This window comes from Salmo salar, chromosome ssa11, assembly GCF_905237065.1.
Source record: "Salmo salar chromosome ssa11, Ssal_v3.1, whole genome shotgun sequence".
NCBI lineage: Eukaryota > Metazoa > Chordata > Actinopteri > Salmoniformes > Salmonidae > Salmo > Salmo salar.
The window spans coordinates 109,474,053-109,537,859 of record NC_059452.1 but is presented as its reverse complement, the minus strand read 5'-3'; the positions used below and the strand labels follow the sequence as shown (position 1 = coordinate 109,537,859).

The window sequence follows — 63,807 nt, the reverse complement described above, 5'->3', positions numbered from 1 at the left end:
TTTGCAATATTCTGAATAGATAGCCCGGCCATCACAGGCTAGCTATTTTGACACCCACCAAGTTTGGAACTCACCAAACTCAGATTTACTATAAGAAAAATGGATTACCTTTGCTGTTCTTCATCAGAATGCACTCCCAGGACTTCTACTTCAACAACAAATGTTGGTTTGGTTCCAAATAATCCATAGTTATATCAAAATAGCGGCGTTTTGTTCGAATGCGTTCAAGACACTATCTGAAGGGTAACGAAGGTGACGCGCCCGACGCGTTCGTGACAAAAAAATTCAAAATATTCCATTACCGTACTTCAAGCATGTCAAACGCTGTTTAAAATCAATTTTATGCGATTTTTCTCGTAAAATAGCGATAATATTCCGACCGGGAGTCGTTGTTTTCGTTCAAAGACTGAAAAAGTAAAATGGACTCTTCACGTGCACGCGCGCACCCGTCTCATTGTTCTCAGATCGACCACTTACCAAATGCGCTACAGTTTTTCAGCCAGAGACTGCAGAGTCATCATTCAACGTTCTGGCGCCTTCTGAGAGCCTATGGGAGCCTTAGAAAATGTCACGTTACAGCAGAGATCCTTTGTTTTGGATAGAGATGACAAAGAAGGCCAAGAAATGGTCAGACAGGGTACTTCCTGTACAGAATCTTCTCAGGTTTTGGCCTGCCATTTGAGTTCTGTTATACTCACAGACACCATTCAAACAGTTTTAGAAACTTTTGGAGTGTTTTCTATCCAAAGCTACTAATTATATGCATATTCTAGTTTCTGGGCAGGAGTAATAACCAGATTAAATCGGGTACGTTTTTTATCCGGCCGTGAAAATACTGCCCCCATCCATAACAAGTTAATTCATCTTTACCATTTTGTTTCATTTATGTGACCGACCAACACTGGTTCATAACATGTGACAGACCAATACCTCACGAGGATTCTTCTCTCTAAGCTGAGACCTTGAAACTGAGATATCTTTTGTTCTCAAAACAAGGTTCTGGGCGCACTGCCAAATTGCAGCTACTGATAGTGAGGATTTGTTGGCCTGACGTTACAGTTACACCAGGTTGTCCGGGCCACACGTCTCCTCCCTCAATGTCGTCACACATCATCAGAGTGCGTAGATGAACACTGTATGTTGGAAAACACCCGGTTTGTTATTTTTGATTAAAACAAAAACTGCTATTAATTAAATAAGAATACCAAACTTGTTTTTGCGTGGATTCCGGGACACGTTTAGCTTTTAACAGCTAGGAAACACTGCTAACCGAACAACAGTGCCAGGTGGCTGTACTACAGACACTGGTCTTCGTCGTAAAAAGATGCATTGTTAAAAACTTTTGAAAAACAACTGGTTGCAGTAAAGAGCCAACCTGGATACTAAGGAGATCATGAGGGAAATCGACGAGTACCAACAGCTTTACGCTATGGAGGAACAACAAACTCCATCATGGAAAGATCCGACTACCTCACAAAAGAACTCTAACCCGACCAAAAAAGAAAAACAGATTAATCTACCTACACGGACGGTTTACTTACCGTTGAAGGCTAGTGCTCTGGCTGGAATCCATGCAACAATGGAAAAGTTCTGTGAGGAGGTAGCAGGGCTGATGGGGAGTTTGGAGTTTAGCCAGAGTGAAATTCTCACTCTCCAAGGAGAGAACAAGACACTCACAGCCAAGGCAAACATCCACGATTCTGAAATGGATAGTCTACTCAGGGACAACAGGGTGATGAAGGAGTCGCTGCTAGACATACAAAGTCGTAGCATCGAATATATTCTGGGATTCCTGAGGACGCATCCAATAATCCAGAGGGCGCGATCAGAGAATTCATGCAATCCGCCTTGAAACTTCCTCTAGAGACTGTAAACAAGGTGGCTTTCCACCGAGTACACAGACTTGGAGCTCGGAGCGTCAAGACCAAGGGTCCCCGACCGATCATCACAACATTTGAACACTACCAACAAAAGGAGCTGATCAAAAGCAGAGGAAGGAGCTTAAAGGGACCAAATACAGGCTCAATGACCAATTTCCAAGGGAGATAAACAAACGTCGTAAGAGACTGTATCCTGTACAGAGGCAACAGAGGGAGAAGGGTAAGCGTGCCTTTCTCATGGTGGCTGTTTTCATCAAGCCTTCGGCAGCCTTGTGTTCTCAGGGAACCAGTCGTATTCTCAGAACCTCAGAGAGCCATGGTGGGGCCCAGACAGGAGGAGTGTGAACGTAGGCGGTTTCCGCCTTCTGATAGTGTCTGAAGGGCACAACACTCAAAACAGGTGTTAATACACACACAGAGGTCTCCGAGAAGAGGAGACCTTACACTTTATCATAACACTATTTATTAACCCTTTAAAAGGTATGAGGCCTTGGTTTAACCCTCTTCATTCCCCCCTTTGAGGCCACCAGAAAGCGAAGTAACTCAAGTATAGTGATTATAAGAATCATCCATAAAAGGTACATTAGATTGCAAGCAATCCTCAGGAGATTGAGGATAGAAATAAGGATCTGTGGTCTGAGAAACATGAAGCAGAAAAACACCTGGCATAGCCTTACAAAGTACATATTTGCCAGCAGCACAGAATACACAAATGCAAATTTAAAAAACGATCAGTAGGAGCAGTAATGAAAACCAAAATGGAAAACAACTTAAATCCAAAATGTCCTAGTTTATCTTAAAACCACCCAAACAGGAACCAGGAGTAATCTCCTGTAGGGGTTGTAGGTATCAGCCAACTGTGAACTGTGTTAATTCTTTCAAAACCTCTGTTATATTATCAGACGAGTCAAGGAGAAGCATAACACATTCAAAATAGAATTTAGGGCCCTGCAATATACCCCCTCCTTAGCCAGGATGGTGTCTAATGCCAGCCTATACCTGGCTGTGACAGCTTTAAGACTCTGATCATCAATAGAAAGAAGGGTAAAACCAGCCATAGTCACATTCATATGGTGTCAATCCAATCACCTAAGAGAAAATCTACTAGTCAAGCCATTATCTGCCATTGCTCGTTTCACACGGCTACTGCGGTGTGCTGTGGAGTTACGCTTAGCCTCCAGTATGGTTGCGACTTGAATTTGAGTTTGGCCTCAATAACAGCAACCATCCCACCCATTTGGTAATTATAGGTAGCCATTTTCACCGCAAACCCACATAAGCCCATTAGGAGCCTCCAGTCCAGACCCAATAATGGATCTGGGTATTCCAGTCATAGAGTCAGAGAAGGTTAATGCATGATTCATATTAATCGAGGGTTCGGTAGTTGGTGACACAGCCGCGTAACTCCTACGGCTGTCTGGAAAGGACCATGGTAATAAACTCAGCAAAAAAAAAGAAACGTCCTCTCACTGTCAACTGTGTTTATTTTCAACAAACTTAACATGTGTAAATATTTGTATGAACATAACAAGATTCAACAACTGAGACATAAATTGAACAAGTTCCACAGACATGTGACTAACAGAAATTGAATAATGTGTCCCTGAACAAAGAGGGGGTCAAAATCAAAAGTAACAGTTAGTATCTGGTGTGGCCACCAGCTGCATTAAGTACTGCAGTGCTTCTCCTCCTCATGGACTGCACCAAATTTGCCAGTTCTTGCTGTAAGATGTTACCCCACTCTTCCACCAAGGCACCTGCAAGTTCCTGGACATTTCTGGGGGGAATGGCCCTAGCCCTCACCCTCTGATCCAACAGGTCCCAGACATGCTCAATGGGACATTCCTGTCTTGCAGGAAATCATGCACAGAACGAGCAGTATGGCTGGTGGCATTGTCTTGCTGGAGGGTCATGTCAGGATGAGCCTGCAGGAAGGGTACCACATGAGGGAGGAGGATGTCTTCCTGTAACGCACAGCGTTGAGATTGCCTGCAATGACAACAAGCTCAGTCCGATGATGCTGTGAACACACCACCCCAGACCATGACAGACCCTCCACCTCCAAATCAATCCCACTCCAGAATACAGGCCTCGGTGTAACACTCATTCCTGCGACGATCAACGTGAATCCAATCATCACCCCTAGTGAGACAAAATGGCGACTCGTCAGTGAAGAGCACTTTTTCCAGTCCTGTCTGGTCCAGTGACGGTAGGTTTGTGCCCATAGGCGACGTTGTTGCCGGTGATGTCTGGTGAGGACCTGCCTTACAACAGGCCTACAAGCCCTCAGTCCAGCCTCTCTCAGCCTATTGTGGACAGTCTGAGCACTGATGGAGGGATTGTGCGTTCCTGGTGTAACTCGGGCAGTTGTTGTTGCCATCCTGTACCTGTCCCGCATGTGTGATGTTCGGATGTACCGATCCTGTGCAGGTGTTGTTACACGTGGCCTGCCACTGTGAGGATGATCAGCTGTCCGTCCTGTCTCCATGTAGCGCTGTCTTAGGCGTCTCACAGTACGGACATTGCAATTTATTGCCCTGGCCACATCTGCAGTCCTCATGCCTCCTTACAGTATGCCTAAGGCACATTCAGGCAGATGAGCAGGGACCCTGGGCATCTTTCTTTTGGTGTTTTTCAGAGTCAGTAGAAAGGCCTCTTTAGCGTCCTACATTTTCATAACTGTGACCTTAATTGCCTACCGTCTGTAAGTTGTTAGTGCCTTAACGACCGTTCCACAGGTGCATGTTCATTAATTATTTATGGTTCATTGAACAAAGATGGGAACCAGTGTTTAAACCCTTTACAATGAAGATCTGTGAAGTTATTTGGATTTTTACTAATTATCTTTGAAAGACAGGGTACTGAAAAAGGGATGTTTCTTTTTTTTACTGAGTTTACTACCTCAACCACAAAGACAAAGTTGGGGTTTGGTTACAGGTCTCAAATTATTCAAGACAGGTTCTATCTTGTTATTTCTAAATGCTAAAGGCAGTGGATGAACGGGATATTTAGGACATTCAATAGCAGAGGAGACATTATATAACTTAGAGGCATACTTACTACCCCTAAACATAAGGGCGGGTCCTAGACTAAGGCTCTGGATGGACTCACTACTAGGGCGTATATATTTCTAATTCGGGCATATGGATTGGTAAGCTGACCAGAAACCTTATGAGAGACAATAGTGTGGTTAATCGTGGTGGAATAGTCTTTGGAGACGTATATTTGGACGCATTTGGGTTGATTCCTACCTGTTTTATCTTATTGGAAGATGTATGAGATTACACTGCATGTGATAGGCTACTTACTACTTAGCAATGGGACTAAAATTGATCCAAACACTTCACTGTGAAGGTTTTTTTTTTTTTAAACGACTACATACGAACCAGTAGGCGTGGCTTGTCGGGTCAGGTTCTGGACCATTTTGACCCCTTGGTAATTGGTTTTCAATTGATTCCCTTGGATCTCTATTCCCCCCAACAGACGCTGCTGGTGGATGATAAGAAGTATCAAAAACATGCACCTCAAAGGTTTACCCCAAGTTTTGTTTTTAATTATAAAGGATGTGGTCACGTGTCAAATGTTTGCAGACAGGAGAAGTATGATATTGAAAATGTTGCAACTGTGATGGGGATCCTACTCTGGACTTCCTTGAGTGCCCTGTTAGGGTGAAGGAGGTCAAGGTGTCAAGGATCAAGGATGCGCAGCGGGCCTCATATGTGGAGGCGGTGAAGAGAGTCGAAGGGGCATTAGGCTTCAACAGTGTTGAAGATATGGCAGTGGATGCATCGCAACCAGTTGCTAGTGATTTAAGTCAATCGTTCATTGTGAAGAAGGTGGATTTTGTGGCATTTATAGCCACAGTGATTAATTGTACAGCACAATTGTCTAAGAAGTCCATGAAGCTGGATATCATAACTTCAAGACTTCAAGGCAAAAGCACTACAAGGACTTTTGTCGTCCTCACAGGAGGATTCAGAGCCTGTGTTGGGACCTGATTAGAATGAGTTTTTTATACAGAAAAGCAGGTAGATTTATTTATTTTTTGTTAATTTATTTTTTGGTAGTTTGTGTGATATTTTATATATTTTTACCCAAATGTTTATTGTGATCTTTTTTACCCGCCCGCACAGTAGGTGGCGGAATGCACATGTAGTTGTTGCCAACGCCATTATACCATAGAAGAAGAATATAACCCGCTGAGCGGTCGACGCATGCGCTGGAGCTACGCTCTCATTCGTCACTATTTGAAAGTTGGCGGTCGCGTACACGGTGCACACAAATGTCTGCTGTGAATTTGAGTTAATTAACACAAATCTAGTAGATATTGTACATGTTTTATATGCGGAAGGGTATAGCTGTCAAGAGAGGCAACAAAGCAGATCAACCAAACACACGTAATCGTAGGCTTGTTAGCTACCGGTAGCTAGCTAGTTAGCTTCTAGTCATACACATTTAGCTACCGGTAGCTAGCTCGTTAGCTTCTAGTCATACACATTTAGCTACCGGTAGCTAGCTAGTTAGCTTCTAGTCATACACATTTAGCTACCGGTAGCTAGTTAGCTTCTAGTCATACACATTTAGCTACCGGTAGCTAGCTAGTTAGCTTCTAGTCATACACATTTAGCTACCGGTAGCTAGCTAGTTAGCTTCTAGTCAAACACATTTAGCTACCGGTAGCTAGTTAGCTTCTAGTCATACACATTTAGCTACCGGTAGCTAGCTAGTTAGCTTCGAGTCATACACATTTAGCTACCGGTAGCTAGCTAGTTAGCTTCGAGTCATACACATTTAGTCATACACATTTAGCTAAGTTACTTATTTCTGGAGAAGCAGCCGGCTAATGTCAGGGAGAAGGGCTCTGGTGGACTGTGTCGTCCTGTCTCTTCAGGACTCGTGTGTGTTATACCCATGTTGTACAGGATGCTTCTCCAGGATGCAACAGACGGACACGACCAAGTAAGAGACACACACACACACACACACAAGGTAAGACACACTAGTTATCGAAAAGCCCATCGCTATGATCACTTGCGAAACGGTGCAGGGGATGTTTATGAGGCGGAATGGCTGCCACCCAGTAACTATCCTGGAGGATGGCTGCCACCCGGGTAGCTATCCTGGAGGATGGCTGCCACCCGGGTAACTATCCTGGAGGATGGCTGCCACCCAGTAACTATCCTGGAGGATGGCTGCCACCCGGGTAGCTATCCTGGAGGATGGCTGCCACCCAGTAACTATCCTGGAGGATGGCTGCCACCCGGGTAGCTATCCTGGAGGATGGCTGCCACCCAGTAACTATCCTGGAGGATGGCTGCCACCCAGTAACTATCCTGGAGGATGGCTGCCACCCAGTAACTATCCTGGAGGATGGCTGCCACCCAGTAACTATCCTGGAGGATGGCTGCCACCCAGTAACTATCCTGGAGGATGGCTGCCACCCGGGTAGCTATCCTGGAGGATGGCTGCCACCCAGTAACTATCCTGGAGGATGGCTGCCACCCGGGTAACTATCCTGGAGGATGGCTGCCACCCGGGTAGCTATCCTGGAGGATGGCTGCCACCCAGTAACTATCCTGGAGGATGGCTGCCACCCAGTAACTATCCTGGAGGATGGCTGCCACCCAGTAACTATCCTGGAGGATGGCTGCCACCCAGTAACTATCCTGGAGGATGGCTGCCACCCAGTAGCTATCCTGGAGGATGGCTGCCACCCAGTAGCTATCCTGGAGGATGGCTGCCACCCAGTAGCTATCCTGGAGGATGGCTGCCACCCAGTAACTATCCTGGAGGATGGCTGCCACCCAGTAACTATCCTGGAGGATGGCTGCCACCCAGTAACTATCCTGGAGGATGGCTGCCACCCAGTAACTATCCTGGAGGATGGCTGCCACCCGGGTAACTATCCTGGAGGATGGCTGCCACCCAGTAACTATCCTGGAGGATGGCTGCCACCCGGGTAGCTATCCTGGAGGATGGCTGCCACCCAGTAACTATCCTGGAGGATGGCTGCCACCCGGGTAACTATCCTGGAGGATGGCTGCCACCCGGGTAGCTATCCTGGAGGATGGCTGCCACCCAGTAACTATCCTGGAGGATGGCTGCCACCCAGTAACTATCCTGGAGGATGGCTGCCACCCAGTAGCTATCCTGGAGGATGGCTGCCACCCAGTAACTATCCTGGAGGATGGCTGCCACCCAGTAACTATCCTGGAGGATGGCTGCCACCCAGTAACTATCCTGGAGGATGGCTGCCACCCGGGTAGCTATCCTGGAGGATGGCTGCCACCCAGTAACTATCCTGGAGGATGGCTGCCACCCAGTAACTATCCTGGAGGATGGCTGCCACCCAGTAGCTATCCTGGAGGATGGCTGCCACCCAGTAACTATCCTGGAGGATGGCTGCCACCCGGGTAGCTATCCTGGAGGATGGCTGCCACCCAGTAACTATCCTGGAGGATGGCTGCCACCCAGGTAGCTATCCTGGAGGATGGCTGCCACCCAGTAGCTATCCTGGAGGATGGCTGCCACCCAGTAGCTATCCTGGAGGATGGCTGCCACCCAGTAACTATCCTGGAGGATGGCTGCCACCCGGGTAACTATCCTGGAGGATGGCTGCCACCCAGTAACTATCCTGGAGGATGGCTGCCACCCAGTAACTATCCTGGAGGATGGCTGCCACCCAGTAACTATCCTGGAGGATGGCTGCCACCCGGGTAGCTATCCTGGAGGATGGCTGCCACCCAGTAACTATCCTGGAGGATGGCTGCCACCCGGGTAGCTATCCTGGAGGATGGCTGCCACCCAGTAGCTATCCTGGAGGATGGCTGCCACCCAGTAGCTATCCTGGAGGATGGCTGCCACCCGGGTAGCTATCCTGGAGGATGGCTGCCACCCAGTAGCTATCCTGGAGGATGGCTGCCACCCAGTAACTATCCTGGAGGATGGCTGCCACCCAGTAACTATCCTGGAGGATGGCTGCCACCCGGGTACCTATCCTGGAGGATGGCTGCCACCCAGTAACTATCCTGGAGGATGGCTGCCACCCAGTAACTATCCTGGAGGATGGCTGCCACCCAGTAACTATCCTGGAGGATGGCTGCCACCCAGTAACTATCCTGGAGGATGGCTGCCACCCGGGTAGCTATCCTGGAGGATGGCTGCCACCCAGTAACTATCCTGGAGGATGGCTGCCACCCAGTAACTATCCTGGAGGATGGCTGCCACCCAGTAACTATCCTGGAGGATGGCTGCCACCCAGTAACTATCCTGGAGGATGGCTGCCACCCGGGTAGCTATCCTGGAGGATGGCTGCCACCCGGGTAGCTATCCTGGAGGATGGCTGCCACCCAGTAGCTATCCTGGAGGATGGCTGCCACCCAGTAACTATCCTGGAGGATGGCTGCCACCCGGGTACCTATCCTGGAGGATGGCTGCCACCCAGTAACTATCCTGGAGGATGGCTGCCACCCAGTAACTATCCTGGAGGATGGCTGCCACCCAGTAACTATCCTGGAGGATGGCTGCCACCCAGTAACTATCCTGGAGGATGGCTGCCACCCAGTAGCTATCCTGGAGGATGGCTGCCACCCAGTAACTATCCTGGAGGATGGCTGCCACCCAGTAACTATCCTGGAGGATGGCTGCCACCCAGTAACTATCCTGGAGGATGGCTGCCACCCAGTAACTATCCTGGAGGATGGCTGCCACCCGGGTAACTATCCTGGAGGATGGCTGCCACCCAGTAACTATCCTGGAGGATGGCTGCCACCCGGGTAGCTATCCTGGAGGATGGCTGCCACCCGGTAGCTATCCTGGAGGATGGCTGCCACCCGGGTAGCTATCCTGGAGGATGGCTGCCACCCGGTAGCTATCCTGGAGGATGGCTGCCACCCAGTAACTATCCTGGAGGATGGCTGCCACCCAGTAACTATCCTGGAGGATGGCTGCCACCCAGTAACTATCCTGGAGGATGGCTGCCACCCAGTAACTATCCTGGAGGATGGCTGCCACCCAGTAGCTATCCTGGAGGATGGCTGCCACCCGGGTAGCTATCCTGGAGGATGGCTGCCACCCGGGTAGCTATCCTGGAGGATGGCTGCCACCCAGTAACTATCCTGGAGGATGGCTGCCACCCGGTACCTATCCTGGAGGATGGCTGCCACCCAGTAACTATCCTGGAGGATGGCTGCCACCCAGTAACTATCCTGGAGGATGGCTGCCACCCAGTAACTATCCTGGAGGATGGCTGCCACCCAGTAGCTATCCTGGAGGATGGCTGCCACCCAGTAACTATCCTGGAGGATGGCTGCCACCCAGGTAGCTATCCTGGAGGATGGCTGCCACCCAGTAGCTATCCTGGAGGATGGCTGCCACCCGGGTAGCTATCCTGGAGGATGGCTGCCACCCAGTAACTATCCTGGAGGATGGCTGCCACCCAGTAACTATCCTGGAGGATGGCTGCCACCCAGTAGCTATCCTGGAGGATGGCTGCCACCCAGTAACTATCCTGGAGGATGGCTGCCACCCAGTAACTATCCTGGAGGATGGCTGCCACCCAGTAACTATCCTGGAGGATGGCTGCCACCCAGTAACTATCCTGGAGGATGGCTGCCACCCAGTAACTATCCTGGAGGATGGCTGCCACCCAGTAACTATCCTGGAGGATGGCTGCCACCCAGTAACTATCCTGGAGGATGGCTGCCACCCGGGTAGCTATCCTGGAGGATGGCTGCCACCCAGTAACTATCCTGGAGGATGGCTGCCACCCAGTAACTATCCTGGAGGATGGCTGCCACCCAGTAACTATCCTGGAGGATGGCTGCCACCCAGTAACTATCCTGGAGGATGGCTGCCACCCAGTAACTATCCTGGAGGATGGCTGCCACCCGGGTAGCTATCCTGGAGGATGGCTGCCACCCGGGTAGCTATCCTGGAGGATGGCTGCCACCCAGTAACTATCCTGGAGGATGGCTGCCACCCAGTAACTATCCTGGAGGATGGCTGCCACCCAGTAACTATCCTGGAGGATGGCTGCCACCCAGTAACTATCCTGGAGGATGGCTGCCACCCAGTAACTATCCTGGAGGATGGCTGCCACCCAGGTAGCTATCCTGGAGGATGGCTGCCACCCAGTACCTATCCTGGAGGATGGCTGCCACCCAGTAACTATCCTGGAGGATGGCTGCCACCCAGTAACTATCCTGGAGGATGGCTGCCACCCAGTAACTATCCTGGAGGATGGCTGCCACCCAGTAACTATCCTGGAGGATGGCTGCCACCCAGTAACTATCCTGGAGGATGGCTGCCACCCGGGTAGCTATCCTGGTGGATGGCTGCCACCCGGGTAGCTATCCTGGAGGATGGCTGCCACCCGGGTAGCTATCCTGGAGGATGGCTGCCACCCGGGTAGCTATCCTGGAGGATGGCTGCCACCCGGGTACCTATCCTGGAGGATGGCTGCCACCCGGGTAGCTATCCTGGAGGATGGCTGCCACCCAGTAACTATCCTGGAGGATGGCTGCCACCCAGTAACTATCCTGGAGGATGGCTGCCACCCAGTAACTATCCTGGAGGATGGCTGCCACCCAGTAACTATCCTGGAGGATGGCTGCCACCCAGTAACTATCCTGGAGGATGGCTGCCACCCAGTAACTATCCTGGAGGATGGCTGCCACCCAGTAGCTATCCTGGAGGATGGCTGCCACCCGGGTAGCTATCCTGGAGGATGGCTGCCACCCAGTAACTATCCTGGAGGATGGCTGCCACCCAGTAACTATCCTGGAGGATGGCTGCCACCCAGTAACTATCCTGGAGGATGGCTGCCACCCGGGTAGCTATCCTGGAGGATGGCTGCCACCCGGGTAGCTATCCTGGAGGATGGCTGCCACCCAGTAACTATCCTGGAGGATGGCTGCCACCCAGTAACTATCCTGGAGGATGGCTGCCACCCAGTAGCTATCCTGGAGGATGGCTGCCACCCAGTAACTATCCTGGAGGATGGCTGCCACCCAGTAACTATCCTGGAGGATGGCTGCCACCCAGTAACTATCCTGGAGGATGGCTGCCACCCGGGTAGCTATCCTGGAGGATGGCTGCCACCCGGGTAACTATCCTGGAGGATGGCTGCCACCCGGGTAACTATCCTGGAGGATGGCTGCCACCCAGTAGCTATCCTGGAGGATGGCTGCCACCCAGTAGCTATCCTGGAGGATGGCTGCCACCCGGGTAGCTATCCTGGAGGATGGCTGCCACCCAGTAACTATCCTGGAGGATGGCTGCCACCCAGTAACTATCCTGGAGGATGGCTGCCACCCAGTAACTATCCTGGAGGATGGCTGCCACCCGGGTAGCTATCCTGGAGGATGGCTGCCACCCAGTAACTATCCTGGAGGATGGCTGCCACCCGGGTAGCTATCCTGGAGGATGGCTGCCACCCAGTAACTATCCTGGAGGATGGCTGCCACCCAGTAGCTATCCTGGAGGATGGCTGCCACCCAGTAACTATCCTGGAGGATGGCTGCCACCCAGTAACTATCCTGGAGGATGGCTGCCACCCAGTAACTATCCTGGAGGATGGCTGCCACCCAGTAACTATCCTGGAGGATGGCTGCCACCCAGTAACTATCCTGGAGGATGGCTGCCACCCAGTAACTATCCTGGAGGATGGCTGCCACCCAGTAACTATCCTGGAGGATGGCTGCCACCCAGTAACTATCCTGGAGGATGGCTGCCACCCAGTAACTATCCTGGAGGATGGCTGCCACCCAGTAGCTATCCTGGAGGATGGCTGCCACCCAGTAGCTATCCTGGAGGATGGCTGCCACCCGGGTAGCTATCCTGGAGGATGGCTGCCACCCAGTAACTATCCTGGAGGATGGCTGCCACCCAGTAACTATCCTGGAGGATGGCTGCCACCTTTGATATAAAATATTTCAACATTATATATATATATATATATATATATGGCTGTTTCAGGAGAGATCTATGCACAGCAAGTTTTGTCAATTAAGATATTCTTAGAATATTTTTAAGTTTGTCACAATTTTTAAAAATATACATTTATTTTGAGTTGAACCTTTTTATTTAACTAGGCAAGTCAGTTCAGAACAAATTCTTATTTACAATGACGGCCTACCCCGGCCAAACCCTCCCCAAACACGGACGACGCTGGGCCAATTGTGCGCCGCCCTTTGGGACTCCCGATCACGGCCGGATGTGATACAGCCTGGAATCGAACCAGGGACAATCACATGGCTACTGCTTCGCCCTAGCACCAGCTGTATTCTTTAGGAGTCTACTGTTACTCTTTAAGGTCCAAGGACCTTGTATGTTATTTACAGAGGTTGACTTATACTGTGGCAGCCAAAACAGACAAAACGTGAATCGATTCTCAGTTCTATAAACATAAACCCCTCTGCTTTCATATCAAAATAATAACTGGCTTCATCACAGTTGCAGCCAACAGTATTTTTTTCAGTAACATGTTTCTGGTGGCTTTCTTCTGTTTACACACAGGGGCCGGGAGCCTCCCATTACACAGGGGCCGGGAGCCTCCCCGACACACAGGGGCCGGGAGCCTCCCATTACACAGGGGCCGGGACAGGGGCCGGGAGCCTCCCAGACACACAGGGGCCGGGAGCCTCCCAGACACACAGGGGCCGGGAGCCTCCCAGACACACAGGGGCCGGGAGCCTCCCATTACACAGGGGCCGGGAGCCTCCCGGACACACAGGGGCCGGGAGCCTCCCATTACACAGGGGCTGGGAGCCTCCCATTACACAGGGGCCGGGAGCCTCCCATTACACAGGGGCCGGGAGCCTCCCATTACACAGGGGCCGGGAGCCTCCCATTACACAGGGGCCGGGAGCCTCCCATTACACAGGGGCCGGGAGCCTCCCATTACACAGGGGCCGGGAGCCTCCCGGACACACAGGGGCCGGGAGAGGTTTGTTTAACCTCAGGTTGGTGCTGTCTGTCAGACTGTAGTGTTGTTGTTGTCCTGTAGATGGCACTGCTCCAGGTCCTGCTCCAGCTGTCTGGAACCACACCTGGACTACAGGTACCGCCTGTCTCTCAGGGTAACCAGAGACAACACCATATTTGGGGTGACTGTGTTCGGGAGCTGTCTCAACCCCCTCTTCGGAGCCCCTGCCGCCGACCTTCACAGGTACAGCCTTATTGGTGGGCTGTCTAGCTCCCGCCTATCCTTTCTTTGGATTGGTGGATACATCTCATTATTGTAATATTTTTTTGAATATTCGATGAGGGTCGCTGACATCAACCCGCCTGTTATTCAATGGAGATTCTACAGTACATTCATAAAGTATTCAGACTCCTTGACTTTTTCCACATTTTGTTACGTTACAACTTTATTCTAAAATTGATTAAATAGTTTTTTTTCCCCCTCATCAATCTACACACAATACCCCATAATGACATCACAATACCCCATAATGACAAAGCAATACCCCATAATGACATCACAATACCCCATAATGACATCACAATACCCCATAATGACATCACAATACCCCATAATGACATCACAATACCCCATAATGACATCACAATACCCCATAATGACATCACAATACCCCATAATGACAAAGCAAAAACAGGTTTTTAGAAATCTTTGCAAATGTGTGTATATATAAAGAAAATGGAAATATCACATTTACATAAGTAGTGATGACAGCGTCAAGTCATTTACATAAGTATTCAGACCCTTTACTCAGTACTTTGTTGAAGCACCTTTGGCAGTGATTACAGCATCGAGTCTTCTTGGGTGTGACGCTACAAGCTTGGCACACCCGTATTTGGGGAGTTTCTCCCATTTTTCTCTGTAGATCCTCTCAACCTCTGTCAGGTTGGATGGGGAGTGTCGCTGCACAGCTATTTTCAGGTCTCTCAAGAGATGTTCGATCGGGTTCAAGTCCGGGCTCTGGCATAGACACTCAAGGACATTCAGAGACTTGTCCCGAAGCCACTCCTGTGTTGTCTTGGCTGTGTGCTTAGGGTCGTTGTCCTGTTGGAAGGTGAACCTTCGCCCCAGTCTGAGGTCCGGAGCGCTCTGGAGTAGGTTTTCATCAAGGTTCTCTGTACTTTGCTCCGTTCATCTTGCCTCGATCTTGACTAGGCTCCCAGTCCCCACCTCCTGAAAACATCCACACAGCATGATGATGCCACCACCATGCTTCACCATAGGGATGGTGCCAGGTTTCCTCCAGACGTGATGCTTGGCATTCAGACCAAAGAGTTCAAACTTGGTTTCATCAGACCAGAGAATCTTATTTCTTATGGTCTGAGTCCTTTAGGTGCCTTTTGGCAAACTCCAAGCGGGCTGTCATGTGCTTTTAACTGAGGAGTGGCTTCCATCTGGCCACTCTACCATAAAGGCCGGATTGGTGGAGTGCTGCAGAGATGGTTGTCCTTCTGGAAGGTTCTCCCATCTCCACAGAGGAACTGGAGCTCTGTCAGTGACCATCAGGTTCTTGGTCACCTCCCTGACCAAGGCCCTTCTCCCCCTGATTGCTCAGTTTTGCCGGGCAGCCAGCTCTAGGAAGAGTCTTGGTGGTTCCAAACTTCTTCCATTTAAGAATGATGGAGGCCACTGTGTTCTTGGGGACCTTCAATGCTGCAGCCATTTTTTGGTACCCTTCCCCCAGATCTGTGCCTCGACACAATCCTGTCTCAGAACGCTACAGACAATTCGTTCGACCTCATGGCTTGGTTTTTGCTCTGACATGCACTGTCAACTGTGGGACCTTATATAGACAGGTGTGTGCCTTTCCAAATCATGTCCAATCAATTGAATTTACAACAGTTGGACTCCAATCAAGTTGTAGAAACATCTCAAGGATGATCAATAGAAACAGGATGCACCTGAGCTCCATTTAGAGTCTCATAGCAAAGGGTCTGAATACTTATGTAAATAAGGTATTTCTGCTTTATTTTTTAATACATTTCTAAACATTTCTAAAAACCTGTTTTCGCGTTGTCATTATGGGGTATTGTGGGAAGATTAATAAGGGGAGAAATAGAAAAAAATGTTGAAAAGGGGAAGGGGTCTGAAAACTTCCCAAATGCACTGGAGGAGCACCACAATACTTCTTTCAGGAAGTCTGGAATATTTTAAAGACATGAGTTTGCGGAACTTAGTTCCTGTGTAGTCCACGGGGTTACGGGGAACTTAGTTCCTGCGTAGTCCACGGGGTTACGGGGAACTTAGTTCCTGCGTAGTCCACGGGGTTACGGGGAACTTAGTTCCTGCGTAGTCCACGGGGTTACGGGGAACTTAGTTCCTGCGTAGTCCACGGGGTTACGGGGAACTTAGTTCCTGCGTAGTCCACGGGGTTACGGGGAACTTAGTTCCTGCGTAGTCCACGGGGTTACGGGGAACTTAGTTCCTGCGTAGTCTACGGGGTTACGGGGAACTTAGTTCCTGCGTAGTCCACGGGGTTACGGGGAACCCTAGTTCCTGCGTAGTCCACGGGGTTCCGGTGTGTTAAATGAAAAGATTGTGTTTGTATGAGAATGGCAACATGGATAAACAAAGTGGTTTTGTGTTTCCAGGCTGGTGGAGGAGTCTTCGGGTCCAATGGGAGGTGAAGGTCATAGGTCAGGATGTCACAGCAGGCTGCTGGTTAAGGCTGTAGAGGACTGCTTCATTGGAAGACATTTTGTTTTTGGGATCAAGGTACAACACTAATGAATCGTTCTGGTTTATAATCTCTCAACCGCTTCATGAGAAAGGAAACCACTTGGCCTGTTACTACATTATATAAACTATTACAGAATGATGTCAGTGTCGCCCCCAAGTGGTATGGATTTGGAAGTTGTGTTTTTCCATCCAAGCTATGTTGTCATGTCTCTGGTGCAGATATCTGGCCTCCACCCTTACAGGAGAGAAGCAGGCCAGTTCATCGCCAGTCAGATCTCTCTGCCCCTGGCCTCTGCTCCAGGCTGCTCTGTGGTCAGTTATTACAGAAGCCTCCTACAACAAGCTGCTCTCTGCGTCGACTGGGCAACTGATCCTAGACCAGCCTCCAAGAGCCTCCTACAACAGGCCTCTGTCTGTAGAACTGATCCTAGACCAGCTCCCCAGCCCAACTCTGACCCCAGTACAGCTCCTCTCTTGCTCCACCCCTCTCCTCTCCGCAGCTTCGACTCTACGCTGCCCTCTTGCGGCCGATCCATGTCACCACGTTGCACCATAGCCTTCACCCCAACCCCGACCAACATACACACGGCACCCTGGCAACGGTCTCCGGGGGTGATCACATCGTCTGCAGAACAGGAGGAAGAGGAGGGGGGGAGAGAGTATAAAGGACACAGTAGGAACAGCAGCCAGGGGGAGGGAGGACACAGTGGGAACAGCAGCCAGGGGGAGGGAGGACACAGTGAGAACAGCTACCGGGATTTTCTGTCCTCTTTCTGTGAAGGCTCTGACTCCCTTGTTCACCCCCATGCCTCTCTCACGTGGACCGCTCCAACACAGCCTGGCCATATACGGACTGCGCCATCCAGCCTCGGGAAGAGGGGTGTTTCAGACACGGAGGAGTACAGGTCAGTGTGTGAACAAACCTGTCGTTCTGACTTTGTGACCTGGGAAGACCTGCTCTTCTCTGAGTGTCTTGGGGAGAGTGTCTGTGATCCTGCGGACACAGAGTCAAAGCCCACGTCACACACGACTCTACTGGACATTAGTAATGTTGGACAGCTCAGCCATCGGTCACCCGGACACACAGCTGGCCTGGAGGAGGAGTATAACTGTTCAGCAGACCTCTTCCATTGTTCTCAGACCAGCATCAACACACACACACCCAGCACGGACTCTCACACACCCAGCACGGACTCTCACACCCCCCGCACGGACTCTCACACCCCCCGCACGGACTCTCACACCCCCGCACGGACTCTCACACCCCCAGCACGGACTCTCACACACCCAGCACGGACTCTCACACACCCAGCACGGACTCTCACACACCCAGCACGGACTCTCACACACCCAGCACGGACTCTCACACACCCAGCACGGACTCTCACACACCCAGCACGGACTCTCACACCCCCTGCACGGACTCTCACACACCCAGCACGGACTCTCACACCCCCAGCACGGACTCTCACACCCCCTGCACGGACTCTCACACCCCCCGCACGGACTCTCACACCCCCAGCACGGACTCTCACACCCCCAGCACGGACTCTCACACCCCCAGCGTGGACACACACATGGACACACCTTCAGAGTGTTGTGACTGTGTCCCTTTGTCCCAGTCCACCCCCATCATCAGGAAAACTTCTCCACCACATACGCTGCAGATCAGAACCCAGCGACACACACCCAGAAACACACACACACCTAAAGGACACACACACGCCAAGAGGCCCAGACCCCGGCAGCCAGAGCCCAGAGATCGTGTACTAGCTCTGCAGTGGGGGAGGAGGACCCCCGGGGGGAGGAGGACCCCCGGGGGGAGGAGGACAGGTAGTGTGAGAGTATGTGATGACAACAGTGAGATGGTGATCTCTCCCACTCAAAGACCCTGGTGTTCCAGGATGACAGACAGACAGCAGGCTGGGGGAGAACGAGAGAACAGAGGGAGGACCACAGGGGGAGAGAACAGAGGGAGGACCACAGGGGGAGAACGAGAGAACAGAGGGAGGACCACAGGGGGAGAACGAGAGAACAGAGGGAGGACCACAGGGGGAGAGGGAGACAACAGAGGGAGGACTACAGGGGGAGAGGGAGACAACAGAGGGAGGACTACAGGGGGAGAACGAGACAACAGAGGGAGGACTACAGGGGGAGAGAACAGAGGGAGGACCACAGGGGGAGAACGAGAGAACAGAGGGAGGACCACAGGGGGAGAGAACAGAGGGAGGACCACAGGGGGAGACAACAGAGGGAGGACCACAGGGGGAGAGAACAGAGGGAGGACTACAGGGGGAGAGAACAGAGGGAGGACCACAGGGGAGAGAACAGAGGGAGGACCACAGGGGGAGAACGAGAGAACAGAGGGAGGACCACAGGGGGAGAGAACAGAGGGAGGACCACAGGGGGAGAGAACAGAGGGAGGACCACAGGGGGAGAGAACAGAGGGAGGACCACAGGGGGAGAACGAGAGAACAGAGGGAGGACCACAGGGGGAGAACGAGAGAACAGAGGGAGGACCACAGGGGGAGAGAACAGAGGGAGGACCACAGGGGGAGACAACAGAGGGAGGACCACAGGGGGAGAGAACAGAGGGAGGACTACAGGGGGAGAGAACAGAGGGAGGACCACAGGGGGAGAACGAGAGAACAGAGGGAGGACCACAGGGGGAGAACGAGAGAACAGAGGGAGGACCACAGGGGGAGAGGGAGACAACAGAGGGAGGACTACAGGGGGAGAGGGAGACAACAGAGGGAGGACTACAGGGGGAGAGAACAGAGGGAGGACCACAGGGGGAGAACGAGAGAACAGAGGGAGGACCACAGGGGGAGAACGAGAGAACAGAGGGAGGACCACAGGGGGAGAGAACAGAGGGAGGACCACAGGGGGAGACAACAGAGGGAGGACCACAGGGGGAGAGAACAGAGGGAGGACCACAGGGGGAGAACGAGAGAACAGAGGGAGGACCACAGGGGGAGAGAACAGAGGGAGGACCACAGGGGGAGAGAACAGAGGGAGGACCACAGGGGGAGAGAACAGAGGGAGGACCACAGGGGGAGAACAAGACAACAGAGGGAGGACCACAGGGGGAGACAACAGAGGGAGGACTACAGGAGCAGAGAACAGAGGGAGGACCACAGGGGGAGAACGAGAGAACAGGAAATCTACACATGTTCACCAGACACTGAGAGAGGGACAGACAGAGGGTTTAGCCAACCAGCAGCTCGAAGACAGCAGGTCTGTTAGCCCCTCCCTCCACGAGGGAAATGAAGCGTGTGATTGGTCCAGAGACCTGTTTACTGACTCTTCCTAAGGGCTCATTCCTCCCCCTTCTCCATGACGCGTGTCCTGGTTCACTCCTCGTCAAGGATGTAAAAGCATTGGATTGATTTATGAAATATGCAATGTGACTATAATATAATGGAGGAAAAATGTAATATGAATTTCATATGTGTAGTATAAAGCCTTTTTAGTTTTTTTTTTTACATTGTTCCAAAGCGTTGTACCTTAACTACAAAGGACAGTTCGCTGTCCTTGTCTACATTTCAAGTGTCCAATGGCTGTGAGAAGCTCTGTTCACATGAGGACAATAAAATCAAATCTTGTAGAATTGTATCGAAGAGAAAGAGCGAGTCTCAACTCGGCTGAAAAAACTGTCATGTGGTGTTTTGTTGTTGTCATTCCGCCCACCAAGCAAGGAGTTTTTGTTGGGAGGTCGAATTTCGTCAACATCAAAAATGAATGGATTATTTGCTACTTGATGTTTATTTGCTCTAATAGAAGTTTTAATGCTGAAGTTACGAGTGTACTGATTGTATGTTGGACATGTAACATCCCATAAACTTTTTGAGAAAAAAAAAAACACTTTATAACACAGAGTTATCTCCAGATGGCTATGCATATTCATGGCATGGGACTAGTAGCATACATTCATAAAGTATTCAGACCCCTTGACTTTTTCCACATTTTGTTACGTTACAGCCTTATTCTAAAATTGGTTACATTTTCCCTTAAAACAATTGTGATGGAAATGTTATACTTGAGCTTTTCTAATAACTAATTTCTGTGTTCATGTAAGTGACTGATTGAAGGAATCTTCACTTGTCACTATCTGCAATTTGGCAGTGCGCACAGAACCTTGTTTTGAGAACAAAAGATATTTCAGTTTCAAGGTCTCAGCTTAGAGAGAAGAATCCTCGTGAGGTATTGGTCTGTCACATGTTCTGAACCAGTGTTGGTCGGTCACATAAATGAAACAAAATGGATAATGATGAATTCATTATGCTAAATCATGCAAATATAACTTGTCTGTGTATAGCCGTATATAAGACAACTGTTGGGACTGACCCAGCAGAGCTCCTGATTGACATGTGTTCTATGGTGCATTGAGCTGGGACTGCCCCAGCAGAGCTCCTGATTGACATGTGTTCTATGGTGCATTGAGTTGGGACTGACCCAGCAGAGCTCCTGATTGACATGTGTTCTATGGTGCATTGAGCTGGGACTGCCCCAGCAGAGCTCCTGATTGACATGTGTTCTATGGTGCATTGAGTTGGGACTGACCCAGCAGAGCTCCTGATTGACATGTGTTCTATGGTGCATTGAGCTGGGACTGCCCCAGCAGAGCTCCTGATTGACATGTGTTCTATGGTGCATTGAGCTGGGACTGACCCAGCAGAGCTCCTGATTGACATGTGTTCTATGGTGCATTGAGCTGGGACTGACCCAGCAGAGCTCCTGATTGACATGTGTTCTATGGTGCATTGAGCTGGGACTGACCCAGCAGAGCTCCTGATTGACATGTGTTCTATGGTGCATTGAGCTGGGACTGACCCAGCAGAGCTCCTGATTGACATGTGTTCTATGGTGCATTGAGTTGGTTGGAACCTCTCTAGGATGCTGACAATAAACAATGATTCATTTAAGATTGACTTTGAGTGTCCCTGTGTAAAATACTTTCCAAGACACAATCTACACACAATACCCAGTAATGACAAAACAAAAACAGGTTTTTAGAAATTTGAGCAATTGTATTAAAAATAAAAACATGATACTTTAATAAAAAACAGTATTCAGACCCTTTACTATGAGACTCTAAATTGAGCTCAGGTGAATCCTGTTTCCATTGATCATCCTTGAGATGTTTCTACAACTTGATTGGAGTCCACCTGTGGTCAATTCAATTGATTGGACATGATTTGGAAAGACACACACCTGTCTATATAAGGTCCCACAGTTGACAGTGCATGTCAGAGCAAAAAACCAAGCCATGAGGTCGAAGGAATTGTCCGTAGAGCTCAGAGACAGGATTGTGTCGAGGCACAGATCTGGGGGAAGGGTACCAAAAAATGTCTGCAGCATTGAAGGTCCCCAAGAACACAGTGGCCTCCATCATTCTTAAATGGAAGAAGTTTGGAACCACCAAGACTCTTCCTGGAGCTGGCCGCCCAGCCAAACTGAGCAATTTCTAAGCCTGTTTTTGCCTTGTCATTATGGGGTATTGTGATGTCATTATGGGGTATTGTGTGTAGATTGAGGGGAGGGGGGGGAATTATTTAATCAATTTTAGAATAAAGTTGTAACGTAACAAAATGTGGAAAAAGTCAAGGAGTCTGAATAATTTCCCAATGTACTGTAGAATCTCCATTGAATAACAGGCGGGTTGATGTCAGCGACCCTCACCGAATATTCAAAAAAATATTACAATAATGAGATGTATCCACCAATCCAAAGAGAGGATAGGCGGGAGCTAGACAGCCCACCAGTCCAGAGAGACATGTATCTTGTCAGCACTGTAACAAAACCATATACTTTGAACAATCTATGAATAAAAATAAATTTGGTCTGTTACAGATATAATAGATGAAAGTGGTAATATCTTCAGCTATAATGATTTAAAAAAAATATATATATAATATGACTTTCCTTGTCGACCCAAAGCAATATTGTACCGTCATAAATGCTTTTCCTTCTAGTGTTGTGCTGCTGGTGAAGGGAATGTTATTGTATTCAGATGCGTCTCCTTGCCTGCCATACACAGATAGCTGTTTGCAGGATGAAGAGTTAACAATAAACATCTCAGACAAGTTATTTACAAAGAATTCTTCCCAGAACAGTTAAAAAATTTGACTTTTTATCTGTCAAATGTTGATGAATCTGTAAACCAAGACAATAAGAAAATGTCTTTCCCTACACAACTCAAGGCCAAAGAGAAGCATTTTAACATTCTAAATGATATTTATCCATCAAATACATTTTTAAGGTTGAAATTCAATGTAGATTGTAATGACTGTACATTTTGTGGGAATGACATTGAAACTACTGAACAGATTTTCTTTTGATGTGGGTGGAGTTACATGATTTATTCTTTTCGAAGATTATTATTGCCAATTTCACACACAATGTCGTCAAATTTGGTTTATTTTAAAATTATGATTTCAATTTCCTGTTCAATAATTTACTTGTATTAGACAAATGCTTTATACACAAATGTCTATATTTTTTTGGAAAACTATCCCCTTATTATAGATTTTTAAAAGAGAGCTTGATATCTTTGTGCAATTATTAAGGTTTGTTAAATGCAAACATGCCGTGAAACTCATTGCTGCCTTTGATGCAGTCAAGCTGGTATGATATGTCTAATATGATATGTCTGATATGATATGTCTGGTATGATATGTCTGATATGATATGTCTGGTATGATATGTCTGATATGATATGTCTGGTATGATATGTCTGGTATGATATGTCTGATATGATATGTCTGGTATGATATGTCTGGTATGATATGTCTGATATGATATGTCTGATATGATATGTCTGGTATGATATGTCTGGTATGATATGTCTGGTATGATATGTCTGGTATGATATGTCTGGTATGATATGTCTGATATGATATGTCTGGTATGATATGTCTGGTATGATATGTCTGATATGATATGTCTGATATGATATGTCTGATATGATATGTCTGGTATGATATGTCTGGTATGATATGTCTGGTATGATATGTCTGGTATGATATGTCTCGTATGATATGTCTGGTATGTCTGATATGATATGTCTGATATGATATGTCTGATATGATATGTCTGGTATGATATGTCTGGTATGATATGTCTGGTATGATATGTCTGGTATGATATGTCTGGTATGATATGTCTGATATGATATGTCTGGTATGATATGTCTGGTATGATATGTCTGATATGATATGTCTGGTATGATATGTCTGATATGATATGTCTGGTATGATATGTCTGGTATGATATGTCTGATATGATATGTCTGGTATGATATGTCGGATATGTCTGATACAATATGTCTGGTATGATATGTCTGGTATGATATGTCTGATATGATATGTCTGGTATGATATGTCTGGTATGATATGTCTGATATGATATGTCTGGTATGATATGTCGGATATGTCTGATATGATATGTCTGGTATGATATGTCTGGTATGATATGTCTGATATGATATGTCTGGTATGATATGTCTGGTATGATATGTCTGGTATGATATGTCTGGTATGATATGTCGGATATGTCTGATACAATATGTGTAATATGTACAGTATAAGACCTGAGATGTTTCATGATTTTATTTTATTTTCATGCATTTTGTATTTTTTCTTAAACCTGTGTACTTGGTTATGTTATTTAATAAATATGCATTTTGAATGTAGATTCAACTTCCTTATATATTTGTACAGTTTGTTTTATGTGTTTATTTTTTTCTTTTGGTATGCATGTACACTACATGAACAAAAGTATGTGGACATCTGCTCTTCGAACATCTCATTGCAGAATTATGGGCATTAATATGGAGTTGGTCCCCCCCCCCCTTTGCTGCTATAACAGCCTCCACTCTTCAGGGAAGGCTTTCCACTAGATGTTGGAACATTGCTGCTATAACAGCCTCCACTCTTCAGGGAAGGCTTTCCACTAGATGTTGGAACATTGCTGCTATAACAGCCTCCACTCTTCAGGGAAGGCTTTCCACTAGATGTTGGAACATTGCTGCTATAACAGCCCTCCACTCTTCTGGGAAGGCTTTCCACTAGATGTTGGAACATTGCTGCTATAACAGCCCTCCACTCTTCAGGGAAGGCTTTCCACTAGATGTTGGATCATTGCTGCTATAACAGCCTCCTCTCTTCTGGGAAGGCTTTCCACTAGATGTTGGAACATTGCTGCTATAACAGCCTCCACTCTTCTGGGAAGGCTTTCCACTAGATGTTGGAACATTGCTGCGAGGACTTGCTTCCATTCAGCCAAAAGAGCGTTAGTGAGGTCAGGTGCTGATGTTGGGTGATTAGGCCTGGCTCACAGTCGACGTTCCAATTCATCCCAAAGGTGTTCGATGGGGTTGAGGTCAGGGCTCTATTTTGTTAGTTTTAGTTTTAATTTATTTGCACCAAAGAAAACAAGTGATAAACAACAATACAGATAAAAACCAATCAATGAAAAACAGTGAGCGGGTGGTTGGAAGCCCAGGGCCTTATATAAAAACCACACCACAAAAAAAACTATATACAATACATACATTCAAAAATAAAAAAGGTTTGTTAAAACGGTTAACAAAACCTACTAATTATAAATTTATAAATTAATTGATCAGTAAAAAATGTTTTAAAATGTTTAAATGTGTGAGTGCAAATGAGTGTGAGAGAGCCAGGCAATATGGAGGAGATTACTGAGTAGTTTGGTTCATCAGGCTGACCCCCAGTCTTCATGGAGGAGATTACTGAGTAGTTTGGTTCAGGCTGACCCCCAGTCTTCATGGACGAGATTACTGAGTAGTTTGGTTCATCAGGCTGACCTCCAGTCTTCATGGAGGAGATTACTGAGTAGTTTGGTTCATCAGGCTGACCCCCAGTCTTCATGGAGGAGATTACTGAGTAGTTTGGTTCATCAGGCAGACCCTCAGTCTTCATGGAGGAGATTACTGAGTAGTTTGATTCATCAGGCTGACCCCCAGTCTTCATGGAGGAGATTACTGAGTAGTTTGGTTCATCAGGCTGACCCCCAGTCTTCATGGAGGAGATTACTGAGTAGTTTGATTCATCAGGCTGACCCCCAGTCTTCATGGAGGAGATTACTGAGTAGTTTGGTACATCAGGCTGAGCCCCCAGTCTTCACTTGAAGTTACTAAGGGATGATGTTGTTTTGGCAATGTGAAGATAATATTTCCAGAGTATGGTACCTCTGTATAGGATGGAGAATTGACTATGTGAGGTGCGGCAGTGGGGAGGGTGAAGGTTATCACAGCGTCTTGTGTTATATAGATGGATTTCAGAATTAACCTGAAAGAATCCATTAAAGGGTTTAGGTAAACGTCTGGGAGGTATGAGCATTTGTTGATGAAAGTGCATAATTGGCGTACATTAATATTGTAAATAGACAAGATAGAGTTTCTTAAACAAAGGTGCAGTCTTGCATTCCAAACAAGTTGACATTTGCTGGGCAAGGGAGGAATGAATTAATTTTAAATGGATCGCCCTTGCCCGGAAATCCGTCACTCGTTTGTCCCAAGGTTGTGTTTTCAGTCACCATGGAACCACCGGTAGCTGTGGTTTGTGATTGATATGTATTACAGTCAATTATGATGCATTTCATGTCTTGGCTAGAAGACATCGCATACTAGCCATCCGACGATATCAGGTAAATCGATGTACCGGTATGTTAGCTAGCTACCTAACGTTAGTTGGCTACTAATACATCAAACTTGCCAGTATATTAACTATATGCTATCTAACTAACTACCCAACTGTGTGTTCGTAAATTGCGTTTGGCTTTCGGAGCCAGTGCGTACATTGGACACATACTCTGGTTCATCAGAGCGTTCTGATCTCACAACGGCAGTCAAGCACCCAAGCTAACGATGGCTGGCTTTTTAGCTACTTCCAGAAACATCTCACTCTGACAATTTTACTCGCCCTGGCAGAGCTGGTTGTGTTGTTTTTCATGTTATACAGAGTGTTGGGCTCCACAAAAGCCGTGGGAACTACTGCAAGGTCTCAGAGCAAGTGACGTCACCGATTTCAAACGATATTAGCAGGTCGCACCCTGCTAACTAGCTAGCCGGTTACACTGGCAACAATTTAACTGAGCGTTTGTAAACCTATTGACTTGATTATTTCACGTCATTCATAGCTAAGTGATAAAAGTCGTTGTGCTTTCTTAATGGACATTGTTAATTTAGTCGTAAGATGTCTAGCTAGTAATGTGTTATGCTAACAAGCTACCAAGCAGTTGCATAGCAACAGCATCAACTTCCGGTAGACAGGCTTGTAACGCTCAACTGAAAGGATACCGTTCAGTTACTATACATTTATTTTAGTATGTATTATACAGTATGTTAGTTTGGGTAATTCGAACACAGCTAAGGTTTGGACTTTAAGCCCACGTATATCCATATTCTGACGCTACAAGTACCATGATCACATTGTATATAGACTTATTTTTGTACTGTATTTTTGACTGTATGTTTCTTTTCTTTTTTTCCATGTGTAACTCTGTGTTGTTGTATGTGTCGAACTGCTTTGCTTTATCTAGGCCAGGTCGCAATTGTAAATGAGAACTTATTCTCAACTTGCCTACCTGGTTAAATAAAGGTTAAAAAAAAAAAAAAATATATATAAATAAATAAATAAATAAATAAATAACAAGCTACCAAGAAGTTGCATAGCAACAGCATCAACTTCCGGTAGACAGGCGAAGCGCTAGTAACGCTCAACAGAAAGGATACTGCTCTGACGCTACAAGTACCATGATGCAGTTCGCCAGTCTCGCGAGATATGAGTACCGCTGGTCTCGCCCCTGTATTATAGTTGTGGAAACCCCGAGCGCTCTTCCTTTCTCACCATGGCACCGAAGGCGAAGAAGGAAGGTCTGTGAATCTTTACATTGTTTTTGGCGTAAAATCACTTAATATCAAGAACCACACGTGTTGTTTATACATGTGTGTAAAGATGGATATATGTTCTTTACATTCGTTGAAAGTCACAGACGTCCTTAGTTATTTTATCTGTCTAAAAAGTCGCGAAATGTAGAAGTTAGCCGCCGACCATGTTTCCGTCCAATGTGGCTATGCTAGCTAGTCAGTTCGCTGAAACATTCATGACTATTTCATTCCGCGTATTAATGACCATTTCTCACATTCATAAGTTTGTTTACTTGAGTGAATACAACCCGTGTGTGGTATATTTAATTGTTTATTCGTCATGTTGTTTTGTTGGGGTAGTCTTGACAGCATGGCCTGTAGTAACGCCTCGATCACATTGCGTTTTAGTAACCAGAAGTACATTCATTTCCTAACACGTTGCGGTGTGGTCTGCGTTGTACATACTTTACATGTATTGAAGGTATGCATCAAACTGTAATCCTCGATGGCTTGACAAATGCTAGCAGACTTTATTTTTAACAGTATATTTATTGGCTTTTTGTTAAATTGTAAATACAAATAAGCTACAGAATAACTAGAAACGGCTGAAAGGCCCCCCAAACATCAGTAAAGGGTGGGAGCCCATTACACATAAATAAATTAAACCAACTTTGGGAGTAGGAAAGAAAATATTCGGTTAATATATTTGTCTTTACACACTTGACCCGACAAATAAGAGAAAATGGTCAATCTGCCATATAAAATTCTTCCCAACCTTTTTGAGAAGTGTACTATAGTTCAGGTTTATGTGTTAATAATTTCAGAAGGAATTTGCAATCCCAGATATGTCTTTCTAAGGTCTCCCAAGAAAACCAAAATTGTCGGATGCAGGTATTTAGAGCACACCGGCCATGTAAAGACTAATTGGTTGTTTACTGCAATGCCTTGCTAATTATTTTGATATATAGATGGGTCAGATGTTCAACAGTGTTCTGATTTTAGGATGTTAAACTAATCAGCTTTAGTTTATAAACCCCCTCTAACGTATCTCCTGTAGCTGTTCAGGCCTTAACCAAGTTAAACCATTCTCTCTCTCCTCTGTAGCTGTCCCAGTCTTAACGTCTTCTCTCTCCCTCTGTAGCTGTCCCAGTCTTAACGTCTTCTCTCTCCTCTGTAGCTGTCCCAGTCTTAACGTCTTCTCTCTCCTCTGTAGCTGTCCCAGTCTTAACGTCTTCTCTCCCTCTGTAGCTGTCCCAGTCTTAACGTCTTCTCTCCCTCTGTAGCTGTCCCAGTCTTAACGTCTTCTCTCCCTCTGTAGCTGTCCCAGTCTTAACGTCTTCTCTCTCCTCTGTAGCTGTCCCAGTCTTAACGTCTTCTCTCCCTCTGTAGCTGTCCCAGTCTTAACGTCTTCTCTCTCCTCTGTAGCTGTCCCAGTCTTAACGTCTTCTCTCCCTCTGTAGCTGTCCCAGTCTTAACGTCTTCTCTCCCTCTGTAGCTGTCCCAGTCTTAACGTCTTCTCTCTCCTCTGTAGCTGTCCCAGTCTTAACGTCTTCTCTCCCTCTGTAGCTGTCCCAGTCTTAACGTCTTCTCTCCCTCTGTAGCTGTCCCAGTCTTAACGTCTTCTCTCCCTCTGTAGCTGTCCCAGTCTTAACGTCTTCTCTCTCCCTCTGTAGCTGTCCCAGTCTTAACGTCTTCTCTCTCCCTCTGTAGCTGTCCCAGCCAAGACCGAGGCCAAGGTGAAAGCCCTAAAGGCCAAGAAGGCTGTTCTGAAAGGAGTCCACAGCCAGAGGAAGAAGAAGATAAGAACCTCTCCGACCTTCCGCCGCCCCAAAACCCTGCGCCTCCGCAGACAACCCAAGTACCCCCGGAAGAGCGCCCCTCGCAGGAATAAGTAAGTCATACAAACTGTAAGAATGCCAATAGAACGGTGTTGGTACAGTACCGACATGTTACATCTGTTTTGAGGATTCTTCTATTTTATTACAACCTTCGTTTTAAAAATGGCTGTGAATGAGATTTTATGGTTTAGTCCAGGTTAGTTTCTCTGCTCAAGGTGCAAATGATGGTAACAGCGATCAAAGTATGATATCCCATGATTCCATCCTTATAAACCACTGATGCACCTTAGAGCAACAGACCTGTCTTTGTTTAATGGGGTTCATGGGACGAATGACATTTGAAGGGGTTGGGCCGTAGCGTTAGTTTGGTGCGTGCTGAACGTGAGCTCCTATTCACCCCCGTCCTTCTCCCTCCCTCACCCCCGTCCTTCTCCCTCCCTCCCCCCGTCCTTCTCCCTCCCCTCCCCCCGTCCTTCTCCCTCCCCTCCCCCCGTCCTTCTCCCTCCCCTCCCCCCGTCCTTCTCCCTCCCTCCCCCCGTCCTTCTCCCTCCCTCCCCCCGTCCTTCTCCCTCCCCTCCCCCGTCCTTCCCCCTCCCTCCCCCCGTCCTTCTCCCTCCCTCCCCCCGTCCTTCTCCCTCCCTCCCCCCGTCCTTCTCCCTCCCTCCCCCCGTCCTTCTCCCTCCCCTCCCCCGTCCTTCTCCCTCCCTCCCCCGTCCTTCTCCCTCCCTCTCCCAGGTTGGACCACTATGCCATCATTAAGTTCCCTCTGACGACAGAGTCTGCCATGAAGAAGATCGAGGACAACAACACCCTCGTCTTCATCGTAGACATCAAGGCCAACAAGCACCAGATCAAACACGCCGTCAAGAAGCTGTACGACATCGATGTGGCCAAGGTCAACACGCTCATCAGGTACGACCCTCCCCGTATACCTCTAATCCTAACTACTAGACCCATTCATCAGGTACGACCCTCCCCGTATACCTCTAATCCTAACTACTAGACCCATTCATCAGGTACGACCCTACCCGTATACCTCTAATCCTAACTACTAGACCCATTCATCAGGTACGACCCTACCCGTATACCTCTAATCCTAACTACTAGACCCATTCATCAGGTACGACCCTACCCCTATACCTCTAATCCTAACTACTAGACCCATTCATCAGGTACGACCCTACCCGTATACCTCTAATCCTAACTACTAGACCCATTCATCAGGTACGACCCTACCCGTATACCTCTAATCCTAACTACTAGACCCATTCATCAGGTACGACCCTACCCGTATACCTCTAATCCTAACTACTAGACCCATTCATCAGGTACGACCCTACCCGTATACCTCTAATCCTAACTACTAGACCCATTCATCAGGTACGACCCTACCCGTATACCTCTAATCCTAACTACTAGACCCATTCATCAGGTACGACCCTACCCGTATACCTCTAATCCTAACTACTAGACCCATTCATCAGGTACGACCCTACCCGTATACCTCTAATCCTAACTACTAGACCCATTCATCAGGTACGACCCTACCCGTATACCTCTAATCCTAACTACTAGACCCATTCATCAGGTACGACCCTACCCGTATACCTCTAATCCTAACTACTAGACCCATTCATCAGGTACGACCCTACCCGTATACCTCTAATCCTAACTACTAGACCCATTCATCAGGTACGACCCTACCCCTATACCTCTAATCCTAACTACTAGACCCATTCATCAGGTACGACCCTACCCGTATACCTCTAATCCTAACTACTAGACCCATTCATCAGGTACGACCCTACCCGTATACCTCTAATCCTAACTACTAGACCCATTCATCAGGTACGACCCTACCCGTATACCTCTAATCCTAACTACTAGACCCATTCATCAGGTACGACCCTACCCGTATACCTCTAATCCTAACTACTAGACCCATTCATCAGGTACGACCCTACCCGTATACCTCTAATCCTAACTACTAGACCCATTCATCAGGTACGACCCTACCCGTATACCTCTAATCCTAACTACTAGACCCATTCATCAGGTACGACCCTACCCGTATACCTCTAATCCTAACTACTAGACCCATTCATCAGGTACGACCCTACCCGTATACCTCTAATCCTAACTACTAGACCCATTCATCAGGTACGACCCTACCCGTATACCTCTAATCCTAACTACTAGACCCATTCATCAGGTACGACCCTACCCGTATACCTCTAATCCTAACTACTAGACCCATTCATCAGGTACGACCCTACCCGTATACCTCTAATCCTAACTACTAGACCCATTCATCAGGTACGACCCTACCCGTATACCTCTAATCCTAACTACTAGACCCATTCATCAGGTACATGATATAATCCTGACATTACTCAACTAACCCTGATTAGTCCATTACTAGCCTAAAGGTACTAACATCTAACTATTAGTCACTGGGTACTGTCCTGGCCGCTGGTCTGAGTTAATGGGTACCACCTATTACACCAATCAATCAAATGTATTTATATAGCCCTTCTTACATCAGCTGATCTGATCTCAAAGTGCTGTACAGAAACCCAGCCTAAAACCCCCCAAACAGCAAGCAATGCAGGTGTAGAAGCACGGTGGCTAGGAAAACCTCTCTAGAAAGGCCAAAACCTAGGAAGAAACCTAGAGAGGAACCAGGCTATGAGGGGTGGCTAGGAAAACTCCCTAGAAAGGCAAAACCTAGGAAGAAACCTAGAGAGGAACCAGGCTATGAGGGGTGGCTAGGAAAAACTCCCTAGAAAGGCAAAACCTAGGAAGAAACCTAGAGAGGAACCAGGCTATGAGGGATGCTAGTCCTCTTCTGGCTGTGCTGGGTGGAGATTATAACAGAACATGGCCAAGATGTTCATAAATGTTAAAATAATAGTCAGTGGTTGTCGAGAGTGCAACAAGTCAGCACCTCAAGAGTAAATGTCAGTTGGCTTTTTCATAGCCGATCATTGAGAGTATCTCTACCGCTCCTGCTGTCTCTAGAGAGTTGAAAACAGCAGGTCTGGGACAGGTAGCACGTCCGGTGAACAGGTTAGGGTTCCATAGCCGCAGGCAGAACAGTTGAAACTGGAGCAGCAGCATTAGAAGGTCTGGACGTAATTAATGGTTCGTCTATTACATTACAAAGTCTATTGTCCATTATTTTCCCCACTGACCCCTCCTCCATGAGGTCATAATAATATCCTCCACTCTTTCTCCCCCTCCTCCACTCTTTCTCCCCCTCCTCCACTCTTTCTCCCCCTCCTCCACGCTTTCTCCCCCTCCTCCACGCTTTCTCCCCCTCCTCCACGCTTTCTCCCCCTCCTCCACGCTTTCTCCCCTCCTCCACGCTTTCTCCCCTCCTCCACTCTTTCTCCCCCTCCTCCACGCTTTCTCCCCCTCCTCCACGCTTTCTCCCCTCCTCCACGCTTTCTCCCCCTCCTCCACGCTTTCTCCCCCTCCTCCACGCTTTCTCCCCTCCTCCACGCTTTCTCCCCCTCCTCCACTCTTTCTCCCCCTCCTCCACGCTTTCTCCCCCTCCTCCACGCTTTCTCCCCCTCCTCCACGCTTTCTCCCCCTCCTCCACGCTTTCTCCCCCTCCTCCACGCTTTCTCCCCCTCCTCCACGCTTTCTCCCCCTCCTCCACGCTTTCTCCCCCCTCCTCCACGCTTTCTCCCCTCCTCCACTCTTTCTCCCCCTCCTCCACGCTTTCTCCCCTCCTCCACGCTTTCTCCCCCTCCTCCACGCTTTCTCCCCCCTCCACGCTTTCTCCCCCTCCTCCACTCTTTCTCCCCCCTCCTCCACTCTTTCTCCCCCTCCTCCACGCTTTCTCCCCCCTCCACTCTTTCTCCCCCTCCTCCACTCTTTCTCCCCCTCCTCCACTCTTTCTCCCCCCCACGCTTTCTCCCCCCCCGCTCTCTCCCCCTCCACTCTCTCTCCCCCTCCTCCACGCTTTCTCCCCCCCAGGCCTGATGGTGAGAAGAAGGCATACGTACGCCTGGCTCCAGATTACGATGCGCTGGATGTGGCCAACAAGGTGAGCTCTATAGAGTGGTGCACCGTTATGACAGAAACGGCTCTGCGTCGCAGCCGTCCGCAAGACTCCTCTCGATGAGGACTGTCTATCACTCTACTAGTCCACGTAGAGGAGACTACTGGACAGTGTTGAGATGCACACATTTCTGTTCACTGTCGGCCAATAGCGTTGGAGGACGGGGTTGTGGTGTCCAATCAGCCTGCAGGGAGAGTCTCTGCGCAGATGATGTATGATATAATTTCTGTCGAATAATGACCGACTCAAAGGAACCACTGATGCCAGAGACCACCTGCTCTGTGATGCTTTTTATAAATGCCCTATGACGCCTTATAACAGTCCTACGATGCCTGTCTAAATGCCTGTTCATGTCCTGTGTTTCAGATTGGCATCATCTAGATGGCGGCTGGGGGAGATGTACAGAGGAATAAAATGTTCATAAAAACACATCGCCCTCGTCTTTCATTTGTTGGTTCTCACTGACGGTCACACCAAACAAATTGTTAGTTTTATTTTTTAAACCTTTATTTAAACAAGTCGGTTAAGAACTAATTCTTATTTACAATGACGGCCTACCGGGGAACAGTGGGTTAACTGCCTTGTTCAGGGGGCAGAACGACAGATTTTTACCTGGTCAGCTCGGAGGATTTGATCTTGCGACCTTTCGGTTACTGGTCCAACACTCTAACCACTAGGCTACCTGCCGCCCCTCCACTCTAACCACTAGGCTACCTGCCGCCCCTCCACTCTAACCACTAGGCTACCTGCCGCCCCTCCACTCTAACCACTAGGCTACCTGCCGCCCCTCCACTCTAACCACTAGGCTACCTGCCGCCCTCCACTCTAACCACTAGGCTACCTGCCGCCCCTCCACTCTAACCACTAGGCTACCTGCCGCCCCTCCACTCTAACCACTAGGCTACCTGCCGCCCCTACACTCTAACCACTAGGCTACCTGCCGCCCTACACTCTAACCACTAGGCTACCTGCCCCCCTCCACTCTAACCACTAGGCTACCTGCCTCCACTCCGCTCTAACCACTAGGCTACCTGCCGCCCTCCACTCTAACCACTAGGCTACCTGCCCCCCCTCCACTCTAACCACTAGGCTACCTGCCCCCCCTCCACTCTAACCACTAGGCTACCTGCCGTCCCTCCACTCCAACCACTAGGCTACCTGCCGCCCCTCCACTCTAACCACTAGGCTACCTGCCTCCACTCCGCTCTAACCACTAGGCTACCTGCCGCCCCTCCACTCTAACCACTAGGCTACCTGCCCCCCTCCACTCTAACCACTAGGCTACCTGCCCCCCTCCACTCTAACCACTAGGCTACCTGCCGTCCCTCCACTCCAACCACTAGGCTACCTGCCGCCCCTCCACTCTAACCACTAGGCTACCTGCCTCCCCCTCCACTCTAACCACTAGGCTACCTGCCTCCCCTCCACTCTAACCACTAGGCTACCTGCCGCCCCTCCACTCTAACCACTAGGCTACCTGCCGCCCCTCCACTCTAACCACTAGGCTACCTGCCTCCCCTCCACTCTAACCACTAGGCTACCTGCCGCCCCTCCACTCTAACCACTAGTCTACCTGCCGCCCCTCCACTCTAACCACTAGGCTACCTGCCGCCCCTCCACTCTAACCACTAGGCTACCTGCCACCCCTCCACTCTAACCACTAGGCTACCTGCCTCCCCTCCACTCTAACCACTAGGCTACCTGCCTCCCCTCCACTCTAACCACTAGGCTACCTGCCGCCCCTCCACTAACCACTAGGCTACCTGCCTCCCCTCCACTCTAACCACTAGGCTACCTGCCGTCCCTCCACTCTAACCACTAGGCTACCTGCCGCCCCTCCACTCTAACCACTAGGCTACCTGCCGCCCCTCCACTCTAACCACTAGGCTACCTGCCGCCCTCCACTCTAACCACTAGGCTACCTGCCGCCCCTCCACTCTAACCACTAGGCTACCTGCCTCCCCTCCACTCTAACCACTAGGCTACCTGCCTCCCCTCCACTCTAACCACTAGGCTACCTGCCTCCCCTCCACTCTAACCACTAGGCTACCTGCCTCCCCTCCACTCTAACCACTAGGCTACCTGCCTCCCCTCCACTCTAACCACTAGGCTACCTGCCTCCCCTCCACTCTAACCACTAGGCTACCTGCCTCCCCTCCACTCTAACCACTAGGCTACCTGCCGCCCCTCCACTCTAACCACTAGGCTACCTGCTGCCCCTCCACTCTAACCACTAGGCTACCTGCTGCCCCTCCACTCTAACCACTAGGCTACCTGCCGCCCCTCCACTCTAACCACTAGGCTACCTGCCTCCCTCCACTCTAACCACTAGGCTACCTGCCTCCCTCCACTCTAACCACTAGGCTACCTGCCGCCCCTCCACTCTAACCACTAGGCTACCTGCCTCCCTCCACTCTAACCACTAGGCTACCTGCCGCCCCTCCACTCTAACCACTAGGCTACCTGCCGCCCCTCCACTCTAACCACTAGGCTACCTGCCGCCCCTCCACTCTAACCACTAGGCTATGCTGCCGCCCCCATTTAGAGGTTAATGTGGAAAGGGAGGTTTGATTTACTCTAGTATTTAAATATCATGTGACGCCACTATTTAAATACCTTTATTTAAATTCTTATTTACAATGATGGCCTACCCTGGGCTATACCCGGATGATGCTGGGCCAGTTGTGCGCCGCCCTATGGGACTCCCAATCACAGCTGGATTCGAGCCAGGGACTGTAGTGATGCTTCTTGCACTGAGATGCATTGCCTAGACTGCTGCGCCACTTGGGAGACCAATCATGTGACGCCGCTGTTCATCATGCCGCTTCACCTGGACTGCTATTCCCACAGTCTTGAAGGAGTTCCCACATATGCTGAGCATTTGTTGGCTGCTTTTCCTTCACTCTGCGGTCCAACACCTCCAATAATATGGACTTGGTCTTTTACCAAATAGGGATATAATTCTGTATACCCCCCTACCTTGTCACAACACACCTGATTGGCTCAAACGCATTAAAGAAAGAAATTCCACAAATTAACATTTAACAGGGCACACCTACTAATTGAAATGCATTCTGGGTGACTACCTCATGAAGCTGGTTGAAAGAATGCCAAGATAAATGGCAGATTCATATATCATGAAGCTGTCATATGACACCGCTGTTTGTATATAACGATGCCATCAGTTACACGGTGGGTTTGGTGTTCGGAAGATGGCTGTATTTGTGTGTGTGTCATGGCGTAGTCGGAGCATGAAATCTGTCATCATGGGACCAGTGGTGCATTATGGGAACTATGGCTTGGCGGTCCTTTCACTCTGGTCTGTATGTGTGAATCCCACCCCTCCTGTGATCAGGGACCTCCTTTTCTCTGCCGGCTGAGCACACTGCATCAGCCGCTGGGCTGAGATTTGCCTCACATCCCTCTTTGATACTGAGGCCGAGCTCCATGCCACCCAGGACCTCTAAGAATATCTAGAAGACCGTTCACTCTACTACCGTCCAGCAAATGGTACCTGAGCATTAAGACTGCTAAATAGTTCATTAATGGTTACCCGGACAACCTGCACATTCACCAGACTTTACAGTGAATTTGGAAAGTATTCAGACCCCTTGACTTTTTCTATATTTCGTTTACATTACAGGCCTATTCTAAAATGGATAAAATTATTGTTTTCCCTCATCAATCTACACACAATATCCCATAATAACAAAACAGAAACCGCTTTTTAGAATTTTTTGGCAAATGTATTAAAATTAATAAACTGAAATCACATTTACGTAAGTATTCAGACCCTTTCCTATGAGTCTAAATTGAGCTCAGGTGCCTCCTGTTTCCATTTGATCATCCTTGAGATGTTTCTACAACTTGATTGTAGAAACATGTTATTTGATTTTAATTTGAGTGGACCAGGAATCGCACTAATGAGAGTGAGAAGATATAGGTTACTGCCTCAGCCTGCCACATTGTGAATTAATGACCAATGCAGTTGAGATTCAACTATAGAAAAACCTTTATTGATTAATTTGTTCAACTTCATCTGCCAATCACAATATATTAACAGCTGAACAACTGTATTTACTGTTCTCTGTGTATCTACAAATAGCTCTTATCCAGAGCAACTTACAGTAGTGAATTCATACATTTCACTTCATGCATTTTTGTTCTGGCTCCCGTGGGAATCGAACCCACAACCCTGGCGTTGCACACACCATGCTCTACCAACTGAGCCACAACTCTGCCAACCACATTATATTAACATCTGAACAACAGTATTCTACAATAGTTTATGAACAAGATTCCTTTTATCACGTTAAATTGTTTTTATTTTGTTTTCTCTGTATGTTGAAATAAAGAGTTCATCAGGACAGAATCTCCTTTCAGAGAGGAGCGGGCGGGTCTAACGCGTCTGATTGGATAAACGGGCCGGTCTAACGCGTCTGATTGGATAAATGGGTGGGTCTAACGCGTCTGATTGGATAAACAGGCGGGTCTAACGCGTCTGATTGGATAAACGGCCGGGTCTAGCGCGTCTGATTGGATAAACGGGCGGATCTAACGCGTCTGATTGGATAAGCGCCGTGGGCGGATGTCGGGGTGACGTGACCTACAGAAGAGATTATCTTGTTTATGTCGCTAAATCTGCTGTGGACGACGACAACACCGTGGAAGACTTCAGGAAGTACCGGCTACTCACGTTTTACCTACCGACGGCTGGCCACGGTGTCGTCACCGGGCTGCAGAGAACCCGTGTGTGTGTGTGTTGCGCAGTGTGCTGCGGATTGTGTTTGAGTGATGGCGAGGATGAGGAGGGTGATGATGCTTGCAGGATGATGAAGAAGCAGTGCCGTGGTGGATGACAACAAGCTGAGAGAGACAGACCAGATGGGGGCGGACGCCAGTAAAGCCAGCAAGGTGAAATAGCAGGACTCTTCCTCTCTCTCAGGAAGCTGAAAACTTCACTGACTGCATCAGCATCACTGAGAGATGTTGGGGTTAAATTTATTCATTAATAACTTATTCATTAAACATAAAAGACACCAGCTAGCTACTCATACTGTTTCACTCTCAGTGCATGACATCAGGGCCCATATCCACAAAGCATCAGAGTACAGTGCTGATCTAGGATCTGCCCATATAATATTATAATACTATCCTATGTTACATTGTTGCAAAGTGTAGTATATTAACTAGGGGTGTTATTTCAGATGGAGCCGTCCCAGTAATAGTGTGATAATAACTACAGTGCAGTATGTGGCCCGGTTGTGTTGTTCTGGATGGGTGATGGCTCTGTTCTCTACAGATCATAATGCTGACGTGATGCATGAATGAAAATACAACTGAAACACGCAACGACACACAAGTTAGCCCACCGTGTAGTGAGGCGTTGGGACGTTTAACGGCAGGTAGAAAGAACGCTTAGCCTATATTAATCTGTTGTGCTCTCTCCTATGGATCTGTATATGTATATATGTATATAGGTATAAGAGCTCGACCGATTATGATTTTTCAACGCCGATACTGATACCGATTATTGGAGGGTCAAAAAAAAACGCTACCGATTAATCTGACTTTTTTTTTACACGTTTATTTATTTGTAATAATGACAATTACAACAATACTGAATGAACACTTATTTTAACTTAATATAATACATCAATAAAATCAAGTGCAATATGTGCCATGTAAAAAAGCTAACATTTAAGTTCCTTGCTCAGAACATGAGAACATATGAAAGCTGGTGGTTCCTTTTAACATGAGTCTTCAATATTCCCAGGTAAGAAGTTTTAGGTTGTATAGATTTCTCTCTATACGATTTGTATTTCATATACCTTTGATGTTGGAGCAACGTGTACCCAAGCGATTATTTGCAACGCAGGACAGGCTAGGTAAACTAGTAATATCATCAACCATGTGTAGTTAACTAGTGATTATGATTGATTGATTGTTTATTATAAGAAAAGTTTAATGCTAGCTAGCAACTTACCTTGGCTTCTTACTGCATTCGCGTAACAGGCAGGCTCCTCGTGGAGTGCAATGTAAAGCAGGTGGTTAGAGCGTTGAACTAGTTAACCGTAAGGTCGCAAGATTGAATCCCCGAGCTGACAAGGTAAAAATCTGTCGTTCTGCCCCTGAACAAGGCAGTTAACCCACCGTTCCTAGGCCGTCATTGTAAATAAGAATTTGTTCTTAACTGACTTGCCTTGTTAAATAAAGGTGAAAAGAAAGAAAAAAAATCGCCGTCCAAAAATACCGATTTTCCGATTGTTATGAAAACTTGAAATCGGCCCTAATTAATCGGCCGACCTCTAATATGTATGTATGTATATATATGTATGTATATGTGTGTATGTATATGTATGTATACTTATGTACAGTGAGGGAAAAAAGTATTTGATCCCCTGCTGATTTTGTACGTTTGCCCACTGACAAAGATATGATCAGTCTATAATTTTAATGGGAGGTTTATTTGAACAGTGAGAGACAGAATAACAACAACAAAAATCCAGAAAAACGTATGTCAAAAATGTTATAAATTGATTTGCATTTTAATATTTATTTAACTAATTATGTGACTTCTGAAAGTAATTTTACATATGCACGCACCAGTTTTCCATTTAAAAAAAGTATTAGTATTTTTTTTGTTATTGTTTTCATTTCACTTCACCATTTGGACTATTTTGTGTTTGTCCATTACATGAAATCCAAATAAACATCCATTTAAATTACAGGTTGTAACGCAACAAAATAGGAAAAAAACGCCAAGGGGGATGAATACTTTTGTAAGGTACTGTACATCATCAAAATAACTCAATCACAGCACGTGTTTGGATTCATTCAGCAGTTTTTTACCTGATTAAGTACAATACCATTGGAAATTGATGTTAAAAGTTCCATTCATATTCCTAAAACTTAAGTTGAATATTTATAAATAGCCCAATGTCAAAACACAGTTTTAAAGGATCCAAATCAATATGCAGAAAGAGTCGTGATATATTGAAAACATAAACATACAATTTACTGTCTACACATACACTACCAGTCAAAAGTTTTAGAACAGCTACTCATTCAAAGGTTTTTATTTTATTTTTTACAATAGTGAAGACATCAAAACAATGAAATAACACATATGGAATCATGTAGGAACCAAAAAGTGTTAAACAAATCAAAATATATTTTGTTATTTGAGGTTCTTCAAATGGACACCCTTTACCTTGATGACAGCTTTGCACACTCTTGGCATTCTCTCAACCAGCATCACCTGGAATGCCTTTCCAACAGTTTGAAAGAGTTCCCACGTATGCTGAGCACTTGTTGGCTGCTTTTCCTTCACTCTGCGGTCCGACTCAACCCAAACTATCTCTATTTGTTTGAGGTCGGGTGATTGTGGTGGCCAGGTCATCTGATGCAGCACTCCATCACTCTCCTTCTTGGTAAAATATCTCCAGGCTGTGTTGGGTCATTGTCCTGTTGAAAAACAAATGATATTCCCTCTAAGCTCAAACCAGATGGGATGGCGTGATCGCTGCAGAATGCTGTGGTAGCCATGCTGGTTAAGTGTGCCTTGAATTCTAAATATATCACTGACAGTGTCACAAGCAAAGCACCCCCCACACCATCACACCTCCTCCTCCATGCTTCACGGTGGGAACCACACATGCGGAGATCATCTGTTCACCCCCACACCATCACACCTCCTCCTCCTCCATGCTTCACGGTGGGAAATACACATGCAGAGATCATCTGTTCACCCACACCGCGTCTCACAAAGACACGGCGGTTGGAACCAAAAATCTCAAATTTCGACTCCAGACCAAAGAACAGATTTCCACCGGTCTAATGTCCATTGCTTGTGTTTCTTGGCCCAAGCAAGTCTCTTCTTATTGGTCTTTTAATAGTGGTTTCTTTGCAGCAATTCGACCATGAAGGCCTGATTCACACAGTCTCCTCTGAACAGTTGATGTTGAGATGTGTCTGTTACTTGAACTCTGTGAAGCATTTATTTGGGCTGCAATTTCTCAGGCTGGTAACTCTGCACTTGATGAAACTTTCAAAGTTCTTGAAATGTTCCGTATTGACTGACCTTCATGTCTTAAAGTAATGATGGACTGTCGTTTCTCTTTGCTTATTTGAGCTGTTCTTGACTTAATATGGACTTGGTCTTTTACCAAATAGGGCTATCTTCTGTATACCAACCCTACCTTGTCACAACACAACTGATTGGCTCAAACACATTAAGAAGGAAAGAAATTCCACAAACTCAGAGTGTGTAAAGCTGTCATCAAAGCAAAGGGTGGCTACTTTGAAGAATCTCAAATATAAAATATATTTTGATCTGATAAACACGTCTCTGGTTACTACATGATTCCATATGTGTTATTTCATAGTGTTGATGTCTTCACTATTATTCTACAATGTAGAAAATAGTCAAAATAAAAGAAGAACTCTTACTGTGACCGATGGTGATCATATTACTTTAACCTGTATTATTAACCGTATAAACTGACACACACCAAAAACCCTGTTGTTTTCAAGTGGCAATAATAAATCACTCATCGATTTAGCAGAGGGATATGCGTTGTTGAAACTACCACAACTCCAAAAAACCATATGGAAACTGGAGATTTTTACACATCACTGGTTGGAGGACAAACTGCAGAACATTTTGGAATGTTGCATTTTGATACGGGGGGGGTCACCAAAACACAAAGAGAAACGCAACACTGTTTTGCCAATCACTCATTGCGCGAGTTGGGGGAGATGAAGTTGCACGTCTTGTTATAACTAACACAGCTCCAAAAACCACACAGAATCTGGGAATAATGTGTACTTCACTGGTTAGAGAACAACTTGTAGAAGACAGCTAGCTGCATTTTTGAAGTGTTGCATTTTTGATTGAAGTGGGTTGATAACGCGGTAAGCGTAATCGTTTTTAATCACTTCCATCAATATCACGCTGAAATCAAATAGAACGGGGCAAACGTTTGGGGTGTAGGGCTGTTTTAAACTAACACTATTCAAAGGCCACACGGAAACTTGGAATAACATATACATGGCTGGTTAAATGAGAACTTGTATGAGGCGTTCAACCTTCCCAAGTTCTCCCCATGTCACCTCGCTCCTCCGCACACTCCACTGGCTTCCGGAAGAAGCTCACATCCACTACAAGACCGTGGTACTTGCCTACGGAGCTGTTGCATCGCACTGCTGGCTTGCTGCTGGAGCTAAGCAGGGTTGGTCCTGGTCGGTCCCTGGATGGGAGACCAGATGCTGCTGGCTTGCTGCTGGAGCTAAGCAGGGTTGGTCCTGGTCAGTCCCTGGATGGGAGACCAGATGCTGCTGGCTTGCTGCTGGAGCTAAGCAGGGTTGGTCCTGGTCAGTCCCTGGATGGGAGACCAGATGCTGCTGGCTTGCTGCTGGAGCTAAGCAGGGTTGGTCCTGGTCGGTCCCTGGATGGGAGACCAGATGCTGCTGGCTTGGTTCTGAAGCTAAGCAGGGTTGGTCCTGGTCGGTCCCTGGATGGGAGACCAGATGCTGCTGGCTTGCTGCTGGAGCTAAGCAGGGTTGGTCCTGGTCGGTCCCTGGATGGGAGACCAGATGCTGCTGGCTTGCTGCTGGAGCTAAGCAGGGTTGGTCCTGGTCGGTCCCTGGATGGGAGACCAGATGCTGCTGGCTTGCTGCTGGAGCTAAGCAGGGTTGGTCCTGGTCGGTCCCTGGATGGGAGACCAGATGCTGCTGGCTTGGTTCTGAAGCTAAGCAGGGTTGGTCCTGGTCAGTCCCTGGATGGGAGACCAGATGCTGCTGGCTTGCTGCTGGAGCTAAGCAGGGTTGGTCCTGGTCGGTCCCTGGATGGGAGACCAGATGCTGCTGGCTTGCTGCTGGAGCTAAGCAGGGTTGGTCCTGGTCGGTCCCTGGATGGGAGACCAGATGCTGCTGGCTTGGTTTTGAAGCTAAGCAGGGGTTGGTCCTGGTCAGTCCCTGGATGGGAGACCAGATGCTGCTGGCTTGCTGCTGGAGCTAAGCAGGGTTGGTCCTGGTCGGTCCCTGGATGGGAGACCAGATGCTGCTGGCTTGGTTCTGAAGCTAAGCAGGGTTGGTCCTGGTCAGTCCCTGGATGGGAGACCAGACGCTGCTGGCTTGGTTTTGAAGCTAAGCAGGGTTGGTCCTGGTCGGTCCCTGGATGGGGAGACCAGATGCTGCTGGCTTGGTTCTGAAGCTAAGCAGGGTTGGTCCTGGTCAGTCCCTGGATGGGAGACCAGATGCTGCTGGCTTGGTTTTGAAGCTAAGCAGGGTTGGTCCTGGTCGGTCCCTGGATGGGAGACCAGATGCTGCTGGCTTGGTTTTGAAGCTAAGCAGGGGTTGATCCTGGTCAGTCCCTGGATGGGAGACCAGATGCTGCTGGCTTGGTTCTGAAACTAAGCAGGGTTGGTCCTGGTCAGTCCCTGGATGGGAGACCAGATGCTGCTGGCTTGCTGCTGAAGCTAGCAGGGTTGGTCCTGGTCAGTCCCTGGATGGGAGACCAGATGCTGCTGGCTTGCTTCTGAAGCTAAGCAGGGTTGGTCCTGGTCAGTTCCTGGATGGGAGACCAGATGCTGCTGGCTTGCTTCTGAAGCTAAGCAGGGTTGGTCCTGGTCAGTCCCTGGATGGGGAGACCAGATGCTGCTGGAAGTGGGGTTGGAGGGCCAGTAGGAGGTGCTCTTTCCTCTGGTCTAAAATAAAAAAATATCCCAATGCCCCAGGGCAGTGATTGGGGACATTGCCCTGTGTAGGGTGCTGTCTTTAGGATGGGATGTTAAACGGGTGTCCTGACTCTCTGAGGTCATTAAAGATCCCATGGTACTTATCGTAAGAGTAGGGGTGTTAACCCTGGTGTCCTGACTCTCTGTGGTCAGAGTAGGGGTGTTTACCCTGGTGTCAGAGTAGGGGTGTTAACCCTGGTGTCAGAGTAGGGGTGTTAACCCTGGTGTCAGAGTAGGGGTGTTTACCCTGGTGTCCTGACTCTGTGGTCAGAGTAGGGGGTGTTAACCCTGGTGTCAGAGTAGGGGTGTTAACCCTGGTGTCAGAGTAGGGGTGTTAACCCTGGTGTCCTGACTCTGTGGTCAGAGTAGGGGTGTTAACCCTGGTGTCCTGACTCTGTGGTCAGAGTAGGGGTGTTTACCCTGGTGTCAGAGTAGGGGTGTTAACCCTGGTGTCAGAGTAGGGGTGTTAACCCTGGTGTCAGAGTAGGGGTGTTAACCCTGGTGTCCTGACCTCTGTGGTCAGAGTAGGGGTGTTTACCCTGGTGTCAGAGTAGGGGTGTTTACCCTGGTGTCAGAGTAGGGGTGTTAACCCTGGTGTCAGAGTAGGGGTGTTAACCCTGGTGTCAGAGTAGGGGTGTTAACCCTGGTGTCAGAGTAGGGGTGTTAACCCTGGTGTCAGAGTAGGGTGTTAACCCTGGTGTCCTGGATAAAATCCCAATCTGACCCTCATACCATAATGGCCACCTAATCATCCCCAGCTTCCAATTCCTTTCCCTGTAACTATTCCCCAGGTCGTTGCTGTAAATGAAACTGTGTTCTCAGTCAACTGACCTGGTAAAAAAATATGGGTTAAATGAAATAAAATACCTTCAGGCTATGGTCAAACCCTACAGGGCTGTAGGGGAGAAGTAAAGGGGATTGTGATTGGGTAGCCTCTAAAGAGAGGAAGGAACAGGGAGAAGTGAAGGGGATTGTGATTGGGTAGCCTCGAAAGAGAGGAGGGAACAGGGAGATGTGAAGGGATGGTGATTGGGTAGCCTCTAAAGAGAGGAAGGAACAGGGAGAGGTAAAGGGATTGTGGGTAGCCTCTAAAGAGAGGAAGGAACAGGGAGAAGTGAAGGGGATTGTGATTGGGTAGCCTCGAAGAGAGAGGAAGGAACAGGGAGAGGTAAAGGGGATTGTGGGTAGCCTCTACTACATGTGATAACCATGTTGTCAGATCTATAGAATGGGGCTTGTTGCCAGGACTACGGCCGTTTGGAATTGATTCTATGTCTCCTCCCCATTATGTCTCATACCCACCCCCTCCTCTCCCCACCCCTCCTCTCCCCACCCCCTCCTCTCTCCACCCCCTCCTCTCCCCACCCTCTCCTCTCCCCACCCCCTCCTCTCTCCACCCCTCTCCTCTCCCCACCCCTCCACAGAGACCCCAGCAGGGACAGGGGAAGAGAAGAGACTCAATGTTCAACAGGATGGAGAGGATTATTTTCCTCCGTTAGTCTGTCCATCCCTGCGAGCCTCTGTCGCCTGGCCCCTCCCACCCTGCGGCTCGGCCATCGAAGGACGATCAGAGATAAGACCCCTCCTATCCCGGACCAGGTGTTAGGAGGGCCAGATAGACTGAGAGCAGAGTGGAGTCTGCCTGGCTTCATATCTATGTTCCTCCCTGAGTTCCCTCACAGAGCTGTACCAGGACACCAACACTTCCAGGTAGGACAAGCACGCACGCACGCACGCACGCACGCACACACGCACGCACACACGCACGCACGCACGCACGCACGCACACACAGACACGCGCACACACGCACGCACGCACGCACGCACGCGCACACAGACACACACGCACACACGTACGCACGCACGCACGCACTACACGCACGCACGCAACATGCAATAATCGTCTGACTGTTGTCCCTTTACTCTGTCTCGATAACCCGACCCTAGGCAACAGTGACTAGGCAACAGTGACTGGGCAACAGTGACTAGGCAACAGTGACTGGGCAACAGTGACTAGGCAACAGTGACTGGGCAACAGTGGCGAGGGTCTGGTTTCAATGACTGACTCTTTTAGCAACTTTGATAAGGGGGAAAAAATTATAATTCAGACAGACATCTCCCAACAAATCACACTGGGCCCATTGACCAGACCCACCACACTGGGCCCATTGACCAGACCCACCACACTGGGGACATTGACCAGACCCACCACACTGGGGGACATTGACCAGATCCACCACACTGGGGACATTGACCAGATCCACCACACTGGGGACATTGACCAGATCCACCACACTGGGGACATTGACCAGATCCACCACACTGGGAACATTGACCAGATCCACCACACTGGGCCCATTGACCAGATCCACCACACTGGGAACATTGACCAGATCCACACTGGGAACATTGACCAGATCCACCACACTGGGAACATTGACCAGATCCACCACACTGGGCCCATTGACCAGACCCACCACACTGGGGACATTGACCAGATCCACCACACTGGGAACATTGACCAGATCCACCACACTGGGGACATTGACCAGATCCACCACACTGGGAACATTGACCAGATCCACCACACTGGGAACATTGACCAGATCCACCACACTGGGGACATTGACCAGATCCACCACACTGGGGACATTGACCAGACCCACCACACTGGGGACATTGACCAGATCCACCACACTGGGGACATTGACCAGATCCACCACACCGGGGACATTGACCAGATCCACCACACTGGGGACATTGACCAGATCCACCACACTGGGAACATTGACCAGATCCACCACACTGGGAACATTGACCAGATCCACCACACTGGGGACATTGACCAGATCCACCACACTGGGGACATTGACCAGACCCACCACACTGGGGACATTGACCAGATCCACCACACTGGGCCCATTGACCAGACCCACCACACTGGGAACATTGACCAGATCCACCACACTGGGCCCATTGACCAGATCCACCACACTGGGCACATTGACCAGATCCACACTGGGCGAAATCCCTGTCAGCACATTCCTGCAGGTCATTTAAGGTTTTTAAAGACTGACTCAGCATATTTGTATATGTTTTCCTTTTCATTCTAGTGAATTGTTGGTACTTATAGGTGACTGTAGGACTGTTTAAACTCCGAGGCCATAAAATGACTTTTTACTCAAATGATAAATGCAAGACTCAATCCCAAAGACATCTCAAAGTCAACACTTATTGATGTTATTCTAACTAACAATCCTCCCGCACAAATACTCGGCCGTTGGTATTTTCGCTAATGATTTAAGTGATCATTGTGCAGCTGCTTGTATTAGAGACACTAAAATCCCCAAAGTGCCCCCTCAGTTCATAGTCAAACTACATTTTGCCAGTTCTGTGAGCAGGCATTCCTGCATGCAACTGGGATAGGATTGCCCTTATTCCAGACATCGAAGAGGCATTCTATTTTCATTCCATGTTTTCTACTATCTGTGATAAACACGCCCTCTCAAAAAAGTACCGGGTAAGAGGTTGTGGACAATCCCTGGTTTACAGGGGAATTATCTGATTTGATCCAGAAATACACAATGGGCCAAAGCCAGAAAGGGTAATTCCCAGGCCGAATGGCAGTTATTCAGGGCACTGAGATACGGAAATGTAAATCTAGCTTCTATTACTAATCTACAAAGGCAAACGTCTATAACCCCACGAAATGATTGAAAACCATTAAATCCATGAATGCGAACACAAACTGGTCTCCTGCTAAAATTGTCCTCAGATTCAATGGATGTGACTTGACAAGAATAAACTGCTTGACGTGTTGAATAAGGATTTTAGCTGAGCATTTATTTGACAGTGAACTCAATCCTAACATCTCGAATGAGGCTGTGAATGAAACGGCCGTCGAGCCGGCCTCACGCTTCATCTATTTCATTTTTATAGAGATTGAGCTTTCAGAAGTTGTAAAAGCACTCAAATCTATTGATATTAAGAAAGCAGCTGGTCCGGATCAATTAAAACCTTATTTAAAAAATAAATAAATTGGTGCAGAGATCATTGCTGCCCCTCACTCATAACATATACATCAGGAAGCAGGTGCAGAAGGTAAGGGACCGATACAGATTAACAAACAGGAGAAGCGTACTGAACGTGAGAGAGAACAATACCACCTAATGACTGATGTCGACTGAGGGCTAAATAAAGGGGAGTAATCAAGGAGAAAATGATGACCAGGTGTGTAATGATGGGGAACAGGTGTGTGTAATGATGTGGACCAGGTGTGTGTAATGATGTGGACCAGGTGTGCGTAATGATGAGATCCAGGTGTGTGTAATGATGGGGACCAGGTGCGTAATGATGGGGAACAGGTGTGTGTAATGACGGGGACCAGGTGTGTGTAATGACGTGGACCAGGTGTGCGTAATGATGGGGGACCAGGTGTGTGTAATGATGTGGAGCAGGTGTGTGTAATGATGGGGACCAGGTGTGTGTAATGATGTGGACCAGGTGTGTGTAATGATGTGGACCAGGTGTGCGTAATGATGAGATCCAGGTGTGTGTAATGATGGAGACCAGGTGTGTGTAATGATGGGGAGCAGGTGTGTGTAATGATGGGGACCAGGTGTGTGTAATGATGGGGACCAGGTGTGTAATGATGTGGACCAGGTGTGTGTAATGATGTGGACCAGGTGTGTGTAATGATGAGATCCAGGTGTGTGTAATGATGGAGACCAGGTGTGTGTAATGATGGGGAGCAGGTGTGTGTAATGATGGGGACCAGGTGTGTGTAATGATGGGGACCAGGTGTGTGTAATGATGGGGACCAGGTGTGTGTAATGATGGAGACCAGGTGTGCGTAATGATGGGGACCAGGTGTGTGTAATGATGGGGACCAGGTGGTGTAATGATGGGGAACAGGTGTGTGTAATGATGATAACCGAGGTGTGTGTAATGATGGGGAACAGGTGTGTGTAATGATGGAGACCAGGTGTGTGTAATGATTAACCAGGTGTGTGTAATGATGGGGAACAGGTGTGTGTAATGATGGAGACCAGGTGTGTGTGATGATGGTGAACAGGTGTGCGTAATGATGGGGAACAGGTGTGTGTAATGATGGTGAACAGGTGTGTGTAATGACGATAACCAGGTGTGTGTAATGATGGTGAACAGGTGTGTGTAATGATGGGGAACAGGTGTGTGTAATGATGTGGACCAGGTGTGTGTAATGATGGGGAACAGGTGTGCGTAATGATGAGATCCAGGTGTGTGTAATGATGGTGACCAGGTGTGTGTAATGATGGGGACCAGGTGTGTGTAATGATGGGGACCAGGTGTGTGTAATGATGGGGAACAGGTGTGTGTAATGATGGAGACCAGGTGTGTAATGATGAGATCCAGGTGTGTGTAATGATGGAGACCAGGTGTGCGAATTGATGAGATCCAGGTGTGTAATGATGGGGAACAGGTGTGCGTAATGATGGGGAACAGTGGTGCGTAATGGTGACCAGGTGTGCATAATGATGGTGACCAGGTGTGCATAATGATGGTGACCAGGTGTGCGTAATGATGGGGAACAGGTGTGCGTAACGTTAGTTACCAGGGCGGTGGTTAATAGACCGGCGATGTCGAGCGACGGAGGGAGGGAGCAGGAGTATTTATTTATTTGACTTTTTATTTAACCTTTATTTAACCTTTATTTAACCTTTATTTAACCGGGCGTGACACATATTTCATTGGCGAGTAATACCATTCCAAAAGTCTGGAAAGCAGCATATGTCACGCCTTTACATAAGGGGTGGAGATCAGTCCTATGTCACGCCTTTACATAAGGGTGGCGATCAGTCCTATGTCACGCCTTTACATAAGGGTGGCGATCAGTCCTATGTCACGCCTTTACATAAGGGTGGAGATCAGTCCTATGTCACGCCTTTACATTAGGGTGGAGATCCAGCCTACGTCATGCCAGACAGCCTCTACAGTCCCATTAGTTTCCATTACAGCCTGGATATTAATGCTAACAGTCACTACAGTCCCATTAGTTTCCATTACAGCCTGGATATTAATGCTAACAGTCACTACAGTCCCATTAGTTTCCATTTCAGCCTGGATATTAATGCTAACAGTCACTACAGTCCCATTAGTTTCCATTACAGCCTGGATATTAATGCTAACAGTCTCTACAGTCCCATTAGTTTCCATTACAGCCTGGATATTAATGCTAACAGTCACTACAGTCCCATTAGTTTCCATTACAGCCTGGATATTAATGCTAACACAGTCACTACAGTCCCATTAGTTTCCATTACAGCCTGGATATTAATGCTAACAGTCACTACAGTCCCATTAGTTTCCATTACAGCCTGGATATTAATGCTAACAGTCTCTACAGTCCCATTAGTTTCCATTACAGCCTGGATATTAATGCTAACAGTCACTACAGTCCCATTAGTTTCCATTACAGCCTGGATATTAATGCTAACACAGTCACTACAGTCCCATTAGTTTCCATTACAGCCTGGATATTAATGCTAACAGTCACTACAGTCCCATTAGTTTCCATTACAGCCTGGATATTAATGCTAACAGTCACTACAGTCCCATTAGTTTCCATTACAGCCTGGATATTAATGCTAACACAGTCACTACAGTCCCATTAGTTTCCATTACAGCCTGGATATTAATGCTAACAGTCACTACAGTCCCATTAGTTTCCATTACAGCCTGGATATTAATGCTAACAGTCACTACAGTCCCATTAGTTTCCATTACAGCCTGGATATTAATGCTAACAGTCTCTACAGTCCCATTAGTTTCCATTACAGCCTGGATATTAATGCTAACAGTCACTACAGTCCCATTAGTTTCCATTACAGCCTGGATATTAATGCCAACACAGCCTCTACAGTCCCATTAGTTTCCATTACAGCCTGGATATTAATACCAACACAGTCACTACAGTCCCATTAGTTTCCATTACAGCCTGGATATTAATGCTAACAGTCACTACAGTCCCATTAGTTTCCATTACAGCCTGGATATTAATGCTAACAGTCACTACAGTCCCATTAGTTTCCATTACAGCCTGGATATTAATGCTAACAGTCTCTACAGCCCATTAGTTTCCATTACAGCCTGGATATTAATGCCAACACAGTCACTACAGTCCCATTAGTTTCCATTACAGCCTGGACATTAATGCTAACAGTCACTACAGTCCCATTAGTTTCCATTACAGCCTGGATATTAATGCCAACACAGTCACTACAGTCCCATTAGTTTCATTACAGCCTGGATATTAATGCTAACAGTCTCTACAGTCCCATTAGTTTCCATTTCAGCCTGGATATTAATGCTAACAGTCTCTACAGTCCCATTAGTTTCCATTACAGCCTGGATATTAATGCTAACACAGTCACTACAGTCCCATTAGTTTCCATTACAGCCTGGATATTAATGCTAACAGTCTCTACAGTCCCATTAGTTTCCATTTCAGCCTGGATATTAATGCTAACAGTCTCTACAGTCCCATTAGTTTCCATTACAGCCTGGATATTAATGCTAACAGTCACTACAGTCCCATTAGTTTCCATTACAGCCTGGATATTAATGCTAACAGTCACTTCAGTCCCATTAGTTTCCATTACAGCCTGGATATTAATGCTAACAGTCACTACAGTCCCATTAGTTTCCATTACAGCCTGGATATTAATGCTAACAGTCACTTCAGTCCCATTAGTTTCCATTACAGCCTGGATATTAATGCTAACAGTCACTACAGTCCCATTAGTTTCCATTACAGCCTGGATATTAATGCTAACAGTCACTACAGTCCCATTAGTTTCCATTACAGCCTGGATATTAATGCTAACAGTCACTACAGTCCCATTAGTCTACATTACAGCCTGGATATTAATGCTAACAGTCTCTACAGTCCCATTAGTTTCCATTACAGCCTGGATATTAATGCTAACAGTCTCTACAGTCCCATTAGTTTCCATTACAGCCTGGATATTAATACCAACACAGTCACTACAGTCCCATTAGTTTCCATTACAGCCTGGATATTAATGCTAACACAGTCTCTACAGTCCCATTAGTTTCCATTACAGCCTGGATATTAATGCTAACAGTCTCTACAGTCCCATTAGTTTCCATTACAGCCTGGATATTAATGCTAACAGTCACTACAGTCCCATTAGTTTCCATTACAGCCTGGATATTAATGCTAACAGTCTCTACAGTCCCATTAGTTTCCATTGCAGCCTGGATATTAATGCTAACAGTCACTACAGTCCCATTAGTTTCCATTACAGCCTGGATATTAATGCCAACACAGTCACTACAGTCCCATTAGTTTCCATTACAGCCTGGATATTAATGCTAACAGTCTCTACAGTCCCATTAGTTTCCATTACAGCCTGGATATTAATGCTAACAGTCACTACAGTCCCATTAGTTTCCATTACAGCCTGGATATTAATGCTAACAGTCACTACAGTCCCATTAGTTTCCATTACAGCCTGGATATTAATGCTAACAGTCACTACAGTCCCATTAGTTTCCATTACAGCCTGGATATTAATGCTAACAGTCACTACAGTCCCATTAGTTTCCATTACAGCCTGGATATTAATGCTAACAGTCACTACAGTCCCATTAGTTTCCATTACAGCCTGGATATTAATACCAACACAGTCACTACAGTCCCATTAGTTTCCATTGCAGCCTGGATATTAATGCTAACACAGTCACTACAGTCCCATTAGTTTCCATTACAGCCTGGATATTAATGCCAACACAGTCTCTACAGTCCCATTAGTTTCCATTACAGCCTGTATATTAATGCTAACAGTCACTACAGTCCCATTAGTTTCCATTACAGCCTGGATATTAATGCTAACACAGTCTCTACAGTCCCATTAGTTTCCATTACAGCCTGGATATTAATGCTAACAGTCTCTACAGTCCCATTAGTTTCCATTACAGCCTGGATATTAATGCTAACAGTCACTACAGTCCCATTAGTTTCCATTACAGCCTGGATATTAATGCTAACAGTCACTACAGTCCCATTAGTTTCCATTACAGCCTGGATATTAATGCCAACACAGTCACTACAGTCCCATTAGTTTCCATTACAGCCTGGATATTAATGCTAACAGTCACTACAGTCCCATTAGTTTCCATTACAGCCTGGATATTAATGCTAACAGTCACTACAGTCCCATTAGTTTCCATTACAGCCTGGATATTAATGCTAACAGTCACTACAGTCCCATTAGTTTCCATTACAGCCTGGATATTAATGCTAACAGTCTCTACAGTCCCATTAGTTTCCATTACAGCCTGGATATTAATGCTAACAGTCACTACAGTCCCATTAGTTTCCATTACAGCCTGGATATTAATGCTAACACAGTCTCTACAGTCCCATTAGTTTCCATTACAGCCTGGATATTAATGCTAACAGTCACTACAGTCCCATTAGTTTCCATTACAGCCTGGATATTAATGCTAACAGTCACTACAGTCCCATTAGTTTCCATTACAGCCTGGATATTAATGCCAACAGTCACTACAGTCCCATTAGTTTCCATTACAGCCTGGATATTAATGCTAACAGTCACTACAGTCCCATTAGTTTCCATTACAGCCTGGATATTAATGCTAACAGTCTCTACAGTCCCATTAGTTTCCATTACAGCCTGGATATTAATGCTAACAGTCACTACAGTCCCATTAGTTTCCATTACAGCCTGGATATTAATGCTAACAGTCACTACAGTCCCATTAGTTTCCATTACAGCCTGGATATTAATGCTAACAGTCACTACAGTCCCATTAGTTTCCATTACAGCCTGGATATTAATGCTAACAGTCACTACAGTCCCATTAGTTTCCATTACAGCCTGGATATTAATGCTAACAGTCTCTACAGTCCCATTAGTTTCCATTACAGCCTGGATATTAATGCTAACAGTCACTACAGTCCCATTAGTTTCCATTACAGCCTGGATATTAATACCAACACAGTCACTACGGTCCCATTAGTTTCCATTACAGCCTGGATATTAATACCAACACAGTCACTACAGTCCCATTAGTTTCCATTACAGCCTGGATATTAATGCTAACAGTCACTACAGTCCCATTAGTTTCCATTTCAGCCTGGATATTAATGCTAACAGTCACTACAGTCCCATTAGTCTACATTACAGCCTGGATATTAATGCTAACAGTCTCTACAGTCCCATTAGTTTCCATTACAGCCTGGATATTAATGCCAACACAGTCTCTACAGTCCCATTAGTTTCCATTACAGCCTGGATATTAATGCTAACAGTCACTACAGTCCCATTAGTTTCCATTACAGCCTGGATATTAATGCTAACACAGTCACTACAGTCCCATTAGTTTCCATTACAGCCTGGATATTAATGCTAACAGTCACTACAGTCCCATTAGTTTCCATTACAGCCTGGATATTAATGCTAACAGTCTCTACAGTCCCATTAGTTTCCATTACAGCCTGGATATTAATGCTAACAGTCACTACAGTCTCATTAGTTTCCATTACAGCCTGGATATTAATGCCAATACAGTCTCTACAGTCCCATTAGTTTCCATTACAGCCTGGATATTAATGCTAACAGTCACTACAGTCCCATTAGTTTCCATTACAGCCTGGATATTAATGCTAACAGTCTCTACAGTCCCATTAGTTTCCATTACAGCCTGGATATTAATGCTAACAGTCACTACAGTCCCATTAGTTTCCATTACAGCCTGGATATTAATGCCAACACAGTCACTACAGTCCCATTAGTTTCCATTACAGCCTGGATATTAATGCCAACGCAGTCTCTACAGTCCCATTAGTTTCCATTACAGCCTGGATATTAATGCTAACAGTCACTACAGTCCCATTAGTTTCCATTACAGCCTGGATATTAATGCTAACAGTCTCTACAGTCCCATTAGTTTCCATTACAGCCTGGATATTAATGCTAACAGTCACTACAGTCCCATTAGTTTCCATTACAGCCTGGATATTAATGCTAACAGTCACTACAGTCCCATTAGTTTCCATTACAGCCTGGATATTAATACCAACACAGTCACTACAGTCCCATTAGTTTCCATTACAGCCTGGATATTAATGCTAACAGTCACTACAGTCCCATTAGTTTCCATTACAGCCTGGATATTAATGCTAACAGTCTCTACAGTCCCATTAGTTTCCATTACAGCCTGGATATTAATGCTAACAGTCTCTACAGTCCCATTAGTTTCCATTACAGCCTGGATATTAATGCTAACAGTCACTACAGTCCCATTAGTTTCCATTACAGCCTGGATATTAATGCCAACACAGCCTCTACAGTCCCATTAGTTTCCATTACAGCCTGGATATTAATGCTAACAGTCACTACAGTCCCATTAGTTTCCATTACAGCCTGGATATTAATGCTAACAGTCACTACAGTCCCATTAGTTTCCATTACAGCCTGGATATTAATGCTAACAGTCACTACAGTCCCATTAGTTTCCATTACAGCCTGGATATTAATGCTAACAGTCACTACAGTCCCATTAGTTTCCATTACAGCCTGGATATTAATGCTAACAGTCACTACAGTCCCATTAGTTTCCATTACAGCCTGGATATTAATGCTAACACAGTCTCTACAGTCCCATTAGTTTCCATTACAGCCTGGATATTAATGCTAACAGTCTCTACAGTCCCATTAGTTTCCATTACAGCCTGGATATTAATGCTAACACAGTCACTACAGTCCCATTAGTTTCCATTACAGCCTGGATATTAATGCTAACAGTCACTACAGTCCCATTAGTTTCCATTACAGCCTGGATATTAATACCAACACAGTCTCTACAGTCCCATTAGTTTCCATTACAGCCTGGATATTAATGCCAACACAGTCACTACAGTCCCATTAGTTTCCATTACAGCCTGGATATTAATGCTAACAGTCACTACAGTCCCATTAGTTTCCATTACAGCCTGGATATTAATGCTAACACAGTCTCTACAGTCCCATTAGTTTCCATTACAGCCTGGATATTAATGCTAACAGTCACTACAGTCCCATTAGTTTCCATTACAGCCTGGATATTAATGCCAACACAGTCTCTACAGTCCCATTAGTTTCCATTACAGCCTGGATATTAATGCTAACAGTCTCTACAGTCCCATTAGTTTCCATTACAGCCTGGATATTAATGCTAACAGTCACTACAGTCCCATTAGTTTCCATTACAGCCTGGACATTAATGCCAACACAGTCACTACAGTCCCATTAGTTTCCATTACAGCCTGGATATTAATGCTAACAGTCACTACAGTCCCATTAGTTTCCATTACAGCCTGGATATTAATGCTAACAGTCACTACAGTCCCATTAGTTTCCATTACAGCCTGGATATTAATGGTAACACAGTCACTACAGTCCCATTAGTTTCCATTACAGCCTGGATATTAATGCTAACAGTCACTACAGTCCCATTAGTTTCCATTACAGCCTGGATATTAATGCTAACAGTCTCTACAGTCCCATTAGTTTCCATTACAGCCTGGATATTAATGCTAACACAGTCACTACAGTCCCATTAGTTTCCATTACAGCCTGGATATTAATGCCAACACAGTCACTACAGTCCCATTAGTTTCCATTACAGCCTGGATATTAATGCTAACAGTCACTACAGTCCCATTAGTTTCCATTACAGCCTGGATATTAATGGCAACACAGTCACTACAGTCCCATTAGTTTCCATTACAGCCTGGATATTAATGCTAACAGTCACTACAGTCCCATTAGTTTCCATTACAGCCTGGATATTAATGCTAACAGTCACTACAGTCCCATTAGTTTCCATTACAGCCTGGATATTAATGCTAACAGTCACTACAGTCCCATTAGTTTCCATTACAGCCTGGATATTAATGCTAACAGTCACTACAGTCCCATTAGTTTCCATTACAGCCTGGATATTAATGCTAACAGTCACTACAGTCCCATTAGTTTCCATTACAGCCTGGATATTAATGCTAACAGTCTCTACAGTCCCATTAGTTTCCATTACAGCCTGGATATTAATGCCAACACAGTCTCTACAGTCCCATTAGTTTCCATTGCAGCCTGGATATTAATGCTAACAGTCACTACAGTCCCATTAGTTTCCATTACAGCCTGGATATTAATGCTAACAGTCTCTACAGTCCCATTAGTTTCCATTACAGCCTGGATATTAATGCTAACAGTCACTACAGTCCCATTAGTTTCCATTACAGCCTGGATATTAATGCCAACACAGTCACTACAGTCCCATTAGTTTCCATTACAGCCTGGATATTAATGCTAACAGTCACTACAGTCCCATTAGTTTCCATTACAGCCTGGATATTAATGCTAACAGTCACTACAGTCCCATTAGTTTACATTACAGCCTGGATATTAATGCTAACAGTCTCTACAGTCCCATTAGTTTCCATTACAGCCTGGATATTAATGCTAACAGTCACTACAGTCCCATTAGTTTACATTACAGCCTGGATATTAATACCAACACAGTCTCTACAGTCCCATTAGTTTCCATTACAGCCTGGATATTCATGCTAACAGTCACTACAGTCCCATTAGTTTCCATTACAGCCTGGATATTAATGCTAACAGTCTCTACAGTCCCATTAGTTTCCATTACAGCCTGGATATTAATGCTAACAGTCACTACAGTCCCATTAGTTTCCATTTCAGCCTGGATATTAATGCTAACAGTCTCTACAGTCCCATTAGTTTCCATTACAGCCTGGATATTAATGCCAACACAGTCACTACAGTCCCATTAGTTTCCATTACAGCCTGGATATTAATGCTAACAGTCACTACAGTCCCATTAGTTTCCATTACAGCCTGGATATTAATGCTAACAGTCTCTACAGTCCCATTAGTTTCCATTACAGCCTGGATATTAATGCTAACACAGTCTCTACAGTCCCATTAGTTTCCATTACAGCCTGGATATTAATGCTAACAGTCACTACAGTCCCATTAGTTTCCATTACAGCCTGGATATTAATGCTAACAGTCACTACAGTCCCATTAGTTTTCATTGCAGTCTCGTTTGAATGCCGTTGTTACGCAAATGTGTACGGAACGGTGTTAGTCTACGCTATATTGTTTTGCTCCAGGCTGCAACCATTTCCCTTCAGCGGGAAGGTGCTTGTTTGGATTGTTAACTAAGGCCAAGCGTTGCGAGACTGCTTCACTCGCTAGCTTGAAGCTGGATAAGCTGTGCGTTGTGTTGGTGACATCAAAGGCATGCGGACTGAGGAGTAGTTTTATTGTTGTTAGCACATCGGTAGGTTTTGACTAGTTTTGAGTACATAAATACTTAATAATTCACAAACTGTGATGTTAGCTGACAAAGATTATCTCATTTGAACAAAACGTGTAAGATCTCCTAAGACTGTGTTTACCAAAGACCAGTGCCGACAGAGATGGCCGCCTCGCTTCCGGCGTTCCTAGGAAACTATGCAGTATTTTGTTTTTTAATGTGTTATTTCTTACATTGTTACCCCAGGAAATCTTAAGTTTTATCACATACAGTCGGGAGGAACTATTGGATATAAGAGCAACGTCAACTCACCAACATTACGACCAGGAATACGACTTTCCCAAAGCGGATCCCCTGTTTGGTCCACCACCCAGGACAATGGATCGGATCCCAGCCGGCGACCCAAAACAACGGCGCCGCAGAAGGGGCAGATGGAGCGGTCTTCTGGTCAGGCTCCGTAGACGGGCACATCGCTCACCGCTCCCGAGTTTACTACTCGCCAACGTCCAGTCTCTTGACAACAAGGTAGACGAAATCCGAGCAAGGGTTGCCTTCCAGAGAGACATCAGAGATTGTAACGTTCTTTGTTTCACGGAAACATGGCTCACTCGGGATATGTTGTCAGAGTTGGTACAGTCACCTGGTTTCTTCACGCATCGCTCCGACAGAAACAAACATCTCTCTGGTAAGAAGAAGGGCGGGGGTGTATGCCTTATGATTAACGACTCATGGTGTGATCATAACAACATACAGGAACTTAAGTCCTTTTGTCCACCTGACCTAGAATTCCTTACAATCAAATGCCGACCGCATTATCTACCAAGAGAATTCTCTTTGATTATAATCACAGTCGTGTATATTCCCCCCAAGCAGACACACCGACGGCCCTGAACGAACTTCATTTGACTCTATGTAAACTGGAAACCACATATCCTGAGTCTGCATTTATTTTAGCTGGGGATTTTAACAAGGCTAATCTGAAAACAAGGCTCCCTAAATTTTAGCAGCATATCGATTGCGCGACCCGGGCTGGCAAAACCCTGGATCACTGTTATTCTAACTTCCGCGACGCATTAAGGCCCTCCCCCGCCCTCCTTTCGGAAAATCTGACCACGACTCCATTTTGTTGCTCCCAGCCTATAGACAGAAACTAAAACAGGAAGTGCCCGTGCTCAGGTCTGTTCAACGCTGGTCCGACCAATCGGATTCCACGCTTCAAGATTGCTTCGATCACGTGAACTGGGATATGTTCCGCACAGTGTCGGACAATAACATTGATGAATACGCTGATTCGGTGAGTGAGTTTATTAGCAAGTGCATCAGTGATGTTGTACCCACAGCATCTATTAAAACATTCCCCAACCAGAAACCGTGGATTGATGGCAGCATTCGCGCAAAACTGAAAGAGCGAACCACTGCTTTTAATCAGGTCAAGGTGACCGGAAACATGACCGAATATAAACAGTGTAGCTATTCCCTTCGCAAGGCAATCAAACAAGCTAAGCGTCAGTATAGAGACAAAGTAGAGTCACAATTCAACTGCTAAGACATGAGAGGTATGTGGCAGGGTCTACAGTCAATCACAGACTACAAAAAGAAAACCAGCCCCGTCGCGGACCACAATGTCCTGCTCCCAGACAAACTAAACAACTTCTTTGCTCGCTTTGAGGCCAATACAGTGCCAACGACACGACCCACTACCAAAACCTGCAAGCTCTCCTTCACCAACGTGAGTAAAGCATTTAAACGTGTTAACCCTCGCAAGGCTGCCGGCCCAGACGGCATCCCCAGCCACGTCCTCAGAGCATGCGCAGACCAGCTGGTTGGTGTGTTTACGGACATATTCAATCAATCCTTATCCCAGTCTGCTGTTCCCACATGCTTCAAGAGGGCCACCATTGTTCCTGTTCCCAAGAAAGCGAAGGTAACTGAGCTAAATGACTATCGCCCCGTAGCACTCACTTCCGTCATTATGAAGTGCTTTGAGAGACTAGTCAAGGACCATATCACCTCCACCTTACCTGACACCCTAGACCCACTCCAATTTGCTTACCGCCCCAATAGGTCCACAGACGATGCAATCGCAATCACACTGCACACTGCCCTAACCCATCTGGACAAGAGGAATACCTATGTAAGAATGCTGTTCATCGACTACAGCTCAGCATTTAACACCATAGTACCCTCCAAACCCGTCATTAAGCTCGAGACCCTGGGTCTTGACCCCTCCCTGTGCAACTGGGTCCTGGACTTCCTGACGGGCCGCCCCCAGGTGGTGAGGGTAGGCAACATCTCCACCCCGCTGATCCTCAACACTGGGGCCCCACAAGGGTGCGTTCTCAGCCCTCTCCTGTACTCCCTGTTCACCCACGACTGCGTGGCCATACACGCCTCCAACTCAATCATCAAGTTTGCAGACGACACTACAGTGGTAGGCTTGATTACCAACAACGACGAGATGGCCTACAGGGAGGCGAGGGCCCTCGGAGTGTGGTGTCAGGAAAATAACCTCACACTCAATGTCAACAAAACAAAGGAGATGATCGTGGACTTCAGGAAACAGCAGAGGGAGCAGCCCCCTATCCACATCGACGGGACAGTAGTGGAGAAGGTGGAAAGTTTTAAGTTCCTCGGCGTACACAACACGGACAAACTGAAATGGTCCACCCACACAGACAGCGTAGTGAAGAAGGTACAGCAGCACCTCTACAACCTCAGGAGGCTGAAGAAATTAGTCTCGTCACCAAAAACACTCACAAACTTTTACAGATCCACAATCGAGAGCATCCTCTCGGGCTGTATCACCGCCTGGTACGGCAGCTGCTCCGCCCACAACCGGAAGGCTCTCCAGAGGGTAGTGAGGTCTGCACAACGCATCACCGGGGCAAACTACCTGCCCTCCAGGACACCTACACCACCCGATGTCACAGGAAGGACAAAAAGATCATCAAGGACAACAACCATCCGAGCCACTGCCTGTTCACCCGCTATCATCCAGAAGGCGAGGTCAGTACAGGTGCATCAAAGCTGGGGACCGAGAGACTGAAAAACACCTTCTATCTCAAGGCCATCAGACTGTTAAACAGCCATCACTAACTCAGAGAGGCTGCTGCCTACACTGAGACCCAATCACTGGCCACTTTAATAAATAATAATTGGATGTAATAAATGTATCACTACCCACTTTAAACAATGCCACTTTATATAATGTTTACATACCCTACATTACTCATCTCATATGTATATACTGTACTCTATACCATCTACTGCATCTTGCATTGCCGTTCGCCATCGCTCATTCATACATTTTTATGTACATATTCTTATTCATTCCTTTACACATGTGTGTATAAGGTAGTCGTTGAGAAATTGTTCGATTACTTGTTAGATATTACTGCACTGTCGGAACTAGAAGCACAAGCATTTCACTACACTCGCATTAACATCTGCTAACCACGTGTATGTGACAAATAAAATTTGATTTGACCTTATTTTCGGCCTTTACCCAGAAACCTCCCAAAATCCCCATGAATTCCTCATAGCGTTGCCCAACGAGCCATGGCAGAGCCATTACTATTTCTCTCTGTTGAAACCAGACCCGAGACAGGGTTATGGAGGCTATACTCTTTCCACCTCCTCTCTCCTGTTCCAGGTGTTGGGATATATCGCCAAAGGATCCTTTGGTCCCATTCTGAAGGTGAAGGACAAGGCCAAGCAGAAAACCTACGCTGTCAAGGTAACCCTCCAATAGCACTTTACACTCGCATGCATATCATATACACTACATGACCAAAAGTATGTGGACACCTGCTCATCTAACATCTCATTCCAAAATCATGGGTTTAATATGGAGTTGGTCCCCCCTTTGCTGCTATAACAGCCTCCTCTCTTCTGGGAAGGCTTTCCACTAGATGTTGGAACATTGCTGCTATAACAGCCTCCTCTCTTCTGGGAAGGCTTTCCACTAGATGTTGGAACATTGCTGCTATAACAGCCTCCTCTCTTCTGGGAAGGCTTTCCACTAGATGTTGGATCATTGCTGCGGGGACTTGCTTCCATTCAGCCACAAGAGCATTAGTGAGGTCGGGCACTGATGTTGGGCGATTAGGCCTGGCTCGCAGTCGGCGTTCCAATTCATCCCAAAGGTGTTCGACGGGGTTGAGGTCAGGGCTAAGTGCAGGCCAATCAAGTTCTTCCACACTGATCTCAACAAACCATTTCTGTGTGGACCTCTCTTTGTGCATGGGGGCATTGTCATGCTGAAACAGGAAATTACCTTCCCCAAAGTGTTGCCACAAAGTTGGAAGAACAGAATCGTCTAGAATGTCATTGTATGCTGTAGTGTTAAGATTTCCCTTCACTGGAACTAAGGGGCCTGAACCATGAAAAACAGCCCCAGACCATTATTCCTCATCCACCAAACTTTACAGTTGGAGCTATGCATCCGGGCAGGTAGCGTTCTCTTGGCATCCACCAAACCCAGATTTGTCCGTTGGACTGCCAGATGGTGAAGCGTGATTCATTACTCCAGAGATCCGAGTTTCCATAATGAGTGTTACAACCGAGGACAGACGATTTTTACGCGCTACGCTCTTCAGCACTTCGCGGTTCCGTTCTGTGAGCTTGTGTGGCCAATAACAGTTGACTGAGGGGCAGCTTTAGCAGGGCAGAAATGTAACGAATTGACTTGTTGGAAAGGTGGCCTCTGGTGCCTCTTTGAAAGTCACTGAGTTCTTCAGTAAGGCCCATTCTACTGCCAATGTTTGTCTATGGAGATTGCATGGCTGTGTGGTCGATTTTATACACTGGACAGCAAAGGGTGTGGCTGAAATAGCCGAATCCACTAATTTGAAGGGGTGTCCACATACTTTTGTATATACAGTGTATATCTGCGGACTAGCTGAATGGCAGATAACTGCACTGTTTATGAGAAGCTCTGTGCTACATGTCACATCATCAGCCGGTGTGTGTGTGTGTGTGTGTGTGTGTGTGTGTGTGTGTGTGTGTGTGTGTGTGTGTGTGTGTGTGTGTGTGTGTGTGTGTGTGTGTGTGTGTGTGTGTGTGTGTGTGTGTTCGTTCTCAGGTAATCCCTAAGTCAGAGATCCTGAGGCTGGGCGTTCTGGAACAGTCTAAAGAAGAAGTTATAGTACAGGTGAGAGAGAGAGAGAGAGAGAGAGAGAACGAGAACAATGTACTGAGCAAATGTCAAATTGGCTTTCAACCAAATTACCGTACAACAGACCATGTATTCACCCTAATTAACAAACAAACCAAAACAAAGGCGAAGTCTTCTCATGTTTTGTTGATTTCAAAAAAGCCTTCGACTCAGTTTGGCCTGAGAGTCTGAGGGTCTGAGGGTCTGAGGGACTG

At 47.0% G+C, this 63,807-nt stretch overlaps 3 protein-coding genes, 1 long non-coding RNA gene and 1 other non-coding gene across 5 annotated transcripts in view; all 5 read left to right on the top strand.

Annotated features, from left to right (window-relative positions):
- Window positions 1-2,225, top strand: part of LOC123725121 (ribosomal protein S6 kinase-related protein) — a 52,581-nt gene extending 50,356 nt beyond the window's left edge. The window contains exon 10 of the mRNA XM_045688920.1: window positions 2,082-2,225. Coding sequence (XP_045544876.1) covers window positions 2,082-2,225 — 144 coding nt within the window. The remainder of the gene's footprint in view (window positions 1-2,081) is intronic.
- A 3,737-nt stretch (window positions 2,226-5,962) lies between these two features.
- ddias (DNA damage-induced apoptosis suppressor) lies at window positions 5,963-18,568 on the top strand. Its single transcript, XM_045690283.1, has 4 exons — window positions 5,963-6,839; window positions 13,888-14,049; window positions 16,455-16,578; window positions 16,762-18,568. The coding sequence occupies exons 1-4, from the start codon at window positions 6,724-6,726 to the stop codon at window positions 18,313-18,315; spliced, it is 1,956 nt and encodes a 651-aa protein (XP_045546239.1). The 5' UTR covers window positions 5,963-6,723; the 3' UTR covers window positions 18,316-18,568.
- Window positions 18,569-27,316: 8,748 nt separating this feature from the next.
- LOC100194701 (60S ribosomal protein L23a) lies at window positions 27,317-33,774 on the top strand. Its single transcript, XR_006757739.1, has 5 exons — window positions 27,317-27,442; window positions 29,147-29,327; window positions 30,010-30,186; window positions 33,259-33,328; window positions 33,710-33,774. It is a non-coding gene; the product is annotated as a 60S ribosomal protein L23a (long non-coding RNA).
- On the top strand, window positions 29,489-29,560 carry LOC123725315 (small nucleolar RNA Z17). Its single transcript, XR_006757813.1, has one exon. It is a non-coding gene; the product is annotated as a small nucleolar RNA Z17 (small nucleolar RNA).
- An 11,755-nt stretch (window positions 33,775-45,529) lies between the features above and the next one.
- LOC106563969 (serine/threonine-protein kinase sgk-1) overlaps window positions 45,530-63,807 on the top strand; it is a 51,652-nt gene continuing 33,374 nt past the window's right edge. Inside the window, exons 1-3 of the mRNA XM_045688919.1 lie at window positions 45,530-45,792; window positions 62,090-62,173; window positions 63,521-63,589. Of these exons, the coding sequence (XP_045544875.1) occupies window positions 45,739-45,792; window positions 62,090-62,173; window positions 63,521-63,589 (207 nt within the window). The 5' untranslated portion in view covers window positions 45,530-45,738. The remainder of the gene's footprint in view (window positions 45,793-62,089; window positions 62,174-63,520; window positions 63,590-63,807) is intronic.

Bases quoted from the DNA above. Each gene is read 5' to 3' on its own strand.
- ddias (XM_045690283.1), top strand. From the start codon at position 6,724: ATGTCAGGGAGAAGGGCTCTGGTGGACTGTGTCGTCCTGTCTCTTCAG. The intron at 6,840-13,887 runs GTAAGAGACACA...GTTGTCCTGTAG, and splicing joins CAACAGACGGACACGACCAA to ATGGCACTGCTCCAGGTCCT. The intron at 14,050-16,454 runs GTACAGCCTTAT...TTGTGTTTCCAG, and splicing joins CCTGCCGCCGACCTTCACAG to GCTGGTGGAGGAGTCTTCGG.